General features: G+C 27.6%; 2 protein-coding genes and 1 long non-coding RNA gene across 3 annotated transcripts in view; 1 reads left to right on the top strand and 2 right to left on the bottom strand.

Moving 5' to 3' along the window:
* Positions 1-10763: 10763 nt before the first annotated feature.
* LOC119684925 (nose resistant to fluoxetine protein 6-like) lies at positions 10764-46382 on the bottom strand. Its single transcript, XM_038099063.1, has 7 exons — positions 46170-46382; positions 16738-17285; positions 15794-16670; positions 13614-13733; positions 13300-13545; positions 12674-13232; positions 10764-11238 (listed from the first exon to the last, which is right to left on the bottom strand). The coding sequence occupies exons 2-7, from the start codon at positions 17168-17170 to the stop codon at positions 11107-11109; spliced, it is 2367 nt and encodes a 788-aa protein (XP_037954991.1). The 5' UTR covers positions 17171-17285; positions 46170-46382; the 3' UTR covers positions 10764-11106.
* A 7769-nt stretch (positions 46383-54151) lies between these two features.
* Positions 54152-55961, top strand: LOC119685258. Its single transcript, XR_005252789.1, has 2 exons — positions 54152-55708; positions 55782-55961. It is a non-coding gene; the product is annotated as an uncharacterized LOC119685258 (long non-coding RNA).
* Positions 55962-57742: 1781 nt separating this feature from the next.
* LOC119674649 overlaps positions 57743-60496 on the bottom strand; it is a 13891-nt gene continuing 11137 nt past the window's right edge. The window contains exon 10 of the mRNA XM_038085798.1: positions 57743-57779. Within this exon, the coding sequence (XP_037941726.1) occupies positions 57743-57779 (37 nt within the window). The remainder of the gene's footprint in view (positions 57780-60496) is intronic.

Here is a 60496-nt window from a genome sequence, read left to right as displayed (position 1 = left end):
AAATTGTTGTTGTTTGTGCTGGTTGAACTTTTATTTGCTGCTTTTGAGTGTCCGCTTTGCTGTTGATTTAAGCTCTTTTTATATTTATGCATAAGTTCAGCAAGAATAGTTAACATAATAACAAAAGCTAAAATAGAACTGTTAGGGAATTAAAAAATAATTTAATGTAGTCTAAAGAATTAATTATATATATTTTAATATAAAATAAAAAAAATGAATACGAATATAATATAATCAAGCATTATATTAAAAGTAGATTTAAGCATATGTGGGTATATAACATTCAATATTAATTTAGTTTAATAATTAATATAATAATCAGTAAGTATTGATTATGTTAATGCGTGCTATATCATCAAAACAATTAAAATGTTCAGAGAATGAATAAGAACCTTATTCAATTTTCTAAGATGTTTGCAATATAATGATATATAGTAGAAGACGATATGTAGTAGAAATAATCATAGTCTGTCTATCACAGTCTGTCATAGTCTTTTTACCACTCAGTAAACAAATATCTCAGTTTTAAAAACATCGAATATAGCTTTAAATCTCAGACATAGTATATCTTGTTTGAAACTTGAAATTGTTTGAAACTAACTGCTTCCATTATTAGTATCCACATTCTTCAAAATTTTTTTTTTTTGTTAAAGCGTATTTAAAGAGCGCGGTTACCGTTTTGAACATTAGGTCTGCGTTAGAGATTCACTATTCCGGTAACGAAAATAGGTCTAGCAGTATCAGTGAATATTGTATCATTATAATATCTTACATTATTACGATCTATAGTGAATCAAATTTTCAAATAGTTAAGTTGAAGGCCCTTGTTTTTCGGTCTTATTATAATATAGCTTATAATTTTAATTTTAAGTTATAATTAATAAATCAATATATAAATAAATAAAATTATATTAAATTAACAAAAAGTCTCCTTATAATTATCTCATTAATATTAATTTACTTTCTTTTAAATTTTAGAAATGGATCGATTTTGTATGTAAGTATTATTGTACCATTCTCAATTCCATATTCTTTATTCTTCACAGAGTTTAAAATTTACAATAAATTCATATATATCTCTTCAAAAATTTTAGCTGAATTATTCAATCACTTATAGATAAATGATATAAGTTTTACTTTTTAAATGATTCTTTACATATCGAACAAATTTCATTATGTTCAATCACTACTTTTTTGTATAGAATTAATTTAATTAACTATTTATCTAATTTCGATTTATCATAATTTAATATAATTTATGAAACTATGGAGCAAAAAGTAATCTACATTATTTAAATTATTCTTCATAATAAAAACTGATATTGCCTTTTCTTAACAGCAATTGCATATGTTACGGAAAAATGTTATTAACAGAACAGTATAACATAATTGAATATTCTAGCAACCTTACTGATAGACTGAAAATAAATACCTCAAAAATTTTTAATTCTCATGGGGTTTACATGTGCATTTGTATTAAAAAAAAATATTTCGTTAGATAATTGTTCAAATGGGATATGAAGATTGAGTTATTCTCATGATGTATGTGAGAGTTGCTTGCTCAACCAAATGTTACGATAATAAAAGCAACTTTGGAATAATCTGATCCCTAATTTGGACATCAATAATAATTAATTTTATTATAGATAATATATGTTTAGATTTTTATGGTATATTATTATTGTTGTCTTGGCGGTTGTATTCTTGTCAATACTTGTGTGGAAAGATATTATACATTTATTGTGTTTAGAGAGTGAAAATATTATATTTTTATAATTTTTCTCAACCGTAGTTTTATGTTGTTTATATATCTATGTAACTATCTAATAAAAAGAGTGTAGAACTAAATCTTTTGATCTAGAATAATTTCCAGAAAAAAGTGGATGTCCACTTTCTAGTTTCGTATGATATGGTATCGATGACATTATATAAAATTTGGAAGAAATCTGAAATGTGATGTCTTTTAATAATTAATCATTTACAGTAATAAAAACAACCATAATACACATCACGTTCAAATAGTTTCTTAAGCTAGAAAGTACTTTATAGTCATGGTATTACAAGGTGCGATGATTCTCAACATCTGCGTTAAATGCTCAGTTCTAGTTTAAGTAAGACTACAGCCAGTCATTTATCAATTAAAAATATAAAGAGGTAAAGTTATTAAAAACATTAAAATGCACAGTATAAATATAATTATATAATATCATTATATATATAATATGAAAAAAAAATTAATATTTGGAAATAGTATAGATTTTAGGTCATTAAGTGCCAGATTGGAAAGAGAATCTAATTTTTAAAATCTTTTCAAGTTTACGATTTCTAAATCTTAATTGTTTAGGCTTTTTCTTACTTACCATGGATCTTTAAGAAATTTTCTTAATATAATATTTTAGTACATCCTAACGTCTTTAATAGTTAAACTCTCTACTTTATATAATGCGTCCCAACAATTGAGTTGACTTAATCTTATCAGTTGCTATTCTGAGTTATATTTATCAAATCTCTATATGTCGTCACAGCTTAGATTTCCTAATAACAAGTTTTATAGTTACATATTTGTACATTAATAAACAAAAGACAATTAGACTTGTTAGATGACTATGATTTCCAATATTATTATGATGTATTTCCTTTGAAATAAGTTTATCCTATATCACTGAATTGAATTAGAGTTTTATATCTTATAAAATATGTCAAAATTTAAAACGAATTTGTTGATAAAAACAATTGCAAACTTTAAAAACTTTTAAAATCTATAATTGCTAATAATGCTAATTAGTGAAAGCAAACGTCATAGATGTTCTGACAACAATAATATTATTGTTATAAATACACATATATTATATGTATCTAATAAATATTGCATACTTATACGATTTATTATTTCTGAGCTTTGAGTCTGTCGTTACAATTGCCGTTTCCATTATTTTCCATTCTTTCTCTTAGAAGTACTTGTTGAGATTTAGGAAATCTGAACTTATCACGTAGAAATACGATTAGATGAATTTTTTAATATTTGCTTAGTAATCGACTCTGATTTATTTTATGAATTCTAATTGTTTCTGCTTTTAAACCCATTTTGTGTATTTATTTCTTATGCAAAAGTATTCAGGTTTAAATTTCTAATATACTTAAACTATATAGTCTAGTTTCTATATATAACATATAGCCTCATTTTATAGGTATTTTCCATAATTTTCCGTATTTTATTCAAATTGTTCTGTATATCACAACAGGTACTCTTTTCGAGGTTTGTTTTTGTGAGTTTTACTACTACTGGCATTATAATTTCTTTATATGTACATTTTATGTATTTCTGGGTAACTCTCAGTGGATCGTTATTTCCGTACAAGTTGAATTTTGGAAATATCATATATTTTCACGAATGTCTACTTTTAAAACACACTTATTATGTTTGTTTAATCTCCTTTAATATATTACGAGTATCGTAATTAATCAAATATACAACTTATTCTCAAGTGCTTAAGGTATATAAAGAAATATATCACTTTATATATGATATGATTTAAAATGATTGAAATTTCTTGATCTCATTTCTTTACTTGAAATTTCGTTACTGAAAATCTTTAAAATAAGTTATAGCTCTGTATATTGCTAAACATCAATGATAAGTCAGTACACGAGGAGATCGGAATCAAAAATGCTTTAAAATAAATTAAGGATAGTAGGTCTCTTTCTATTTCACATAAATATTATTTTCGGAAATTATCTGAATATTATCTCTATTAATACTTTGCTGAAATTCGGGATAATTCTATACTGGTCTCTCTCTATTTCACATTGATTTCAATTCCCAGTAATTACAAAAACTCACATCTTTTTATTAATATTTTTCTAAAACTCAGGTACATGGTATGTCAGGCTTTCTCTATTTCGTATGGATTAATTTTCCCATAAAAGACTTATATTTCATTTTTATTTACACTATATAATACTGTATAGTGTATAGTATATACTATAAAAGCATAGTATTGAAATTTAGCAATTAATATAAAAAATATATTTGATTAATTCAATTATTCTACAGCTGGTTTCATAGCAAGACTCTAAGTTCTAGCATACAGGTCAAGTATGGCTTTTAGTCAGTTGGCTAATGAACACTGACTTTGACTTAACAAATTTGTCAGGGCACGATTTCAAAAAATTATTTATAAATAATTAAATATCAAAAATAGTTCCAAGATCACTGATGATGGGTATTTGGCAATATTCGAAGCAGTTGTATGGACAGCCAAATATTTAATTAATTAAAAACAAATAAAAATTGTGTTGTTACAATTCAATACTGTTCGAAACCTTGCTTCAACGACTTTCCTTAAATTCAAGAGGTTGGTGTATCGTAAATATAAATATAAAGATTTGCATTTTATATTTATTAACACTTCCTTGAAAGTCAGGATGTGGTCGTAATTAATATCTGCTTGAATAATATAGGCATTCTACACTCTAATCAAGGTGCTCGAAAAGTAATTATAATTTACGCATTTTTTTCGAGTTTTATCATTAGTTTATATTAAGTGCTTTTATTAATCACTTTTATTGCAACTTACGTGAAAATTAGAGTTCCGCTTTGCATAAAGAAAGTCCAACGGAGTTCGGGTATTTTTACCGCTACACTCTTGAGTCTCAGTTGAAATTCGCGTTGCAATTCGAAAACTTCGCTTTGGAAATACAAATCGGTGTATTGACGTATTTGGTCGGCATCACATGAACGCGGAAAACACAAGCCCAAATGAATTAAATTCTAAAATTAAATTTAATTTCTTAATTAACTTAATTATGTTGGCTGGAGTAGCTAAAATTGTGCAAAAACTAACCTCAAATGACAACTTCAAGTCGATATAATGCGGTGTACTGAACTCCAAATAGACGACAGTGAATCGTACTGGAAACGGGCTTGTTACGTTAAACAAGTGCGAACTAGTGTTTGCATTCGACAATGTAATACCAAATGGATTATTCAAATCCTCACACAACTCTTTCGGTGCAAACCAAAAATAATTTCCCCAAATGAAAGATCGTGGCGCTCCACCAAAAGTGTTAATAACTTCATTGAGTTCGTAGAAGAAAAAATAAGAAAAATATTAAGTAAATTATTGATTTGTTAATAATCTGACACAAATTAAAATCAACTTAAATTAAATGTGCTATAATCCACTATAATTAAATAACGAGTAAAGTGCACCTTTGGAGCTCCATAGTTGATTATGGCTTGCAGTAGCCTTCAGAAATATTTCAAGTTCTCTGCCACATGTGGAACCGTTTTGGTATTGCGCCGCGATTTGTGCGATGCCGATTTGAAAATTGTGGCGTGTCAGTTGCTGCAGATCTTGCGTTCGTGCCACATCAGCTGCTGTAGAGGCGGTTTTATTGCTACTATAATCATTAACTCGTGGCAATGCAGTTTCACTTATACCACCAACAACAACAACACCATCAGCACCAGCTCCAGCTCCAGCACTGGCAACAACAATAAAACAATAAAATATTTTAAAAAATAACAGATACTCGTAACTAGACAACGATCGCATCGTCCACAAGCGCTCTCACTTGTTCCCAATTGCGAATGCAAAAAGCAACTAAACTAATGTGGAAATGCTGTTGCAGATGGAGCTAACCGATGTACGAAATATGGCGTAGATGTGGTCATGTAATTTTTCAAACTGACTTTTCCTTACTACCGTGTATAAATCCAGAAAATTTGTGAAAATGCAACAGAAGGGTTTCCGCCTGATAGCTCGCGCTTGTGCATGTTACGTCTTTCGAAACAAATGAACTTTTCTGGCTTCATTACCGACTTTAAAAACACTTTCAGGCTTATTTAATTTTATTGAACCAGTTTCTGTAGTTTCAGTCAATGAAATTGAAGACTGTCTTCACTCATATGTAGACATCATGTAAATTTTCGATTCGAGCGATGAATTGTGTTGCATTTTAGTGAATGCATTTTAATTTTAATTGTTGAATATCCATTACGTGTTCAATTAACATCAGATTAAAATATTTTTGATAAATTTAACTTTTTTAAATATATATTAAATTATAAATTATCTTCAATATTGCCAAATTTCACAAAAAAATAAATTTTTAAAAATTATTTCTTAAAGGTTCAGGGATTAAGACTTAACCCATTTATAATGAATCCACTCCTTTATAATTAAATGTAAATTTTTAACAATTCCAAGGTTCAGAAGTACAGTAGAACTTATTAATACAAAATTATTTAAAAATGTTAACTTGGAGAATATTTTTAAGAAACTTAAATTTTTATATTACATTATTTTCGCTTGCAATGCAATTCTTTTGGAAAAAAAAAATGGGTTTCACAAAACAATGTTTCTAAATTGCCAGGTTCTTCCAGTGTAAGTAAGTAAATAAAATAATGTCCAACCAGAACAATGAGTAAAGAAGCCAGTTGTTACTAACTGCTAACTAACTGTCATAATTTCATTAGAAGAATCTGCAAATTTAATTCTAATTACTAAACTTACTACGTGGGTTGCCTTCTAAGTCTTGCGCTTAGACAAAGTATTGTGAGATGAACCATTTGTTTACTTAAAGTCATCAGAGAGTTAATGAAAACCAAACGTCAAAAAAAATCATCCTCCACTAGAATGGAGGATGCGAGCACGGTTGCCACTTATGGTACTTTAGTACCAAAATTGGTACTTTTTTTTCTGTTTGGTACTCTGGTACTCATGTTCAAAAAATGGTACATTTTCGGCGACCCAACTTTATTGTGGATATTGTATTGTTTTATACTTTTTGTACATTTTATATAAATTGTATTTTCTTATAAAAAGACAATAGAAAAATTTTGGACCTTTTTTTACAGAAATGGTACCTTTTTAAACCAATTTTGGTACAGAAAAAAATTTTCAAGTGGCAACCGTGGATGCGAGTTCCCACTTATCAGCTCAAAGAAAAGAGTTTTTCAAAAGTCAAAAGGTCGATTTGATGGGTCATCCACCTGACAGTCCAGACTTGGTATCCAATGACTTCTTCTTGTTCTCAAAATATAACAAAAAATCCATGACATGCGTTTTTTACGTTCGAGCAAGCCGTTGTGGCACACAAAACACTTGTTTTGGAGATACTAACTTTAGAGTGGCAAAACTGTTTAGTAGATTATTTTAATCGAATGCGAAAATGTATTGATTATCTTGAAGAATACTTCGAAAAACAATAAAACCATTTTCACTGATTAACCAGTGCGTTTTCATTGTTAGGAACAGGCAACTAAAAAGGCAATCCTCGTATTTGTTTTATTATCGGGTATATGTATTATTCTGAAACCTGATATGTTTCTTTAAATTTTCTAAATAATATAATATTTTTTATTGGCAAATCAGATGTTGTATAAACGCTAGACTATAAAGGACATAGGTACATTTCATGGTTCAGTGGTTTCAATTTTATAAAATTAACTTCCATATCTGTATTTATCTATATCTGTAATATTTCCAAATTATATATGCCAATTCAGTCTTCATCGAGTTTAACACAATTTCGTGGCATTGAACACAATATAGATTTGTTTGCAATATTCTAGCAGTATTTGATACAATAAGATTTATATAAGATTTTTTAAGCAGATCTGCGTAAAGAAAAGCAAATGAAAACTGTGTGTGAGTGGAAAAGTTCAAGTTTCTAGGGCCTTTGGAGCAAATCGGCGCAATGTAAACTAAAGCAGGTATGTGTGGGTCACAAACTTCAATACCTTAGGGCTCAAGTAGTATAATCCATAATTATTATCTTTAAGAGAAAAAAATTATTATAAGTAATATATTATTTCAACAAATTAGTACTTTACCCAAGAACTTTTCATATGTATAGCCCTTTTGCAGAAATTTCTTAAATATTTGACTAATTGATAAATTTTAAAAGTAACTATCAGTCAAACACATAGCCAGGGAGAAAAAATTTCCTGTGGAGCTGAAGCCCAACGAAATTAATCAAAGGTCTACATATATAAACAAAAGTATATTCTTTATTAATTTATTATGACTATTATTTATCTAAATATATTTTTTAAATGTTTGGTATTATTTAAAAGTTCTCTCGAAAGTAAATTGTTGGCTTTTGGCTTATTTCCAGTATCCATAGGAGATTAACTCAAATATTTCAGTTAATATAGTTTATCATATAAGAATGAAAAATTTAAAAATAAACTAAAAATATTTACATAAAGAATATAAATGAATAAATAAAAAACTAATGTATTTAACCATAATATCACTACAAGAGTCATGTAAAACATATCGGTCATAGCTCTTATAGGCAGTCATCAGACATACCATATGATTGACAGCCTATTTCCTGAAGCCACATGGGAACTTTAGATTGCAGTCTGGACCGCTTTTTGGCATTCTTACTTAGTGGGTTCGATCTTTTAGAGTTTTTTAAGTATACATGACAATCAATATCAGTTTTAATAAATATTTTTTTCTTTTCTTGTATTAGTAGTTTTTGTGTATAAATAATGTTTAAGTAATCGTAGTTAAAGTACACCTTCATTTGTGTACGTTAATGTACAATATAACTGTAATGTATATTACAGTTATATACCTATAATATGTATATATTTATGTATATATATATATAATAGTATATATAATATATATTATACTATTTAACAGGTTCTAATAAAATAAACAATTAAATTTGATTTCAATGTCAGTTATGACGACAGTGGCTACTTTTACTTAATAGAAGCTATTATTCTTAAAAGAGAGCTTTCAAACAGTACTGAATTGCAACAACAAATAAATTTATTATTTTATTTAATTGAATTTTTGCATTTATTTTCATTAAAATAATAAAAATTTTTGTTATTATGATTCACTATCGTTTGAAACCTTTCCATAAAATATATAATATAAAAAAAACATTTACGAGTACAATGACTGAGAAGAATGGAAAATCTGTATTCAATAGAAAACCACTTTTACTTTTGACTGTAGTGAAAATTCCAAAAGTTTAAAACGAAAAAAGTTAGCAATGTCCAACTATTAATACCTTTCACAATCTTTTACTACAAATCAATCAATTACTATTCACTTACTACGTTTTTTCGGAAAAAATAATATTTTTAAATTTATTTTTAAAGTTAAAATAAATGTACTTGTATACATAATCATAAACATATACAATCTTCACTATCTTGAATCAAAACAAGTCCATTTTAAATTTTTTTAAATTGAATTTGTCACACTAGTAGGTGAGTAAATTGCTAATAATATGTAGAAGATAGGGACTAGATTGGATTGATTTCTTGGTTTTTGTGAATAAAGAACACATATATATATATATGTAAATGTCTGTGACCTTTTCTTTGCGTTGGTAGAGTATGTTAATACCATTCCAATTAATATAATAATTGTACAGTAACAATTGATACTATTTTATATAAAATCTATACAAAAACTTGTTCATGAAATTCGATTATTTTTTTTATAAATTTATATTGATAAATTTATATTGATATTTTATTATAGTTTATGTATACTTTATATAACATAATAATTATTTCATATATATAATTTCAAAAACTTAAAAAAGTAGTAGAAGTAATCGATACTTATAATTGCACCTTCTTTATATAAAACCACCTTCGACCAATTCATATCAGTCATCATCAATACCCTAACTACTAAAGTTAATATTTATACCTTCACATATCATATTGATGAAAAAGTTACTAATTTGATGCATTATATTGCTACGAAATTGCACTAAAAATAAGTAAAGAGAATTTAATTCATTTCCTTAGAATGCAAAAGAATTCCTTAGAATGCAAAAGAATTCCTTAGAATGCAAATACCCATCAGACCGTTTTTCAGAATTAATTCAACATAAGTCCAACTTTTATTGACAGTTTTTATACAAAGTCCATACTAAAATATACTAATAAGGTTTACAAATTTTAGATGTACATAAGTGAAGTATTACAAGTATCTTTACAGAGCTAATATATCCTTAAGTCACAATAATGTGAAAGATACAAAAATGTGCATTTAAAGGAAATCATTAAAAGATATCTAACAATAAAGTTTATATATTTTATTTTAAAGTCAATTAAGATTAATTCTTATGAAATACCAATATTTACCAATATTTATAGTATATTGGCATTTATTAGACAGTTTTGATATTTTAATCGACAATCAACAGTGTGAGCAAGACGTGGTAATAGAAAATATTTTATTTAATAAAAATGAACCTCCGGATAAGTAACGTTTAACATTAGCACCATCGGTCCATAAACTATAGTATTTTCACTTTTACAGTCATTAGTTTTTGATGGCTCCCGTCCTTGTAAAATACATTAAATATTTTCTATAATACAGTTTTGTTTATGCCACTGATATGTTTAAGTCAAAAGCCCCCGAAAAGTTATAATTTTTCTGGACACCGTTTCAGGCACTGGAATAATAATTATCTATGATTTAAATCGAAAAGCCTTAACGGTGAAAGATTCCTAGTGTATGACCATAAAGATATATATCGATCTATGTATGTATAATATTAATATTAATTATTCTTTAAACATTTCTTTAAACATTTAATTGGCTTCTTTTTTAAGTTTATTTTTTAATTTGTTCCTCATTATTTAATTTTAACTTGTCGTTGAAGAGAAACAATATTTTATTTTTATTTTTAATTTTTATTACTAATATATTTACAAATATTAAACTTAAACTTCTAATGGCAAAAAATACCCAGATACAGTTAAGTATATAAAAATATTATAAACCATTTACAGATTTTGTATGAAGTTGAAACAATTATAACTATTAAATAATTATTAAAAATTAAGTAATTATTAATTAAATTAACAAATGAGCTTATATATTAACTTAAATATGATGAGTTATAATCACAATCACAATGCAAGGCAAATTTATATTATAATTAAAAATAAACGTTGCTAGGTTCCGGAGAATAGAAACTTATTAGTAGTATTGATATTAAACTAAATAAAACAAATCTACAAAAGTTTTACTTTAAATTAAAACATTAAAGATTAAATATTTTTACATCATAACAAAACGTTATTAAGACTATTAGAGCATCTATTTAGGCGCTTTTAAGCTTGGTTCGCCTCTTCGATAGAAGGCTGGACCAATTGCTATAAGGCATCTCGAAGGCAAGAGAAAACACAATTGCTGCTAAGTAGACTATAACAACAAAACCTGAAGTTAGAACGCACTGTAAAAAAAAGATAAATATTAAAATAAATTTTAATATATATTATTATATATATATAAATAAATGTGTGTATAATTTTGGGCCAACAATAGAAGATACTAGAACTAAAGATAATGCCATTATCTGATGTTAACAAATTTTTGAATGAAGGACTTTTTGTCCTCAAGACTTGTTCGATTAGAATCAATTAATTTAAAAACTGTACTACGCTCGAAGTGCACCACTCAGAGCCCAGAATCTAATCAATTATCTAATAATTATTATAATCAAATTATTCTATATTATCATATGTATATATGTATATGGCTTCCTTAACTCAAATGACAATCGATTGTTATATATTTTTTTGTGTTACATCCTGCTTACATTTACTTAAAACGATTTTCACTATTATGTTTACCGCTCCGTTTTTAATTTGAATTTAATAACATGTTCAATATTTTGACCAACTTTACAACTATAGTATATATTTCGCAGAAGCATAGACGCTATCAAAAAATGATAAAGCAGCACTGGGAGTTTTCGAGAGATAAGTTCTTCTTAAGATCTTTGATCCTCTACGAGTTAGTGACGACTACTACATACGAATAAAATACGAGCTGTACGATCTTTATCACAATATTGATATAATTTAACAAATTAGCATGCAGTAGCTTTGCTGGCTTGGTCATGTCCTGAGAATGAATGACGATGGTTCAGTAACAAAGTATTTCAAAGGTGTATATTACAAAGGTGTTGAGATAGATGGTTTTTTTGATGAAGTAATCAAGGAGTATTAAAAGCACTTCATGTACGACACTGGAGAAGGCGCACAGGCAACAAAAGCACCTGGAGAAATATTCTGCGCTGCGTCGAAACCTAAAAACAGATTAAATTTAATTGTTATGGCCATTTAACTAAGTAGGTTGGCTTAAGTTAGATTATACTGACAATTTAAAGAATCCATTCAGGCAAATTAGTACATTACGTTACTATATAAATAAAATTCAGAAGTCTAAAAACCACCTTGGACCTTTGACAAAGTTTAAAATGCTTTTCAGTGGGAAGTCTTGGAGTTGCCAACATGGCGCCACGCATACGCTGAGTAATAACAAAGCAGATGTGAGATCCTTTGATCGTCCTTTTCATAACTGCGATAGAAATGTTTAAAAGGTAGATTCAATCTTCCAGTATGAATCCCTAATCGGTAGAGATCCATTGGCTAACCTACCACTGGACTAATATATTCACGAACCATTTCAATTAGATTTTCATAAGTAATAATATATATAAAAATACAAGTGAACTAATGCAAATATGCGATGCAATATAATACATAAATACAATCTCTTTTTAATTGTTCTGCACATACAGTGCTACTGCCATTTGAGTTGATACAAACTATTTACATATATACATTATGTATACATATATACATATATCATTTTGGACTTACCAGCATAAAAGGATCTGCATGAGTGCTTACATTGGTGAAGCTAAAGAAGAACCCTATCACAAATGGATTTAATAAATAAATTGCATAGGATAAACGATTCACATGTTGAAAGACTTTAGCTTCCAATATGCGAGACCACCAAATACCGCGTCCAGTAGCACTGCCCACAATCATCCAACAAATAGTAAGTGAGAAAAAATATCGTCCAATAACGAATAACGAAATCGAAAATAAGTAGGATATATCACGTTTAATAGTCGAATAAATACAAACGAAAAACACTAAAATGGACAAATTCCAACAACACTTTTCTTTGGTTTCACTAATTTCAATCCGTTGGGTTTGTTCTTCCTGTTGACGCTCAAATAAGTACCAAGCTGATACAGCACCCATAATATAGGGTAATATTCGTACGAATGGGCTTATGTAAATTTCTGTGCCAGTAGCAAACGCTGCATCGAATGATAATTGAAACTTTGAATTTAAACCAATACAGTAGGTCCACAGCACATTTCCAGCAAATAATGTTACCACAGTGGATTTAACAAATTTTGGATGTCTATTGAATATATACGAAATTATTAAAGTAAGTCTCTTAATTTCAAGTAAAGAAAACTAAAACTTACTTTGCATATATGAAAAGTAAAATTGTTGCTAAGAGAAAATATTGCATTTCACAAGCCAATGACCAAGTCCAATTGGCGCACATATCTAAATGTTTAAAGAAATTCTGTATGAAGAGCAAATTCCGCCACCAATGTTGGGAACACATTTCATCGAAGCGTTCGTTTATATGATAAACTGAGACATCGGCTATATATGCATATAATACATCCACCGCTGCTAAGATGACAAGATAAAGTGGTCCCAATCTAAACGAGTTGTGAATATAAGGATTAGCATATAATATCGTATAGTTATATCGTAAATGTTTACATACCGTAAATACCGATGGAATACTAATTTGAAGAATTGCTTCAAATTTTGCGTCAAACTATTTTTGCGTATCTGATCCATTTGCTTGGTGTTTCGCATGAAATTGTATACTTGCAGGAAACCACTAAAAATAATTATTTTATTATTATCATTTAGTAATTAGAGATAAGTATGCTTATTATTAAATTTATTATTTTTATAAATTCTTAAATGGGCTAATTGATCAATGTTAAACAATGACTTTTTAAATTAAATTTCTTCATTTCAGCTATGGATAATTGGTTGGTTGGTAGCAATGGCAGGTCAGCAGATAGCTTTTCACTAAAACCAATAGTCAATTTTTTACTGTTTTGTTAATACATTCCTCAAAAGAAACCTTACGATATATAAAAGAAGACAAAAACTAAATATATCCCGTCAAATTTATATAATTTAACTGATCTTTCGTCCTTATCCAACAGTGACCAGCTCTCAAAAAAAGTACTTCTCCAAAAACCGATATTTTCCGAAGGCTAGAGCCAGGCTTTTATAGAGAAAATAATTAATTTTTAATTAATTTTAATTAATAATTAATAATAATTAATTATAGCTAATAATTAAAAAATTTAAATTTGATTTAATAGTTAATAATAATTAATTATAGTTAACAATTAATATTTTAAACAGTGTGATAAGCTCTCAAGAAAGTAATTCCCTAAAAACAACTTTCGTATTCTTAAGAGCCAGAGTTGGGTATTCACAACTTTTATACATTAGTAACCAGAAAGAAGTGCAGTAAGCCTTACAGTATACACGCGATCACTTTTAATGAGTTCCCACGCTGTAGCCTTATTATAAGAAACCCATATTAACCGGTAAGTTACAAAAGACCTAAATTTCTTTTATTTATTATTGGAAAGCTAAAGAAAATGGAGTTAAGTACTTCTCTTAACCATCTACAGGGCAATATAAGCCAATACTCATAGGAATACATCTTCTACCAAGCTAGACCAAACCGTCTGCATTTTCAATTGCTTCAATGTTCCTGTGTTCAGAAATAATAAGAGTGATGTCAGCTAGCTGGTTTAGACGGTCCATTGCTTCTCTACATTCTTTAATTAAATTCGATTTAGTGATGAAGGGTTGAAACGCCTTATTTGCCGCCAGGGTGTCAATAAAAATGACAACACTACATCTAACCTTAATGTGATTTGCAATTAGTCGCCATATTTCATTATTCGCTGAAACTTCAATCTGCAAAACCGTGATCCCATTAAATAATCTAAGGGGATGTCGAGAAAATTTTGGGTCGTAACTTCCCCTTTTCTCCCTTTCTTCTCGCCTTTTTTAAGGCATCTGTAAAAATTGCTACAAATTTCATCTTTTACATTTCTTTCTTGACGGTAATATTGTCTGAAAATTTCTTTCAAACTATGAAGCATATGGATTAAGATAATCCTATGTATTTCGACTGTAGACTACCGCCAAAATGTATAGTTACAATAAAATATAGTTCTTAAAAGTAATTTTAAAAAGTGGTATATTATTTAAGATTGACCAATTAACCTGTTCAAAAATATATAAATAAAATTTGATCATAAAATCAGTAAAATATTGTTTATTTATTTGCGAATTATTGTTAGTATTAAACCATTGATTTGAAGTAATTAATATAAAAAAATTAAGATTTCTTGGTATATTAGAACAATATACATGCATAGAGATCTAACGATCGACTCAGTGAAAGAATATATCAAGGACAGAGCCTTAAAATTATTCACAAAAGTCGATACGTTGCCCAACCCCGCCCTAACAAACCTTAAGTCCACCTCAGAACGCGCAGGAAGATATGATGATCTACGGTCCGTCATCAGTTAATAGATAAATAAATGATAATAATTCTATAATAGTATAGATAAAGCTTAGTGTGGGGTAGCGACAAAAAAATGAAAGTGCGCAATAGCACTAATTCAAACCACAACAACAACAATATACAATTATGTATCAATTATTTCAGAATGACTAATATTCAAAATTTTTAAAACTATTCTAAACAAAATTTGATTTAGATATTTTTAAAATATAGTTTTTAGAAAAAACTTGAAAAATTGTGTATTATTTAAATAAGTGAACCCAATTAGCCCATTCAAAAATATATAAAATTTAATTTTGGTATAACAAATAGGAATCACTAGAAATGTTTACCTTATTGTGAAGAACACATCTACCAACAGTGGTGCCGAACTGACATATTGGAAGAATATTTGCTCCGCGTAGGATATCAAGAATGTTTTATTATTCACTGTGAAGTACATGAACCAAACCACATGAAAGATCATTATCCAAATAGCACACACTGAACGCAAGCCATTAATAACTGGTATATCCTTTGAAGCATTGGTTGGTTCCTTTGTGGCTACAAGTTTTTCATAATTTTCCTGCACATCAAAGCATTTAACAAAATCTTTCATTTTATCCAACACATCAGGTTCTATCAAATCAATAGTAGCTCTAATTTCAGGATTTGCCTGTTTCAACTTTTCTTCTATATCTCCGCTTTCTTTCACAATTTCCGCTTCCGCTGGAGTTGATTTCTCACGCAATAATGAAGCACACAACATCATTGCTGAAGTAAAAAGTAAAAGCGTGCAAAGCATTTTTAAGCTTTTACGTTGATAAAAGCTTTCGTTGAGCTTTAAGTCTTTCATGTAAGCAACTTCTGGGCGTATATCGTAAATATCATTTTCCACAAATAAGCCGCGTTCCACATAATATGTCGTAAGCTGTTGAATTTCACTTGACTGGCAAGTGCTGGGCAAGCACAAGCCCACGTGTATGATTTTTTCAGACATCAATTTTATCTCAACTTGCCACGGAGAATTGTGACGCAGGTAAACCACGCCATAGTTCATATCGAACGGTGCACGTTCCGTTATAATGCCGAAGTGCATTACACGCTCAAAATTTTTGGAAAGCGTTATTGAGACCGGATTTTGTGCAGCATTGCAAGATTCACGACTGCCCAACCAAAAGTTCTGTCCAAAAACAAAGCCAGATGGTTTAGTGCCTGAAGCATCAAGTACTGAAAAATAGAAAATTTTTATAATGGTTGAACTTTATTTATGCCATATCACTCAGTAATGCCTCACCTTTCATTGCCCATGGCGATCTGCGCAAAATACCGCGTTGTATTTGCTTCAATTGTGTGTGGCATGCTGCATTGACATTGCTCTCATTTGCCAATTTCGCGAGTGCATAAATGACAGACGACTTTTCCAAGTGACTTTCAAAACTCGGTGGACGTCGTAGTATATCATCATCATCATCAGCTACTGCACTTATAGTCGGTACTTTTCGATTGTCCTGCAACTCACTCACCACACGTGCGGCATAATGCGTTCTAATAGGCAAAATCAGATTGCTACCGTTTATGATCGCATATTGACGCACCGTAGGTGTGTGGTTTTGATTGTGATAATAACTTGTGCTCACATTGATGATGTTGTTAGCATTGATCACACTCAAATGGGAAGCACATAGAATGACGACTGCAATTAACACTTTCCATCTGTAGCGACACATTTTGATTCTGTTGGAGAGGGGCTGCTATTAAGTGCCCAACTACTTTGGGAATTTCGCACTATAAACTTCTGTAAGTGTTGCCGCTTTTGTTTGACTTTTACTTAGTAATTAAAATCTGTAATGAACAAGTGGATTTGTTTTATTAATTAACTTTAATGAATTCTACATGTGTAATTTTATAAATATTATTTGTGCTTTTATTTACAATTCAATAAGTCAAGCTCGTGATTTACACATTTCAAGATGTTTGAACTCAAGACCACTTGACAAGGACTAACTATTGACCCAAGAATAAATTTATTTATTTTTCAGTCTACATATTTACTATTGGTTTCATAGTCATTAATCAAAGTTCTAGAACCGGAATAAGTTCAAGTATTTGTAGGAAAATCCGTATTTGGACGAAAGTGGGAAATCGTACTTATTTTATTTTTTGCTGTTAGTTTGTGAACCTAGAATGTTTACTTATTGTAGTGAACGTATTGTTTTCTTAAAATTCACGTTTCTAACAACGTTCCATTTCATTTTATTCATTATTGATTTAGTGGAAATCCATTAGAAACTATAGAAAATGAAGTTAGTCATGAATAATACTTTGTTTTTACAGCAAAAAACCGCTTACATCAAAAGAACGTTCCGAAACTGACCTCTGTAAATAAAAATTAGTTAGGCAGGTCTTTACTTTCTCGAAATAATAAATAAATACAAAAAATATTTGTTGAGAAATTGAAATAGTAATACAAAAGGAATAGTTTGTTTACTATTTAAGGCTTCAAATAATTTTGAAATAATAAAGAATTAATTTATAAATAATTGCAATAATTCCATTCTTATACTTTTGCTATATAGCCAATTATTGGGCATTTCAACAATGTCCTTAATATATACTATCCACAAATTTATTATGATATTATTCCGCTTTACATGACTTGAAAAGATAGACTGATATTTCACCAGCCTTTCACATAATCTGCAGGTGTCAATATCTTTTTATTCCATACTTGGAAGATAGAAGTCAAGAGGATCGTGTCCAGTTTAGCAGTCAATAATGCTTATCTTTATATTAATTATTTTTTAATCCTATTCTTAAAAGATAGTATTCAACAGAAGCGTGTCCAGTAACCAGTGTTGCTTATTTTTATCCAAGAAATTGATAATAGAACCTCACAATGTAAACTATATTTTCAACACTATATTATACATTTAACACAGTGGTATATATCGAAAGAAAGTCTTACTAACTTTTCTGTGAATTCTGGAACACCTCACACTACCTACAATCTCAACACAATAGGTTTAACAGTACACCACAGTATAGCGTATACGATATATGTACTATATATGTATATATATAGTATATCGAATAAGACATTTGTGTCTTATTCACATATTTGTGTCTTACTAACTTTGCTCTGAACTGGAAGAAGGATTCTACTGAAGGAGTTCTTAATCCATACGATATCTTGTATACCTCCAAGGTATACAATCTAATTTTCATATGGAAGAGTGATTGTCTCCCATTCCGTTAGAGTAACTTGTTACTGATCAAAGCCTAAATCTCTATTGTATTCTATTGCATTCGTATGATTTTTAAAACAATATATAATTACAGCTGAATTTTTTTTTTGAAAGTTATAAAACTTTACACATTATTTACATTATAACATTATTGCATTATTTGCATATTAAAATTGCATCACATCGATGTTTTTAATAATGCATGTTATAGCATTTGCTCACGAAGTATTAGCTGGGTAAAAAGGAATTCATCGTTTATAAAAAACTTTCAAATGGTGGTTGACATCCTTCAACCAACTTAGTTATATTAATTTTTTAATATAATTATTAACTTTATTCCATTATTTAATTAAAAATCTAAGCTAAATGTAAAAGATTTTATTGACATATCAATGACGAAGAGAAAGCAGAACACTTATCCATTATACCATATCTCACTGTCCTGTTTTTATGGTATCAAACTAAAGTAATCTATGAATGGACTCATGTCTACACAAAAACTAATTAGAAATTAATAATTTCTAATTTGAAAGAATTAAGAACTGGAATACATCTGAAACTGCTTCAATAAGGAAGAACAAAGCAACCACACCTTAAACAAGGCGTAATTGACAACGAATTTGAATTAATCTTAATATATTCAGCAACCTCTTCCACTAGGAATTATATCCTTAATTAATGAATTCACTTCTCAAACTGCTGAGGTTAACTTTTGTAAAAATTTTGTTACTTAAAAGCATGATTCACGGTATTACAATGATTCCGTATGTTTATAGCCCTATCATCTGAACTTATCTATAACAAGTTTCTAGCTGATATATTCAACTATCATAATATGAAATGAAAGAACTTATTATAATTTTGGTTCGCATATCAAAATCAATTTTCTCATAATCACAATAGATTAGGTGTTTGTATGAAATCATTCATTCCCAAATGCGGTACATAACCTTAACGCATCTTCCGATGTAGGTATGCTAATGAGTAAGTAAACTGTTTGAAGTCTTCCATTTTTGAAACGCCCAAATACTTTACAAAAATGTTTATAGAATAAATTACCTATTCTGTAATAGGTTCATTTGTATATGAATATTACTTTAAATGAATTTTTAAAATAAATTCTTTTACATTTATCGTAAATATTACAAATATTGTTCACATTTTAAGTTTTGCGGCATTGAGTTTGTTTGCTAAATCTTTCCGACGAAAAGCATTTTCAAAGCCCACAACTTTTTATTTGAAGTACACATATTCGAGTTCAGATTTGACTATTAGATTTCTGGATGTTCACAAATTTTGGCAGAAAGCAATTTTTTTTAATAAATTTTTGTTAATGATTTTAGTAAATAACAAAAACGACAATAGTCATCTTTTTTTTTTTTGGATTTCTGAAATAACTCGAACAAATTTTATGATTAATTTGGCAATGTGGCTTTGTGGAACCTTCATGGAGTTTTTAAAAGTGCCAAATTTGGAAAAAAAATATTAAACAAAAATGATAAAAACATTTTCAGAGCAAACATCAATCTGAAGTAATCTGAAGTTAAATTGTTATAATTAATAATACTTTGGGGTTTCCATTTATGGATGTTAGGATTACCTTCAACAATTTATTTGGACACAATGAAGGAGTAAAGCTTTTAGTTTATTTGTTTTGGTTCTAATGAATAATGAGTGATATATGATGGCTCAGAATGGATGTTATACTTTAAGAATCTCAATATTGTTCTGGTTGACTTTGAATATCTAAAAACGATATTTTATAGTTATTAATGAAAAAATTTGAGTTTTAGGTAAACAAATTAATATTGTTTTCTTTTGAAATAATAACAATACATACATTTTTCTAAGTGTAATTTTTGCTATATGATGTGTTCTGAATAGATATTCAATTGTACAAGTATTTGTTGTATTGTGTAAATTGAAAAAGTTAATTAGCTCAATTTTCATAATATTTTAAGTAATTACTTTAGAGAGTTTAGTGAACCTCAATATTATGCATTTTTTGATAAACATTTTTCGCTAATAGACTAATTGTTGAGTCTTTTAAAAAACGCTAATAGATTTAGGTTATTGCTCTGCTACACAAATTTCCTAAGTAAAAATTCCCATTCTGGGATGTGATGTGTTTGGATTTGGTTATTGCGTTTTATATATACATATATATATGTGTACAAATGTAATTGTATTCTACCAAGGCCAGAGATGGAATATCCATTATTATCTATAGCTTGCTATATATCACACATCGTTAAATATTTTTCCTAATTTGCTACTGATATCTGCCAATAGGTTATTTTTTTTGTCTACTACTTCGTCTAATATTGCATGCTCACATTGGGTGGCATATATCATCATAGAACTTTATCATTTCTTGCTTGGTTTTAGGTAAATCCGTTATAAGTAAAACTGTTGAAGATAACGCTTACCTATTCGAAAAAAATTTAAGTGATGACTAGTACCAAAATAATGTCAAAAAAAATATCCCACCAATAAGAATTGTCAGCCCCAAAAGGCCTCCACTTAAAGTTATATCCTGTTTGTCTGTCTTTGCTTAAAGCGGAATTGGCATTGGGTCCAAATATTTTTAACATATTCCATAAACAGTAATTAGTAAAGTTCTTTATTTTGCATATAATAATTAAAATTGCCAGTAATATCTCCGAGTTACGGAAAAGCATTGATTTTATACATACATTACAGACACAGATCTTTGTTTTATATTGGTGAGAAGTAATTTCCATTCCATATATCACAGAAGTGTATGAGGTAAACACAGATGCTATTCTGTTCACTATGCCATTAGCAACACTGTTCAGAACAGAGATGATACAGAGATGAACATCTGGATGCTCGAAAGACAGAAAATATTGATATTTTCATTTTTGGTTATTGGAACAAGTATGGATATGGGCGAGCGTAAAAGTGGAACGTATGCCCTACAGATGGCAATTTGATTTTTACGGTGAGTCCAATTATATTGCATATTTTGTAACAAATACCTTCAACAACAAGAACAGCTACTACAGTAGTGCATGAACAAAGGACAACTAATTGATTATGAGAAAGGTAGAGGATACAGTTTCTTTTTATTCATTTAAAAAAGTATAAATATACGACTGATCTGCTTAACTTTCCGACCACATCTTGTGTACTAAGTAGGAAGGACATTGCCATTTTTTGTATTCCTCAATTGAAGCATACCATAACAACCGTTGTGAATCACTAGACTATATATTAAATATTGATGGCGCTTATTAATTTCAAGAATCCCTACTGTTTATCTAAGTAACCTTTCGATTTATGGTTTTATCAATTTTCGCAAACTGAATCAAAATATGGTTCAGGGGTGAGTTGTACTTGCCGCCTGAGTTGTACGCTGCTTTTACGATATATACGAAATCGATTTCGACGAAAACCAGTTTATTTTGGTTCGCTGAAAAAATTAGTTAGTAGAATGTGGAATGTTAAGAATACAAAGTTATTTATAATATATTACTAACACGTAGTGGGCCACTATGTAGGACGAACCCTTGATTAAAAGTACTTGAAATGTGTTGCTTTCTTTTCTTAGTATAATCAGCCATCAATCATTCGATTTCAAGTGCTGTTTTTTATATACAAATAATAATAAGATTTTATTAATACGCAAGTAATAGTTTGTTCTGTAGTTAAAATATTTATTTTCTTAGAAAATAATTACAGAATAACGTCATTCCTTAGGAATATGTTCCGAGTTATATAAGTAATCAATAATAAGTATAAGCTTTCCATAAAAAGAGTTCGACCTAAAATACAAGTCATCATTGATCATTGATTTTTCTAATAGTTGTTGAATTTATTTACTTTACTTTTTTTACAATTCAGTTATGTGAATTCCCTCTTAAGTATTTTGTTATTTTATCATAGATACTCAATGAAATTTCATACATATTAGTTTAATGATTAACCAAACCGAAGTCAATTCCATTACTTAAGTAAATAAAATATAATATATAAATAATGGGTACAATAAAAATTAATATATTTACAAATTAAATATTAAATATCCATTAATTGAAATATTGAATGTCATTTACTGCGTATTCGGTTCTACTATCGACACCTTGGTTCCTAGAAACCCATACAATCATAAATTTATGGACCCACCTTTAATTTTTATAATTTTTTTTTTTTTGATTATATCTAAAACAGTTTAATAGCAAATATATCACTGTAAGATTGTATGTATATTAGCTCATATAAAATACGTACAATATATATGTGCAATTGATAGGTGTCAATAATGACATTGAATTTACTTATTTTGAATGATTTTGACAATTAAGTGCAAACAGCAACTAAAAAGCTACCAAACTACCTAAAAAGTTGTAAATATTAATAATGATAACAAATTTATGAGTATTTGTACTTATATTGTACTTTTATATTGCAAATAGATTGCCATTCATTCATACAGTTGAGTACAGAAATGGGCAAACTTAATTTAAGTAACCTCAATAATTAATATTGATGACACTAAAAAATAAATGTTGGAAAATAAAATTGTTTCAATTAATTAAAATAAATTAATTAAAATAAATAATAATTGTATTAAAAATATATATTAAATATAAAAAAATAAATTTTCACAAAAATGGATATATACAAAAACTTTATTCACTTTAATCAGTCTCATAGTACCATGATTTACCATGCCTTTGGTAGTACTTTGCATCTATTTATTAAATACACTTAGGTTTTCTAATAATAAGTTAATAGTTATACATAATATTGTTGTATCTATAAACATTCTAGTTAAAAAGTGTCGCACTGATCGCCGCCGATCTAAGGGGTCATGATATGTTTACCCTCTCATTTGTAGTCAGTTCAGACTACATGATATCGACTATAACTCGTCGAAAAAGGATCAAGATAATTTTCGAAAATGAAGGAAAGTGCAAAATTTTGGAAACAGATTATAATACCTTTAACATGTGTACATATGGTTCTAAAGTCCAATGAAAAATTGCAGCATACGTCTACTGTGATAAAGTACGCTTAAGTGAGACCTATGAATTTCCCGACTACTCGAACAAAATTCTTTGAAGGCACCAGTTTTGCGGGTCTGAATTTCGTCTCTGATGTTGAAGTGAAGCAAATGATATACACATCTTAAGCAATATTTTACTAACTGCCTTTAAGGACTTCTCAGGACTATGCATGGTTTAGGCCAGTGGTTTAAATTTTTTAAAATTATTTTTAATCAAAAAAATATTAAATATAAGTTTTTTTATTCCTCAACCTCACAAGGTCACACAAGGCCGTAAAAGCTTTTTATTGTATTTTTTTTTTTGGGAAGAACTCCACATCTTTCGTCATAAATATGTTATGTGATTTTCGTTTGGATCTGTATTATTTACACACTATGCCTGCCGTATAAAAAAAACATATTAGTAAATAAATAAAAACTGCAAATTATTTAGTCAACAAATACAAAGTGTATTACAAATCATAAAAGAAGTGCTTTAAGTATAAGTAACAATATGTGAATTGATGGAGGCGATGGGAAAATCCCATTTGAAAGACGTCAGTTGACAAGAGTTGCCATGACAAATGAAAATATTTAGTATTTTAATTAGTGATTCAATTACAAGGGGGCATTCACGGAGTGATTTTCTGCATATAACAATAAAGTTGGCACAGTTAATATTATTATGTTATGTGATATTGATATTTAAATTCAACAACTTTATTTTATGAATGTAAGCAAAATTTTTACTTTCAAAATTGTCTAAGACAGAATTTTAATACTCTATTAATAATGCTAAATAACTATGTATCTTAATGCTGAAGATGTTTTTAGCCACAACACATTTTTCGCTCACATATAATTTATTACGAATACTTATTCAAAAAATTCGCAATAAAATTTACTAAAGTACTAAGTTAGATAATAAAGGTATTCTATTTACAAAATGAGCATAAGATCGACCTAGTCCAAACGAGGCAAGAAACGTATCAGTCAGTTGCTTCAACTACGGCGTAAGGTGATCAGCATTATGATATCGGTGCTGATGGTTTACTGTCAGAGAATGAGACTGGATATACTTTATGATGACTTTTGTCAGGACACTGACTCTGCGGATGAGGAGGAAACTGTTCTCCACCTCATGTGTCAGTGTCCATTATTGGCTAAGAGAGGATTTAAAATGTTTGTGCCCCTTTCCTTACCACCCCGACAGAGCTGTCATCGTGAAAAGTTATGTACTTAGCCAGGTTTATAAACTTGTCCGATTTACTTTCTAATAAATTAGTAGTCGTGCCATATCCATGGTATTATCAATAATACGTTAATCCATTGTATTACAAGGGTCCATTATTTAGCTAGCTAGGGCTAGAGGCCCTATGCTCTACTGGAAGATGAGGATAAGAAAGAGATTATTTAGCTAAAATGGGCTTGGGGCACAAAGTTGCCACAAGTTGCTACAACCTAACCTAATCAACTAACCTAACCAAACCTAATTAACCTAATCCATTATCAACTATTGTTTCCATACAATCCCCTTCACTTTCACACTTCCTTTACTCTATCATATTTTAATTTATGTAATCGTATTTGTAATTTCATTCATGTTATTTGCGCAATATATTTCCATGGGCTAAGAACAACAAATCGGAAAAATTGAAATTATTTTAAATTAATATTAAAATATAATAAAAGTGCAAATTAATGGCACTATAAAAACAGAGGAATAATTTCACACAATATTCCTGTAAGAAACCTTTACCATAGGCTCAGCCACACTTGAGTAATTTTTAAGGATTAATTTGGATTAATTAGTATATAACATATACATATATACTCTACACATACTCTAAGTCTATGTGTAGAAAAGTACAAAAAGCAATTTGACAAGTAATTTAACATTTATTTTAATATTTACAAATACCCTATACATTTTTATTTTCGTTATTTACTGTTACTGTTTGCATTTCATTAAGAATGAAATGTTAAAAAATAGAAAATATCAAAAACTGACAGAAGAAAAATATAATGCGCATGTTTAGTATCATTATCTTTTCAACAGAATCAAAGCTTGATTAAAATTTTAGTCCACTAATAATTCAATTAGTAAGTCTGGGGTAAATTTTTCAATCGAGGTTCACTTTTAGTACAATTTTTATTTTCGATTGGTAAAACTCGAGCGAAATGTATAACACTAAAGATTAATTTACAACACTCTAAATACTTTCCCAGTAACAAGAGTATATAGCTGTTTTATATGAGTTGACTGGTAAGGTGTGATTTGATTCGACATATGTACTTATGAAAAATATAAATGTTTATTAACACAATTAGAAAAATGTTAAATTACCCGAGAAACATTCGGTTGGGTAACAAAATTTGATAGATTGAGAGCAAATCTACATTGAATCTAGATTTTCCAATTGAGAACGCCATAAATGCAATAAATTATGCAAAAAACTAATGTTAGTCCTTAAAATTGTAAGGAAAAATATTGTACATGTATCGGTTTCATCATCTTTTCAACAACATCAAAGCGTTAGAAAATTTGATTTGCTAAATACAGTAAATTGTGGAAAACTGTTATAAACACTAATTTTAATTCTCAAAATGATAAGGAAAACTATTGTGCTTGTATTGATTTCATCACACTTTTAACAGCAACAAAGCACCAGTAAAATTTTAATCAACAAAATGCAGTAAATGCTGTAAACTGTGCGAAAGCTGTTATAAAAATTAATTTTATTTCTCAAAAATGTGAGGAAAAATATTGTACATAAATTGGTTTGATCACCTTTTCAGCAGCATCAAAGCGTTAGTAAAATTTAAATCCACTAAATGCAGTGAACTGTGCGAAAATTGTTATACACACTTATTTTAATCCTCAATTCTATTCAAGTGTGACATAGGCTTTAAGAATTAACTTCACTTCATACTCTACTGACTTGCATTACCAAGTATTATGCATATATAGCTGTTCCATATGCTATTGTGAATGTGGTGCTATACTACTTAATTAACTATTCCAATATTGATTATCTATTGTTTATGTTTATATAGGTAAACTAATATAAAATAATTTATTAGTGATTAAAATTTTATTTAACTGAATTGAAAAATAAAAAAAAATAATGGTTTACTGTAAATTGAAGGGCATTTCTTGCATTGGCTTTCATGGCATATGCACAATAATAATAACTCGTTTAATATTTAAAATATTTTCTTCTTAAATATATTGTGTACTTGGGTCCACGTTTGCTTATAATGACTACAAGGTTAATGGAGATCTCAAACGCTATCAATGCAACAGCAAACAATAACCAAAAACCGAAATTAAGGCAATACTGTACCAAATACACTTAAGATCATTCATGTCTTAACCTATAAACGTAAACGTAAAACTACTGCGAGCAAAAAAAAAATAAATTAAATTACAGTCAAAAATAATAATAAGAAAAAATTATGTGTAAAAAAAAAATAAATAAATTAATAACTTTGGTTTCTATTATGCAACACCAACTGATCAAATCTTAAATTTTAAAACAACAACAATTAAAACAAGGCAGACCTCAACTCAATCAGCAAATATTACAAAAACAAAAACAAAAACAAAAAAAACAATAACAAATCACCAAAGCCTAGCAAGAAATTTAAATCAATACACAAACTGTCGTTTACAAATGCTTTTTGTGTAATTCCTAACCGTGTGTATGTATGTGTGTATGTGTCGTGCATGCTTCAATTTAGGAGTTCATTGGGCTAAAATAGCACACATTCGTGTAGTTTTTCTTTTTTGCTTAAAAATTCAAATTTTTGCACCTTTTAATAGCATTTTTTGGTGTGTTTTTGGTGTGTCAGTGTTGGTGTTGCTTTTATTATTGTTACCATAATTGTTGCTGTTAACACTAATCAACACAACATTTTATTGAAATTTTCTTTTCGGTGTTTTTTGCTAATTTTTTTTTTGTGCTTAAATTTTTACACGATTTTCAAGGGCAAACAAATTTTGTGTAACAAATTTAGCACATTAATAAACTTGTATTTTTTTTTCTAAAATAGTACAATGGCTACAATAAATACCAAAATAATAGGATAAATGGTTTGGAAGAAATTAGCTTTCTTTAGTTTTTGTTTTCTTTTGTTTTTTAAAATACAAATTTTAATTAATTAAAATCTTGTTGATTATTTAAGCAATTTTTCTTTTTTTTCTTCTGGCTAATGGTTGATTTTTTATTAGTTGATTGTTTTGTAATACCCTTCATCCATATATTACAAATACACAAAATATATAAAAAATTATAGTAATAAAATTAAATTTGCATAAATTATATTCATTTTAGTTTTGAATAGAGAGGGAGTTGTTTTAGGACAGCATCACGAGACTTAGGTTAGGTAACATTTTCGCAAGAGATCTTTCAAATCATCAATTTCGCGTCAACAAAAAGGTTAAGTATACGCAGTGTTGAGAAATTTTCTTTTGATTTTACAATAAATAAAAATTGATATATATTTGAACTTGAAATGTGTAATTTATTATTGAGAGTTCACGTTTTGAGAATTCATAATATTGTTACAATAATATCTCATAGAAATTATTTTTGAGAAATTGTTTTAAAATATATTTCTAAATTTTTAATAATTGTAATAGATATTAAATAAAATGTATGTCAATTCATGATAAAATGCCCTTTTGTTTAGAGGTTTTTAAGGGTTAACTCCGTTACAAAAATAAGGTAATTATAGTAATTAAATAATAGTTCACCAATGAAACAAATATTTTATTAGTAATATCCATTACCGAAAAAATAGATTTAGAATAAATTATATGAGAAATTATTGAATAATATTTCTTTAAAATGATGGTAGAGAAATGCGAATAAACCGACTGGCGGTCAAGCTATTTTGCAATCATATATGAGTGTTATATTATATTCTACATATATGTATATATATATCTATATATCGAGGCTATATTCTATGTACCACCCAATATCCATATAATACTCACTGCTAAACTAAACCACAATTTTATTTCGATGCGAAAAAAATAGCTCAGAATAATTGTCAGACCCATACGCATGAAGAATGGTACATTCCACATATATTTTAATTAGAATTATGAACTTAACTGCAAAATATTGAAATTTTAATCCACAAGAAAAAAAAGGAAAATAAGAAAAATATTAAAAAAATTTAATTATATTTTTGGGTGTAGCAGTTAGAAGTGAAAAATTCCATAAAAAAATTACTGATTTTTTGTACATTTTCACTATTTAAATTTTATTGTTTATTAAATTTTTTTACACTTAGTAACTATATTTTAAGATAATTTAAAAAAGAAAACAAAAATCATCATCATTCAATAAATTGTAAAAAAATTATATGGATTTAAACTTGACCCCATTTTTGCGAAAACCCAATTTCGCTTAAATTTTATAAAATTACAAATAACTTAATGGGCGGATCACGCCCATTTTTGCTTGAAATTGTTTTTTTATATATACTATAAATATACAAGGATTAATAAAAATAAAAACAAAATTTTCTAAATAAATAAAAAATATTTGAATAAAAAAAATATTTTTTAAAAAATATTTATGAAAATTTTGTGTTGGTGAATGTTGTAGTGGGTCTCATGCAGTCTCATAAATGTTCTCTTCAAGGATCTTGGAACCTTAGTGGCATAATACAAGTAATTCTTATTCCTAATTTTATCTTTCTTCCTAATAAAGATTTCGAAATATTCAAAAAATAGAAAAGTTAACCACGTTTGGATTTAAATATGGATTGGTTTCTGTAAGCCGATTAGACGCAAATACATTCAAAAAAGTCTATCTCAAAAATTAGATTTAAGGAATCTTTTATTTCAATTTCTTTGTTAGTTCAGAAAATACCGAATTTTAGTTTTTCCCCACCGTGATTAGACCGCATACTTGTAAAACACCCCACAAACATTGATAACTTCTCACTGCATTATTAACGCCTATATAAGTAATATATATTCATATACATATATTCATATACATATGTTTGTAAAACATTCAAAGATTGGAAAATTAAAATAAATAATCAATTTGTTACTTGTTTATTTGTTTATGGATTATTGAAGAGTAAATTGTAAATGGCTTATAAAAAATTAATACCTCTGCAATTAGTGAAATCTAGTTAATTAACGATTGACAACTCCGGTCAAGCTTACAAAAATTAAAGCAAAGCATAGCAAATTGTTTTTATATAGGTAATACGTTATTGGCCCATGCCAAACTTGAATTATATTTGAAGATTAATTTTGATGCATTTATTTTTGATGTTGGCTACACTTGATGAATTCTGTAGAATAAAAATTTGTATATATGTAATCTGAAAAATTGTGAGAAATAATTTAACATTTATTTTGGTATTTATAAATTACATATAAATTATTTATTTTTACTATTCACTTTTCTGTTTCGGTATTAAGAATAAAATGCCCATGTATATATAAAACAAAAAATATCAAAAAGTAATAGTAGAAAAATAATGTGCATGTATTGATTTTATCACCTTTTCAACCGTATCAAAGCATGAGTATGATTCTGATTCATCAAATATAGTAAACTGTGCTAAAACTGTTATATAAACCAATTTCAATCTTCAAATTCCTAAAATTATGAGGAAAACTATTGTGCATGTTGGTTTTATTACCTTTTTAACAGCATCAAAGCGTGAGTATGATTTTGATTCACCAAATGCAGTATACTGTGCGAAAACTGTTATAAAAACTATTTTTAATGTTCAAAGTTATAAGAAAAAGTATTGTGCATGCAATCAATATACCACAATTTCAGCAGCCTCAAAGCATAAGTAGAGTAAACTATGCGAAAACTACTATATAAAGAAATATATTCCTCTATTTTACTCCAGTGTGGCATGGCCCAATAGGATCAAGAAATTCATTCTCTTATTTTTTTATTGATATAAACTATTTAAGTTTTGTATGATAATTGTTTAAATCAAAAGTACATGTGGTATGCAAAAATTAAAAATTTTTATATTAAACATTTAAAAAATGCGTTAATCTTTTTCACATATAAATAACAATAAATTAATTTTTGCTTAAATATTTTATTAAAAATATTTTGCATAAATAAAAAGCAAAAAATAATTGATCATTTCAAAAATTTATTATAATTAATATAAACTTGAACATTCGATAAAAAAAAAAAAACTAACATGCAACACTGAAAATATATACACACAATCATACGAATATAGAAAAGAAGAAAGCAAAACAAAGTTTCTTCTTTTGTGGTACAAAATTAACTGCTACATTGCACAAACTGATCTACTACACAACACTAACAATGACATCTACCAAAAAAGCAGAAAAAACAAAAATAAGAAACCACAACAAAAAACTAACAACACAACAGCATTTCCCAGTAGAAAAAGTGGTCTTCGAAGACATTGTCTTCAAGACGGTCTTTGATACCGCGTCCGCATTTTCAAGCAAATTTGCAAAACAATTGCTCAAAACATGAATGTAAATACTCTTTCTTTGCTTTCTCTCTCATTTTTAGTGTTCATAGCAACGTATTTGAATTTTGCCTCAGATGACGCTATGTTTTATAAATGAAGTGACGCAATAATTTTGAAGTGTAGAATAACATGAAATAAATATTAAAAAAATCAAAATAAATAAAGAAACAAAATCATTAAACTACGAAATATTAAAAAAAAAGAAATTAAATCAAAACAAATTAAATAGTGACTTAGTTCCTGGAAAATATATTGATATTATTAAGCAAGCAATAATTCCAGTGAAAGTTTGTATAAGGAACGGATGCAGTAGTGAAAAAGTACAAAATGTAAGTAAGTAGTATGATAAGTGAAGTTCGTTTAAAGAAAAAAGCATATATTAAGTTAAGTTGACCACACAACATTGATGTCAGCTGCTCAAACTTATGTTGTTACAATGCTTTTTGTTGTTAAAGCACTTTTTTCTTTTTGTTTTCTTCAATTGTGTTTATTGCTTTTTTTTATTTTGTCTTTTATACACGATGTCGCGTAATAATTTCATTTTTCAAGTTTATTGACAAAAACAACAACAACTACTACTACAACAATACCAACCATTAACCATCAAGCACATGCATAAAAATAAAAATGAAAGAAAAAAAGTAGGAATGAATGCTATGGTTAAAAATAAAAGTTAATAATTTCTTCATTGAATATTGGTAATATTTGTTGTTAACAGTTGCTATTGTAATTTACTTTGGCGTAATTGTTGTTGTTGTTGCTTTTTTTATTTTTTATTTTTTTATTACTTATATGTATGTTGAAATAAATTAACACATGCTGTATGGCAGTTCATTTTAAATTCATTTAAACTTACTCAGAGACCCAAATACCCACATTTACCAATTTAATGTGTTATGTGCGCTTGCTGGTGTGTAAGTGTTAGTGTCGTTAGCACTGATTTAAGTTTTTTTTTCTTATTTTTGTTAACTAATGAAAGTGCAAAATTTCATGACGTCACAGACACACACGTTGATATTAGTGTAAAAAAGTTCACTTGCACTAAGTGAATTTGAAATTTTTTTTATTTCTTGAACTTCTTTTTTTAATACTCATATTATTTACTTTTGTTTTTTAATTCACTTTTTATTATTGTTTTGTATTTCTTTACTTAGTTTTAATTGTTTTTACTGTTATTGCAAATTGGAAGTCTTTTTAAATATTTTATGTTGATTATGTTAATTAAATTGCTTGCGTTTAGATGCATTGCTTACTTAAGTGTTCAATGATTTCACAACCATTCGAAGATAACTCCAAGTAAAATGATATATTGTAAGATATAGAAATATTTTACGAATATATGAACTGATGAGTTATGAAACATAACTATAACTATAATAGGTAAATAGCTTAATGAAAAATACAATCTGGCCAATCTTATTAACAAAGTATTCCCAATGGCCCGTGCCACACTTAAGTAAAATTAGGAACTAAAATATGTTTTTATAACAGTTTTCGCAAAGTTGACTGCAGTTCTGCTGAAACGTGCATACAATTTTACATCACAATTTTATGAATTGGGGGATTAAAATTAGTTTTTATTACAGTTTTCGTACAGTTTGCTACATTTAGTGGATTGAAATATTACTCATGCTTTGCTGCTGCTAAAAAGGTGATGAAACTAATACATACATAATATTTTTTCTAACAATTTAAAGGATTAAAACTAATTTTTATAACAGTTTTCGCATAGTGTATTTCCGTCAGTGAATTGAAATTTTACTCATGTTTTAATGCTGTTTAAAATGTGATGAATCCGATATATGCGCAAAATTGGTATTCTGTCATTTCTTAATAAAATTTTTAATTTATATAATTTTTATTTTACATTTACAAGGGCATTTTATTCTGAATGTCGGAACGGAATGGGGAACAGCGAAAATGAAAAATTTTTTATATAATTCGTAAATACCAAAATATATGTTAAATATACACACACAAAAAACAACCAAGTAGAGTTCATGTATAGTAATTTTCAATTTGCAGAATTCATTAAGTGTAGCAAGCATCAAAAATTAATGCACCAAAATAATCCTCAAAAATAATTCAAGTGTGGGAAAATTTGTTAGCGTTTGCTTTGATATTTAAGCAAAGAATTGATTTAACCAATTCAATTATATTGTAAACTGTACCATAAATAGTTCCAAGAGTCAATTAATGCGTTATCACCTTTTTAAAAAATTGATCTTCCCATTTTCGACAGCATAATGGTATTTCTCAATAGGATATTCTTCTGCAGTCTAACTCCTACTATTCAATAAATATTATGTAAAGCATTTATGTACTATGGTGTATTCATCTTGAGCAGTATATAATTCTTTTACAACAACATTGTAAAGGATTTAGAAAAAAGTGAACGGTTTCGGAATGGATAGCCATGATGTTATCAGTATATTATAAAGTATATATCAAATGTTGAACAGTTTTAATACTGTTAATATTCGCCAATGTTAATGTGTGCTTATATATAATTTGAAATAAGTAAATAAGGTTCATGCAACATATGGGCATGGTAGTGATTTATAGTTGCACTATTTTTATTCTTTGTGACAACATTTACTAAAATATTTTTATATTAAATAGATTTTCAACGTCCGTAAAGTCCGAAAGAATCTAAATTCTTAATATAAACTATTGTTTGCAATAGAGAGGTTTTTATCAAATAGTTGTGAAATTGCAAAAACAAACATTTTTTTATTCTCTTTAATAAATTGAATTTTTGTTTGGGGTATTGCCAAGATTTTATAGATAAAATATTCAAAAAAAAAAATAACGACTGGCACCAAATCGTTAAAATTTTTGGACTACCTGCATAATATTAGCACAAAGAATTTGTATTATGATAATATAGAATTCTCAAATTGTAAAAAGTATGATCAAAAGTATAGAAAAGTTCTCCAAAATTTAAGGTGTAAAATGTTTCTTATTACTTTAGTGAAAAATTTAATCCGAAAAAGTAAAACAATTCAAATAGAATTCAAATAAAATATTTATTATAAAACTAAATATACAATATAAAAATTGAATGACAATAAAAAGGCAAAGCAAATATGCAGTTTAAATAATTTTATTTTTTTTGCAATTTTAAATTTGCATATAAACAAATTAAAATAAATATAAATAAATAAACGGATAAATATCTGTTTATTATTTCAATAACTCATACAAAGTGTTTCCCTGGCAGATTTTGTGGATTCCAGTTTAAGATAATTTCTTAGTATTCCTAGATTTTGTTAGATAATTTCTTATTCCAAAAAAACGATAAAATGATATAGCAATTGATGCCAAAGAATAGCCTAACCGAAAAAATTGTCAAATAGTTAATTTGTATACATTTTCGTGTATTTCCGGAATTTACAGAATATTTTTGGAAAACACTCTATATAAGTATATGTAGCGTATGTATATATAGTAAGTGTTTTTTAAAGAATATGATGTAGAATAATAATTTGGTTAAGGAAATTAAATAAATGGTACGGTAAGAAAGGTGACCCTATAAAAATTTTAAGAAGTACATGGTTTCAAAAATAACCTTAAAAAATGTAATTATAAAAATCTTTTTTGTATCTATCTAACTATCAAAATTAGAATTATAGATTAAATTTGAGGTTTTAATGTTAGTAGTTAATTCCGAATATCTCTGAATAAAATGAAGTAGACACATCCCGGTAAAGTCGTTCGGTTTGAATCCCAACGTTTAAGAAAGAGCAATTCTGATCAACAGAAAATTCATATTGAATCTCAGTGTTTGAGAAGTCGGTTTTAACAGCACCTACTTTATCTGATCAATATCAACTTTTAAGAAGAGAGCAGAAAGTAGCTCATTAATATTAAATTCGTCGTAAAGTTAAGTATTGAAGAATTAATCGATATATACAAAGTGGCTGGAAACAAATGACTAACATGTAAGCGTTTACTATATCTTTAATCAAAAAACAAATTAGGCTTTAAATTAAAATTTAAAGCATTTAATTATAATAAAGAATATGACTATTGTGTGTTTCTCAGTGCCTAAATCGGGCACTGAGATTTAAAGCAGTTTAATTAAAGCATTTAATTATAATAAAGAATATGACTATTGTGTGTTTCTCAGTGCCTAAATCGGGCAAGGCAATAATATTTGTATGTATTATTATAATATTTGTATATTATTTTCTAATAGAAAGTAAAGTTATCTCCTCAGGTTGAACTACAAGTACATACATTGCAATCGTACATCTCTGAAGCTGCTGTATAATCAGAAAAGTTTTTAGAAAATTTTTAAAAGTATAATATGTATTACTAATTCTAAATGTAGTCTTTTGGAGACAACACTTATTTGGTAAATTTTTATAGAAATCCCTTTAAGTCCGGCTTAACTCATTAAATGTAATTTAAAACAATTTATTTATTGTTTTTTTATCTAATCTTTTTAATGTTATTCACTTAAATGAAATGCAGTTTAAAGTAAACTTTACCACATTTAAATTTTCTCTGTCTACAATATTTTTTTAATTATTTTAGCCGGAAATATATTGACTTCTTATGTAATTTGGTAATTCGGTTTGCTTTTACGACTTTTAACCTAAATTTTTGGCCTTAAGCGCAGTTGTAATTTTTGCTTGGATTGCAGGTTGAACTTGTAACGCCGCATATGTTCCACGAAAATAGACGTCAGCGAATTACAACCAAAACAAATTCACGTGTAAGTTTCTGGTATTTACTTAATGATTAATTGCTTGACTATGGTTGACTCAAATTTACTACAACATATGTGTAAAAAATTAAAAAATGCTAATTATTATAATTATTAATTAACATTGACAAAACTGCAACTATGTAACCTTTATTAATTCTTAAATGAAATTGTTTTTAAAGATTATAGTTACCAAATCATGTTAATTTTTTAATACATATATATATATATTATAATTTCTTCTCTGCTAACATTACACAATGAATAAATAATTATTATTAATAAATAAATTACAGCGAAAATATTAAAATTAACTTTAAAATCTATTAATTAATAACCAAGGGATAGACAAAAAAGTTTTATTAGAATCAGTTCAAGGTCTTCAATCAATAATGACATTTAAAGTTCGTACAAAAATAATTATTTTAATTATCATTATAGCTGAACACTACAACCAGGGATAGGTTTATAGCTTTCTATAAAATCTTATTCCCTTACTGAAAGACTTTCTAGTTTTTTTTGCCAAAGGTACTCATACCTTCATCGATTCAATCAAAAATAGTTGACCCTCTGTATCTAGTAAATGCTAGAGTATACTCAAAAATTTCTTTCTAGAATCTTATCATATTTATTCTCACAAAATGGATAATTAATCTCAATATGATTGATTTTATATATTTCGCTTATACCATTTCTCAGGTACAGACGTTTTTTATTAACTTTTAATATAAACTTTCCATTACTATTTTTATTCGAAATAATTTTTATTATTATAATTCGACTCTCAAAGTCGAGAGTCTTTAAAATCGAGATGCTTCTTCAATACCATTTGTTGCAATTTTTTGATATTTTTTTAATGGCGACAGTTCTGGTTATCTAGAATGGTCTTCAACAGCACTGGAAAGACCAAGTTTAAAGCCAAATGACAAATATGTCCGTTTCCTGCAAAATATTCTATGTAATAACAAGATGGATGGCAACAATTTCTTACTGAAAAACACTACAATCTTCTATAATCACAAATATGTTATGCTTTAAGGTTAAGTTCCATGGGAAATAAACCGTATTAGAGCTATCTGAGTGAAGATCGTGAGAGTCATTTAGAATAATATCCTAACATTTCTCTGTGAGTTCGTAATTTATAAACTACGATCAAGCAGAGGAATATAACACCGTAGTTGATATTGGAACGGATGGTTGGCCTATAGCTCAATATGAAGGACTGTTAAGTTTGCAAATTACGGGAAAAATATTTGCATTAATTTGAACCTATAAGCGAACACCAGGGATCACTAACAGCTAATGGAAAAAAACAAATAATGCTTTACTCAGAATCGTATGAAGGGATCTGCCTTTAACATAGCGACAATTGTTCTGACCATGTCAATTAAAAATGGATAGAATTCATTGAGAATTTAAACCCCATTTTTAAAATAGTAATTTGTTTTTCTTCTTCTTCTTCTTCTTGAGCTAGTGCTATTACGCACTTTTACTCTATAATGGCTGGGGGCTTATCTCTACCCCACACTAGGCTTTAACTAGGCTAAAAAAAATCATATCATTTATTTGTCTTTTAGTTGATGACGGACCTTAAATCAGCATATCTTCCTAAGAGTCCAGAAGTGGACTTGAGGATTGTTAGGGCGGGGTTAATTAGCGTATCAACTTTAGTGAATAATTTTAGAGCTATGTCTCTGATATATTTTTTCACTGAGTCAATCCTAAGATCTCTATGTATGTCTGTTGATCTAATATACCATGGAATCCTAAACAGTTTTCTTAATTTGTATTAAATCTTTTATTACTGGGGATAAACCAAAATTTATCAAGATACAATTTAGATTTTCTGTTATCGAAAAGATTAGCTCAATAATTATAAGCTCGATATATTTAAAAATTTTAAATTTGTAAGTAAATCTTTTAAAACTTAAAAGCAATAAGCTTCATCGACTAATGCTTATTGCAAACTGTTTTTTCCAAATAGTAAAATCTTTTTAAGTTCGTCGTCAAATAACAGAGTCCAGGAAATCATAATCTCTCCATAAAGGAAGAGTAAATGGGGCCTTATGCTTTGAGTTATGTATTTTATAACTATTGCATATTTACTATATTATAACTAATTAACTTTTATTAAATTTTTAAAAATGAAAAAAAAACACAATAAGGTTCTCCAGTTCGATGGTTTACTAAATGGAATATGCATGAACTATTTATCGCGGGACTCTTATTTGAAAGTTGGAAGAACACAAAAAAACTGGTAATTGAATGTTATGATCGGTTCTTATAGTAGGATGTATGTATATTGTGTGTTGAATGGTTATTTTGGAACTGCAGAGTGCTGAAAAATCTCTGTGATCGATATATATAAACTGAAGAGATTCATCAATGGTGCTAAATGGTTCACCAGGAAGTTAAAAGACAATACAGCGTATCAGACTGGTTTCAATGAAATGAATTTACCACTGGTCACAAGTCTCTAAACTTATATAATATATTATATGTGTACAAATATTTTTTATTATATTTTTTATTTTTATTAAAAATAATTTAATGCATGAACTATTTGGTAACAGAATAACTTTTGTCTTTAATATCAAAAATGTCATTCGTGTTGCAGGTTATATAAAAATAATTGAAGGTTAGAAGTCTTTTTTAAAACAAAAATTATACTATTCAAAAATTTTGATTTAATTACTTTTTAAATATAGAAATATATAAAAAAAGTATATATATATATAAAAGTAATGTATTTTGTTAATAAAAATGTTAAAAAAATTATGGACTTTTTTCCACATCATTCCAAAAAAAAATCACTCGATAGAATAAGTACACATTGCTCCTATAGGTTAATAACAAAGGTTATATGGCATTGTGTTATGAAAGAGCTCTAAAAAAATATCTTTCAGAGAATTGAAATTTGAGATCATTCCAAATTCCGAAATGATCAAAATAGTTAATTAAAATAAATTTAAAATGTAAATTGCATATATATATTATAAATATATACATATATAAATTGATATATCTTTTGGTAATCATATATAAATATATCAAAATCTACAATTTTTTACAATTAAACTTTTATTATAAAATGTAAAAAAAAGCAACGAACTTAAAATATGTACTAACGCTACTTCTTTTCAAACTAATTATGTGGGAAGTTTGATTGAGAGTGGGTGCGATCTATGAAAAAATAAGTTATCCACTCAAGATTAGGAGTATCTCTATTCAAAATATCTTACAATTAATTGGAAATTTTAAAATGTTTCAAGAATAATACCATGAGCCTAATTGGTATTTCGGTTCTTATTGAGAGAATCTTTATCTGAAATTTTTTTACAACTAATTAGCGTACTTTTTTTACATTCAACTACGTATTTTAAAATATTTCCGTAGTATCATAATAATCCTACTAGTTTGTTCAGTCCAAACAAAAATTATAGTTATCATAATATTTTATCAAACAATCAATTGGTGTACTTTAAATTTTTTTTTATGATAACACCTATCTATTCACATCAGTGATTTCCCACCGGTGATCCTCGGACTAGGAATGGTTCATGAATTAAATTTACCAGGTATGGTTATTAAGCTTGTAGTTTGTTCACTGAGACCTTATTTCTTAAAAATAATAAATAATTTCAACATATATTCAACATAATATTTTTCAACATATATATTTAATAGCTAATATATTGTATCTATGTACCCATACAATTCCTTATATATTTTAGCAGAAATGCATAAAGCATATGATAATAATCATACAGTTTATTATTCTAAAAGTTTGTGCTCTCTACTAAAAAAAAATCAAAGTGGTCCTTGATCAAAAACAGGTTGGGAACTACTGATCTATATTTTACAGTCAACTACGTATTTTAAAATGTTTCTATAATATCACAATAAGCTTTGGGTTTATATTAATAGTAGTATCTATATCCATAAATTGCTTATAAACAGTTGATGAACTTTAATAATTCTATATGGTCTATCTATTAGCTATTATATTCTCTTTTCTATCTGTCTATGGATCTATGTCTATGTTACTTATCTGCGGATCTATGTCTTAAAGCGTGTCTTTTGTAAAATAGCTTGCGCTGCCATTCACCATCGTCTTTCTTTCTCGAATGCAAAATTCAAAAAACTGATTTAATATCATCATTAGTTCCCTGAACAGATATCGTTGCTAATATTAAAATCAATATTAAAATATTCTGAAAATATCATTTAAAAAACTTTATATTAAATTTGCTTGCTTTTAATTTATTTTATTAATTATAGTAGCTCTGCCTTTCAATTTTGCAAATAAGTTCGCGATTATCGTTTGGGAATTAATTTAAAAAAAAAATTGTGTAATTTTTATTTTTATTTAATAATTCCTCTTCTTAAAAATTTCATAGTCAATTTATATTCCAAATATTTTGCACGCATACGACAATATTTATCCAATAAAATTATGGGTAAAATCCATTAACTTCGAAGCAAAGTACAAAGTTCCGTAAATACATTAAGTCAGGCATGAGATCAGTTCATCATACATACATATATTGATATAAATTCTTTCATGAAATAATTAGAGATATATGTATATATTAATATTAGTTATATATTCAAGGACATAGAAAACAAAGTATTTATAGCTTAAATGTTGGTTAATAATATATAATACAGATTATATGATTATGCTATGATGGGCATAGTTAGAATAATGTAGTGTAACCTGATCATTTAAGTTCGATTAAAGTAAAATATAAATAAAATATATTAATAATATCAGTATATTTGATATTATTAATATATTTTATTAATATTTTACTTTAATCGAAATTAAATGATGAAGTTACATTTATATTATTCTAACTTATTCTAAACGGATTAATAAGTAATATATAAGTGCATACGTATGTATATATTATATATATATGAGTCATATATAAACATCAGAATTATATCTATCTTAACGTAACTTTTACTTTTATTAAAAAATATATATATTTATTCATACTCATCAGTTCATTTTGAATAGATTTTATTTTCATTCTAAACATTAATTTACACAATACTATTTGTTTAAAGATTGTCTTTATAAACTAGAAACAATATTTAAATAATAACTCATTTATATGATAAATTATTATAAACTGTGTATATGTAATGCTTTTTCCATTTATTTAACAATTAAATATACTTGAGATTTCAATGGATCAGTTAAGTGATATATAAGTGCACATATATTATCTTTAGCTTGAAAAATAATACTGAGTGATACTAGAATTGAATCATTTTCTGCATCATTGAAGATTTGAGCTTTTAACATTTGAAAAGAACTTATGTAAATAGTTGATCATATAATAGATCATAACTTAATACTTTTAAAATTAAATTTTAATGGAAATCATTTACTAAATTCACGTTGGGTTTGTGTGGTAAGACACAAGTCAACGGCTTTAATTCGGTAATTTTTAAACCCTGATCTAATTTAGAATTTATATATGGACTGTTAAGTATTTAAATATTTCCAAAAATCAATGAACCAGTTTAAAATTTATTTGATTGAAAATAAATTATCTATAATGTTTTTTATATATTTTATATCCGGCTATAGGTCAACTTTTTGTTAAAATTAAACTTAAACGTCCTTTTAACATTTTTTTATATATTTTATATTCGACTCTCCTTGAGAGAAAATTTTTATAGTCGCACATTTTTCTTCACTATGAAATCTCATCTCTATGGGACAATATGTAGCTTGTCAAAACGGTACTAAATTATTTAAATTAATTTTTTTTTTAAATGAAATTAAAATAACCACCCATGAAGAGTTTAGATTCTCTCTATCTAGTAGAACGGATTCTTCACAATCTATTCTACTCCATTCTTTGTTTTCATTCTCCACTTTCTTACTCCAATTTTTCTATTGAATTTTTTAATTAACTGCAGCAACTATGAATTGTTATCTATGATATATTCAAAAATTTATATAATTTTGGGTCACAATTTTTTTTTAAGATTGTTATTGCACCAATATTTCAATAGGAGCGCAATCCAATAAACTAGTTGAAGAGGATGTAGAATCTAACAATTACCTTCTATGACTTTGGCCGGGACTACAGATAGCTTCCATGTCTAGGAGATCGCCTGATAGAATTAGCAAAATTAGACTTCTTAGATCTTTTAATCTTTTTTTGGAAACTTCAATGTTTAACAAGTATAATATATTCAACCATTTTGAAAGCATTGGTTAGTATTATAACAAGTCACTGATCGTGCTGACTTTTCAAACATTACTCAGCTCGTATTGAAGCCTAAAGCACAGCTAGTAAACTATCTGGAAGTGTGTCCATTCAACATGATAAATGATTCTTGCTCTGGAACTTCTACAATATCATTCTAATATGACTGAACAGAGTTACTGCATGACTTGATTTCCGAAAGGTATGACGACACACCATTCAGGCAAATTCATTTATCGACTATATGTCATACATAAACTAACAGCTTTAGAAATAAGGCGCTATATCTCCCTTTCATCCTACTGCTGTCGAACAGTCCTAAATACATCCATTTCATTACTGATGTCCGTTGTGCGAATATCGCTATTTTAAAACTTTTGGTGAAGATAACATATGTGTGAAGAAATCAAAATGTTTCAAATTTTCAGACCATTGGGAGAGTTATTATCTGCTTTAAAAGAAATTTGACTACCTCATTTCTAACTTCTAATTACAATTCCAAATACTACTACTTTTCTAATTATTTACAATTTACTTTAAAGCTTTTAGTTATAATAAGCTAATATCATAGACAGTTTCAATTTCCCGCCTTTAATTGCATTGAAATGCAATGTTTCTTTTAACTTCATAATTTTACTATTTGTTACGAGCTAACACCTTTCGTAGTACTTGCAAACCCATTAAATCGGGCTTAATTAATTTTTTTATTGGCTTTCGGCCAACTTCACACATAAAACATTTTAACAGAAGTTTTTTAGCCAAACAAATTGCATAAAAAAAGTGAGTAAAGACTTAATTTCGAAAAATCAAATAAAATAACGAACGACCCATTAAATTCACTTTATGCTTCTTCGAGGTCTCTGCAATACCAGTAACCGGCCACTTTTAATTGTAAATGTGCAATCACGGAATTATCTGCAATTTCTTTGGATGCAATTAAGATATTTGATTTTTTTTTCGCACTTTGCGCTTTCATAATAAAAAAGCAAAAACCCATTAACCCATTATTTTCGATAAAAATGAGGTGCAAACATATATGAGTTGTCCTTGAATCTATTGGAGAGATTAAATAGATTATTGAAATTATTTGTGTATGCCAAAAAAATAAAAATATGCTAAGTCATGTTTTGAAAATATCTTAAGTAAATATATTAAAATTAAATTTAACTTCGAAAAGAGGGTTGAATGGAAACATTCGAAATTGGAATTAAATATTCAAACCCTTTAACGCCAAATTAAATATCTCTATGTAATACATTTATATATTTTATATAAATATAGATCTTATAATATATATAAGATCTATATATAAAATATATATAATATAATATGTGTATAATATACAATATATATATAATATATACATATATATATATATATATATATATACATATATATATATTATTGTGATATTGTAGAAACATTTTAAAATACTTAGTTGACTGTAAAATATGGATCAGTAGTTCCTAACCTTTTTTTGATCAAGGACCACTATGATTTTTTTTTCAGTAGAGAGCTCAAACTTTAAGAATAATAGACTGTATGATTGTTTTCATATGCTTTTTATGCATTTCTGCTAAAATATATAAGGAATTGTATATGTACATAGGTACATTATGTAAGCTATTAAATAGGTATGTTGAAAAATAGGTTGAAAAACATTTGTGCTTATTTTTTTAAGAAATAAAATATATAGATCTTATAATATATATAAGATCTATATATATATATATCTATATATATATATATATAATATATACATGTATACATATATAATATATATATATATTATATATATCTAACATAGATATGTATATTTGCAAATTATAAAAATAGTCTTTTGTAGTTATATTACTTAGATTTGATTATATTAGATTTTTGCAGAGCAGCTTTGTCTCCCAGTGAGGCAAAGCTTCGCAAACAAGCAGATCTTTTAGCCCTAATTATATATATATATTCTTATATATTCTTTTAAATGAAGACCAAAATATTTTTTATTAAGGAGTTCCTAATTTCAAAATTCATTATAATATATATATTATAATATTAATATAATATATTGCCAAGTTCCATTTTAAATTCAAAAACTGCAGTTTAATTAATTAATTTAATTAATCAATTAATTTTTAAAAAAATTAATTTCTCAATTTATAATAATAAAAAACTAATTAACAAATACGTTTTTTTAATTTATATTAACGTTAATAGAATATAGAATAATATATTTTGGCAGCTATATGGCCAGCCAAAAAATCAATTAATTAAAATAATATTAAAAGAGTTTTTGTTGTTGCAGCTCACTATCTTTCACTTTCTCTCTACTAATTAAAAAGCACTATTATATAATTTCTATATATTGTCGTAGAAATTTAAGTACATGTATAATATATTGTCAAGTCTTCGAGCGATTTTCTAATAATTAAACGGCTCCAACAATATTTATTTTTTGATATATGGGTAGAAATCAGTTATGAAGTCTATAAAATTTCTATTACATTCTAATGAACACTGAATCTGAGCTTCAAATTTCGCAGGGTACGAGTTCAATCCCTCGTACCGTATGATCAGCCAAAAAATCAATTAATTAAAATTGAAATATTAAAATTAAAATATATATATATATATGATGAGTATTTGGCATTATTCAAAACAGCTATATGGCCAGCCAAATATTTAATTAATTAAAATAATATTAAAAGAGTTTTTGTTGTTGCAGTTCACTATCTTTTAATATTTTTCTACTAATTAAAAAACACTATTAAATAATTTCTATATATTTTATTTAAGTACATACATAACATATTGTCAAGTCTTCGAACGATTTTCTAATAATTAAACGGCTCCAACAATATTTATTTTTTGATATATGGGTAGAAATCAGTTATGAAGTCTATGAAATTTCTATTACATTCTAATGAACACTGAATCTGAGCTTCAAATTTCGCAGGGTACGAGTTCACTCCCTGGTACTGTATGATCAGCCAATAATTCAATTAATTAAAATAATATTAAAAGGGTTTTTGCTGTTACAGTTTACTATCTTTCAAAATGTCTATACTAATTAAAAAACACTATTATGTAATTTATGTATATTTTATTTAAGTATATATATAACATATTGTCAAGTCTTAGTGCGATTTTCTAATTTGGGCAGAAATCAGTTGTGAAGTCCATGAAATTTCTATTACATTCTTAACTTTATAATAATAATAAACTAATTAAAAAAGACAACTATATGATTTCTATATATTTTACTTAAGTTTCTAACATATAGTCAAGCCTTTTGCGATTTTCTAGTGCTTCAAAAGCGCTCTAACGTTTTTCATTTTCCAGTTCTCAAATAATTTTTTTTATCTAAATCAGTTGTTAGATCTCTAGAATTTTTAGTTCATACTATCTTTTAAATTCAATACAATTTTTATTTTTTTATTTAATAAAAAAAAAATTTTTTTTCTAATTTAAATAAAAAAACATTTTTTTCTAATTCAAAATGTATTTTTTGTTTACTTTGGCGAATTGCATGAATGCGTTTTTGCATTTTTCTGACTGCAGAGCTACTGCTGTCTTTACTGCTTATGCTTCTACTTCAGAAGCACTTAACCAAAGGTTAAGAAGATTTTTTGCTTCCGTTCTAATACTCGTTGCAAAATATTTCAATGAAATATTAGTAAAAAAATATTAAAACATATATAACGCATTAAATTCACAAAATATCATAGAAATTATAACAAAATAATAATTAAAAAAAAAAAATATTTTAATTTTTTTGTTTTAATTTAATTTTATTTTAATTTAAAAATTAAAATAAAGTTTTTTTTATTCTAATAAAATATAATAGTATTGAAGGAACTAAGAAACCAATCTTTAACATTCAAATTATTTTATTCCTTTGAAAACAATTCTTAATAAATTCATTTAATTAGATTTCTTTATATCCACCAACATATGCCACAAATTATCCTTCAAAAACTAATAAATAATAATAGTTTTATTAATATTATTATTTACCTTCTAAGTTAATTCCAAAGGCTTTAATTCGTGGCTTTCGTGGAACCACAAAACTTTAAATGTCACCGTCGTCGGTCGCACTGGGTTTATTCTGGAACTGCACCGCAACTCGCCGCAGCCATGCAACAAACTTTGCGGCAAGGACAACAGTCAAACACGCACCAACTTTATTAATTAATAATTAATTATTTTACTATAATTATTTATTTAATATTGTTTACTGAAATGGTGCACACAAAACAAAACTTTAATCAATTTTTGACCATTTTTTTGTGAATTTCTATGAAATTTCTGTGAATTTTTATAGATTTTTTCTTTCAAAAATTTATTTCAAAAATATTTAACACTTAAACGCTTTATGCAATAATCTTTACAAAATATTTGCTTATTTTTAATGTTAATTTTAGTTATTTTAATTTTATAACTTTTTTTTTGGTTACTGCTTTCGTTTCGAAAATGCTTTGGAGAGCTACGAAATAAGTCGGTTGAACTCCGCGACGTTGTCCGAGCAAATGCAAAACTTTGCGGCAAGTCTCAAACTTTTATAAACATTTTTTTTTTGGATTTTGGTCAACCAGCCAAACAACGCATAAAACAAAATAAACAAAAAAAAATATTGGAAAAAAATATATTTTGTTGAAAAAAAGTATAAATGACGATTTAGTTCGAGAAATGCGCTCATAACTAAGCTGCGCTCAAGGCAGAGCAGCGCAAGTATCAGCGGTACACTCCATTACTTTGCAGTAGTCTACCGTGTGCTCTGCAGTGGAGAGATGAAATCTACGAAAAATCGAAAATCGAAGCAACACTAAAAACAGATTTACGAAAAAAGGGCAAAGCAACGTAACTAGCACATGCGTTTCGCGTTGCGCTATGCACAAAGGGAAAGGGCACAATAAATATGGATGATCTCTTCAATCTTTGAGATCGAATGAGTTTAGTACTTTCCTCTTAAAACTGGTTGTTGACAGCTATGCTCTTTTTGATTGATAAATTTGGAATATCGAAATTCACTTTTAATGCAATTTTCATTTTCGAAAAATGTGTTAACGAATAATATGTCGAGTGAAATGTACAACACTTCAAACTGCAGCACTCTAGATATTTGACCAGTGTTTAGTACCCTAAGATGTGAGATAAACTAACTTGGCTGACGTTTGATCAAATATAACATTTAGTAAAATATAACACTCGCAAAAGATAATATAGGCCAAAGATTAGAATGACCACTAAGACCAAATAATGACGATGATGAATTAACTTGTAATACGTATATCATCCACAATATCTATTCTAAAATTTAAAACTAAAGAATAGGCTTTCAAAAACACTCCATATCGTATTAAGCAAAGAACAAGGAGATGTACTTTTTGCACTAATATACGTATACGTGTAAAATCTGGTGCTCTATTGCGAATGATATCGATGAAGATGGAACTATAGTTAATAAGCCAATACAAATATGTAATTGTACAGACAATATTTTAATCATCACATTCTTATACTGAAGTATTTAAGTATCTTCAAAAAATTTTAAAAAAATGCTTAACATCATTTACTTAAGTAATCGCATTTATCACCTTCGGCTGATTCTAATATGACTATACTTTTACCCACTATTACTAGGAATTGTGGAATTAAATCGGCTTTCTTATCTAATTGAAGACGATTTCTTCCTCCCTCCATTTCACCTGTCCAAACCTAGCTACTAAAGTAATTGCGTATGGTTAGGTTAGTATGACAAAAGTGGGTCAAAACGTCGGTAGAACGCCGAGTTAGTAGCTGGCGACTATCTGTCGAGAAATGATCTGGTGACTTAAGAATCTGTCAAAGATTTCAACTGCTTTAACACTGCCGCAACAAACAAGAGCGATGAACTACCTAGAGATCAGACGCAGAATCATCATACCAATAGATGTAAAGTTGTCTCTCTCGACAAAGAAGACTTACGCTTTACAGGTTGCTTAAATGTGTGGCACAGAAGTATGGACGTTATTACAGAATAATAAAGAGAAGTGAAAAGAGAGATATGCTGCATCTAGTCGAAACTCGCTAACAGGTTATTATGACTATTTAAGTCAGTAAGTAGATTGATTTGGTTGGTTATACCATGTATGCACTGTTAACGATAACAGATAGAACTAAATCAACATTTGAAGCATGTATTTAAAATAAATCTTAGTCGGGTTTGAGGTCAGACCCACCGTCTAATATATTTGGCATATACGCGTATACTTTTTAGATGTTGCACGGATACATGCTATAAAATATGAAACCTTAGACTAAATATCTGTTGATATGGATACCAGTTCTGTATAATATATATGATTGAATCTGTTCTTCCATGGCATATCATTCAGATCGCTGAAAGCATTAAAATTAGCATTATACTATAGTTCCAAGGATAAAGTACTTACAAGTATTTCCTTGAAACGTCACTGTATTATAACCAGTATATATATAACCAATTCAAGAAATTAGAATAAGGATATAATGAAGAAAGGGAATATAGATAAAATAAAAGCTAACAACGGCATTAATATCAGCACCGTTAATTACAACTGCGATCGGAATATAAATTTCTATTGAATACAACCACATTAATATTGTTAACGTTGAAAATAATTCTATGAGTAGGGGATCTGTATGTTGGCAAAGCCAAATGCAACTTCATTTTTATCAATCTTACACTTTTTGCTCACTAAGAAAAGTTTCTTTTTTTTAAATCTCAATTTCTTTCCCTACGAGAGTCGCTTAAGATATTCAAAATTTATTTTACACATTTTTTTGGCAGTAAATAATGAATTGAGAGATTCGCTGAAGCCGATGTAATAATCACTCGTCTTCAACTGCACCATGGACCATGGACTGTACCATGGACACACACGCGAACGAAGCAGAATCAAAATACAGAATACGGGTTCAGTCTTAGTCGCATTTGAACTTCAACTCAGGTTCGGATTGTTTTTGTTATTGACAACGATGAGTGTCTTTCCAATGTTAATCAACAAAAAAAAATTTGAACATTTTTGGTAATTAAATCTGAGACTGTCGTTGAGGCGTCTATCCATCTAATTGTTTGAATGCATGTTGCAAACTGAGCTTTTGACTACTTCACATGGAAGCTGGACAGCAGTCGCGTCTAAAGAAATAAAAATCCGGTGGCTTATGGCTGTTTTATCTGCGTTTACAGCTTCAGCGGCAAATGCATTAATCTTCTTGTCAGTTGGGTGTTGCGTATTGAAGAGATGGATTGAGTTAAGTTAAGGTCAGCCAAGATAAGGTACACTTGTTTGTAAATGCAAATGCAGGTAGAAAATTTGAAAGCCCTTGAAATTTTGACTATGACACTGCATCAAGTGAAGAGCATCCATTAAAGTTTACATAATTTACATTAATTATTAGTCATTGAATAATTTTAATAAGTGCATAATAGAGAAAAATAGATTATAAATAATATAGAAAAAACAAATAACAGGAATTACGAGTTTTTAGGGAATATAAACAATATCATTATATATATGATTGTATATATATATTGAAATAAAAAAAATAACCATTTATATTAAATAAATGGTTATCTACTTCTTGAGAACCCTTTCAGGTATGGTCTTATTTATTCAGGTCTTACTTAGGTCTTATCTAGATCTTAATTTGGTATACTCTTTGAGTAGTATATGACAAATAGAACTGTTATGAAAAGCATTGTATTTTTAATTTAAAGTTTGTCATTAAATAATCTAAATCATTTAACAACCGCTGAACATATTAAAAGTGTGGAAATTTACTGCAAAAGTGATGATTGTGTGATAACCCTGTACTGATTCTGTGAAAGTGCAATGAGAGTCTGCAATGATTTTCACTATTGTGAAAAGGCTGAATGGGAGAGGCTTGCGCGGTATTCCAGTTATAGCGCCAAGGGACAACAGGTTTTCGTAATAAATGTCAGACCTGTATAGTTGAGTTTTTTTTAGTTGAAATGTCGTCTTCTATTTACTTCTATTAGTTATAGATTTTAGTTAGATTTTCTTCTTGACAATTTAATTCTTCCAAATTTTTCTAATAAATGGCAGGTGTAGTTAAAGAAGGTACTTTGGTTCGATATCAGAACCCAATATTAAAAAAGACTGAGACTAAAAAAGACTAAGACTCTTATTGATTCTTATTTTCTATTAGTAGAGTCTCAACTGTAAGTTGGTTTCAATGGAGTTGAAGAAAGTGCTTTAATAATAAATGTTATACCCCAATATTTACAATATTAGAAATTGGAAAGTGGTCCTTTGTTCAATTTATTAGTTATAGAAGAAGTTGATTTCAAAACCTATTGTTTGTTTTTTTTTTTTTTGAAAATGGTATTCAATTTGATCTAATTAGTTTTAGATTTTAGTTAGACTTTCTTCTCCACAATTTAAATCTTCCAATATTTTTCTAATAAAACGCTAGTCATTTTAAAGAGATGAGGGAAGATGCTTTCTTAACAGCTATCAGACCCCAATATTAAAATTTTTTAAATTGAAAAATTGTTTTTGATTAAACTTTATTATTCGTAGACTATAAGTAGATTTTCTTCTTGACAATTAAATTCTTCTAAGGCGTGTGGAAACGCTGCTGTGTTAATATCACTAAAAGTATTTTTTTATAACATTTTTTTAAAAAAATTTTTCAGTAATGAATGAAGGAATGAAGTATATACTTTTTAGGTAATCAGGCCAATCTTCCTCAAAGCATTGACTCAACTTCATTACAATTGAAACTGGTTAGTTCCAAAACAAATTGCTCAGCATATTCAGTAGCAGCACAACATGTGCTCTATCTTCAGCACAGTGACCTGTAAAACGAAGTGATCAAGGACACAAATCCTGTATTTCTATAAAATAAATTAGTTGCAGAATGAGTAATTATATAAATGTGATATTGTTTATAAAAAAACAACTACTCTGCAACAATGAAAGTTCAACAACCGAAAAACCTTAAAAATCTGTAAAACTACAAAAACGTTTATGTCTTCATGTTTACCGGAAGAACTGTGGTGTTTTGTGCGATCAGCGGTAATTTATGGGTGTGTCACACTTAATGTAACGAACGGCGATGTCCTTGCTTTATTTATTGTTTATTCGAAATAAAACTTTTGCTGGCAAGTGAATCTTACAGATTCAGTTTGCAGTGACAAATAGTTCCCACACGATTTTGTCGCATTTTAAAAGGTAAATAAAATGGTTTTTATGAGTACCCTTTTTTATGTCATCACTGACTGCAAAAAAAAAATATATAACTATAAATGAAAAAAATAAATAAAAAGTATATTTATACTTTAATTAACTATGTACCTTCACTTCTTATTGAAGTTCAAAAGACAAAGTGTTGGCAAATTGATTACTGGATGTCAGTTTAAATATATCAAATAATATAATCATAATGCTATAAAATTTTTTTTATACCTATATGTATATATATAATTTTTTCTAATTTTTTTTGTTTATGGTAATTTACTTTAATATGCATTTATCAGTAATATTTTTATTTTGTGATCCAAATTTATTTACATAATATTAATAGTTTTCTTATCTTTACATCATAACTGATACTGATAATTTTTAATATGTATTATCTTAATGTCTTTAATAATAATAAGATATTGTTATAATTAATATATTTAATATGTGAATCCATAATTGTGAATAGATGGACAGAAATATACTTAGGTTAATAAAAAAATAAATAAATTATAGTCTTAATATGGAAATATTCATTAATTTGTTCAATAATTAAAAAAATTAATTTCTTTTCAAGAAACTGTTTTAGTATTAAAAAACATAAAATCAAATTAAATTTATTAAATTAATTTAAATTAAATTGATCTTTAACGTCCATTTTGGCTTAAGAAACTAAATTCTTAATATAAAATATTTTTTTCAATAGAGAGGATTTTGTGGAGCAACAAAAAAAAATTTTTTGAATATTTTTAATTAATTGAATTTTTGGCTTACCATTAATTAAAATTAAATTTTAATTTATAAAAAACTATTTATTTTGTTTTTTAATTGCTATTAATATTAATAAAATATTAAAATGATTTATTTTAACAAAATAATACATTTTCTACATAATTGCTACAAATAAGTGAAAACATAGAAACATTTCCATATTTTCAACAGTGTGTGCGATGATAAACATAGAAATTATTAATTCCTATTAGCAAAGACATGAACCCATTATTCCTAACTATTGGTATAAATTTGCTAATATATGATAAAATTGGTTTAATTCTGTGCTATTCACTGCTATTGTAATTCTTCTTAGTTGGCAACGCAATAGATTTCAATCGGTAAATATTTTAGACTTAATTTGGGTGTCAATTGGTCACAAGGAAAAATCATTATATCTAATACTCTCACCACAATGTATAAACTGCAGTACCGACTTTTCGTTACAAACTTGAAAAAGTGTTGTAAGACTTTTATTAAAAGTTCTCTATACTATTTTATATGATGAACAGACATCTCTTTACTTATACTATTATAATCCGTTGATTGTTTTATTACAATTCTTAAAAATATAGCAATTTTACTAATTAAATGTTTCGAAATTGGCTTTTATGATAAATTGCAATAAACACAATATTTGACAATTACAAAATAAATATTTACATAAACAAAATGTTATGTTTTGCATTTATTTCTGATTTAATTCTATTTTATGTTTAAACCAATAACGCTTTTTTATATATATTTCAAATACGACACTGTGTTTTGAAGTCAATATCTCTAAAGAAATTCACTGAATTCGATCTGAATATTCAAATTAAAAATTATTGTTTATTAAATTATAAAATGAAATTAATTTATAATAACAATTGAAATTGATTTTTATATTATTATTATAATTATTATTTGTTAATATTATTTATTTATTAATGATTCAAATAAATTCATACAACACTTACAAAAAATTATAGAAATTTTAAGTAAAATTTACAAAATTATTAATTTATATATTTATTTATAATTTATATTTATTTATATGTTGTGTATCAGTAGATAAAAAAAAATTGATATATCTCGTAACTAACAATATTTATAGTACAAATGTTATACCAACTTATAATCTTCTTACTAATATACTCCACCCATCTCAATTTCCCATCGACCAGCTTAATATTATATGGTACAAGCCTCCACAGTTCCTGGCCCTTTATCTGAACGATAACGTTTGCAGTTTTGCTATGATTCCGCTCTACAATTGTGGTAACAATAACTTCTTGCACAGACTGTCCTCTATGTAAAAAAAATCCTTCCTTTATAAATTTATAAAAAAAAAATTAAAAAATCTTTTATAAAGTATAATAAAAAACTATAAAATAATATAAAAAAAAATTTTTTATGAAAAAATATAAAAAAAAAGTTCTATAAATAGGGAGGAGATTTCCATTTTATTTCTTGTAGATCACAAACGGAGATTTACATGTATTGTTTTAATTTAAACATTATCAGTTTACATTTGTGTGGTGAAGTGGAAAGTTAAATTTCTACTTTATAAAGTATAAATATGAGTGAAAAGTGAAAATAAATTTCCTTGGAACAAAAGGAAATTGGAGGTAGTACCTCCAACTACTTTAAGAACAATTTATAATCGGGATGCGAACAATATAAAGGACAATGAAAAAGCTGTCACACAATTGCCGCCCAAACAAGTTACAAAAAATAAAAGTTGATTTATTGTAAAAATGGAGTCCTTTCTATCCAATTGGATAGAAAATATGATTCAAAAAAGAATGACATTGAGCCAAATACTAATTCAGAATAAGGCTCTGTCGATATTCAATGAGTTAAACGGTAATTTTAAATCAGCAATAATAAAAAGAAATGTAAAAATTAACCAATAAGCTTTTATTTTATATTCACTTTAGCTCTCAATTAAAAAAAAATTTAATTTAGTTGCTTGAATTTTTTAAATATGATATATACAAATAATTCACTCTTTATACAAATAGTTCTGTCTTCAAATTTGACAACAGATGTTTTGGGGATTTTCCATTTGTAATGACATAAAAGAAGCAACACTGTACGTTCATAAATTCGCTGCGCCAAGTAATGAACCACAACACAAATGCAACACTACTCTTGCCTTCATTCATCAAATATGGCTGCTAGTCGTCGGTGGTGTCAAGTGTTTTTCTTTTCTACCTGCTAAAGATTTGTGAATTTGTTGTGGAAAAACACTTAAATAGTAAATAAAAACTATTTTAAAATATACATAAAGCAGTAGAATATTATTTGAAATAATTTAAAGAATTCGTGCATATTCAATAAAGTTGTAATTTGTAAAAAAGTTCTAACGCAAAAATTTTTGGCAAGCAGCAGCAATAAAAATCGATTCTTCAAGCAGAAAAAAAAACAAGTTAAAAAATTTAAACCAAAAAAGTTTTATGAAATTTGGCAATAAAGTTGATTTATAAGTCAACTTGATTTTAATATAATTCAGAAAATTATACAATTGCAATATGTGCAAATTTAAAAATTATTGTTTGAAAATTCCTTTAATTTTTTTAATACAACGACTTCCTTGTTAAAAGCAAAAACACAAAAAAAACGACAAAAATACCAACACTAAAATTCACATACACACATGCGCCCCCCTCAACTCACAACGAAGGCACAAAATAATATATGAAATCAAAGTGTATTCCTGTTTAAATATTCTAAATGATTTAATCTAACGCTAATTTTAAGTCAATATTAATAAAATAACATTTTTGTATTAAATATTAAAGTAGATTTAATTATCGCTTCAACTGCGTATTTGTGTTTATTTTAAGTGTCAGGGTGAACAAACAAAAGCGAGGAGTTATGCTTTTTTTGTTGTGGCAAATGTAAATTAAATAAATATTCAATTAGATGTGTGTGCACATTTGTTATTAAATCAGTGAAAATTTTGTGTAAATATATAAAGTGCATTTTTGGGGGAGAAACGAAATATACGAGTTGATCTCAATTCTCGAACAACGAATCGAAGCAAAAGCAACAAAAATTAACATCAGCACCTACTACATTCCTCCTTCCTCCCTGCAACGTATTTTCTAGACTACGCTAACGCTTAATTGTCTTCGCTTTCGCCTGTCACCTTTCATGGAGCACCGCACCAAGTCAACAAACTGAAACGAAATATTCTACAAAAACAAAAACAATAACTTGTGTTGTTTTTGCCATCACAATTAATTAAGCAGAATTTTTATATTGTGCATGACGTTTTGATGGTCGCGGATTTTACTGTTTACTGCTGCTCCTGAGTCATCCATCCATTCCCTGTTGTAACCTGCAACAAGCCGTTCCCATATGTATAGGCAACGTTCGTAACGTTCTCTATTAACGAAACAAACGAAATCCAACAACTCCAACAACAAATTCATAAGTCGTCAATTGGAGGAAATTTAACAGACACTTCAATTCCACTTCACTTAGCAGTGGCAGCGGCAGCGGCAAAAATATTTTAAACACGAAGCCTTGCAAAGGACATAAAAGGCTAACACCACAAACAGCCGAGTATTTACTTAATTTTATTTTTTCTATTGTATTATATTTATTGTTGCTTTGTTGCTGGTTCGTGCTCTACTAGTTTGTTTACTCGTCATAACGTGCAATAAAAAGGTTATAAAAACTTTTTACATTATTCGCTGTGCTGTCAGTGGGAAGTGGGCTGGAAGTATTTTGAGAAAAGTGGACAAGCTCCACAACTTCGAGTCTTTTCTAGTTGAAATTTAAACGGAACACAAACACCACAACACAAAATGTCAACCGATAAGATCAAAGTCGCCGTGAGGGTGCGACCCTTCAACCGTCGCGGTAAGTTCACAGATTTTTATTCAATTTTCTATTTTTATAAATTTTATTCTTTTAAAAATATGTATAAAAGAGTAGTAAATAAGTTAGTTAAAAGGTTTATATTGTCTTGAATTCAATTAAACCGGAAAAAATTAAATTCATCACAGTTTATGTCGAATTATACTTAAACTTCATTAGACCATATAATTCAATAGGTGTTGTAGGTTAGGTTAGGTTTACCGGCGATCCCTGGTGGATCCACTTAGGCCTATCCATTGTGTTACTAAATAGGTGTTGTAAATAAAAAAATTAAAAGCTAGATGGCGCTAAAAATTTTAAATACAAGTTGTCAAGAATGCTAGCAATGAGAGAATATATTTCACTTAACTCTTTTTATTATTTTTTCTAATATTTGTCATTTTCCCTGTTATTCCTATAAACTATTTGTTTCAAAATACTACAAACAACTTACCACTAACTTACAAATAGTGGATGACCATTTCATCACCAAGATCATCCCAAAGATTTGGAAATATATCTTAACACCTATCGATCCAAACATATGGTGATCTTTAAAGTAGCGTTTCAAAACACATTCAAACTGTTCGGAGTTCAAGCGTTTTATGTTCAAATTATAGAGCATTTTCTAAGCATCGAGTATTAAAGTGTTCGAAGATTTTAATGCCGTTTTCGAATGGTAAATCAGGGGTTACATTTTTAATCACTTTTAGATTCACTTTTAGTGCAATTTACATTTTCGTTTGATAAATCTCGAGCGATATGTATAATAATTGAGATTAATTTATAACATTAGATATTTGCTATAGTAGCAAGATTACCCTTGAATTAAGAACTGTTTTATATGACTTGACAAATAAAGTGTGATTTGATTCAACGCATGTATTTATGATATATACAAATGTCTAGTAATAATAAGATTGAAATAATTAGTTAGATTACTCTAAAAACATTCGAATTGGCAACAAAATTTGACAGATTAAGAGTAAATTTATATTAAATCCAGATTTACCAATCCAAAACGCAATAATATTCGGAGGGTCCAGAAGTTTCGTCTTCTCAGATTCGAGCAACTTAATGTTTCCAGGTTCAAGCATTCTCGTGTTCGAAGATGTGTTCAAGTCCCAATGTGTTCACTAACTGAAGTCGAATTGATCTATGTTACCCTCCTCATTGATTTGGTTGATTTTCTCCGCCTTCCCCCAGGTTAACTTCATTTTAAATCCTATCCATCCCCAATGCATTGCTGCATCTAAACAATCCTCTCCCCTGTCAAATTAACATCACCCACTCACATCCCAATCCATGTAGATCTCTTTGTAATTTTTTTCATGTTATCTGTTTGATAGATCTTCGCTAATTACAACAATAACAATATATTCGAACACCATATGATACTTTAGTCTTTCCATAAAACAAAACGAAAATGAAATAAAACAAATCAAAACACTATATTGTGTGCAAGTAATTTGCTCTAATCGTTTTTGTATAAAACAAAATAAAATAAATCGGAAAGTAGGTTTGTTATATGCGTTGTTCGAATAATTTTAAGTAGCTCAAACATTTTCGAACATTTGAGGTGGTCAATCCAAATGACCGAATTCGAGCATATTTCGAATATACAAATATAGTAAATTATATATAGTAAATATAAATTGTACTTAAATGTTTTCAATAACATTTGTCCATACTCGTGGAGTTCTTAAAGACTGGATATGTTCATATTTTGCACAATGCCTATGCCCAAGTAAAAATCTGGGTTCTTAGAACACACCTGTAAATTATAAAAAAAGTATACATTATTTTTATTTAATTCTCAATAAATAATTAGTTTGGAAATATAAGTGCTTAAAAATTTAGTTCAAAATAAGGAACTTCTTTACCCTACTCACCTTACTTTCACTACGTCCTTATTCGAAAAATGTGTTTTTAGCAGTATGTATACATACACAAGATATCTGTGTCGAGCTGTATTAAGAGTTCTGTCATTACTAAAAATAAATATTGCAATCCCATATACCACTACAGGTGTGTGATTAATATCATAACTTCTAGTTAATCTCTATAAACTGTTTTTTTTATTGTATTTCTGATATAAGAAGTGACGGTCTACAGTTTTCAAATTATGACTAATTGTCTTTTTTTTTGTTTTTTGATGTTTAGAGAATTTTTTTTTGCATATTCAGAACTACGTGACATATAGAGTAAAGTCCGATTTAGTTAAAACCGAACATGTTATTAAAGCTGTGACACCTGTTTTTTTACATATAAAATATAGAGTAGCTTATATATAAATTAAAATTTATAGTCTATTAAGAGTTGTAACAAAATTATTCCTACAAGAAAACAGAAAGTAAAATATTAATTGTCTTAGGGTAACCATAGAAATGATTCCGGTACCGTCAAATAATGATCATTAATAATCTTTGAAAAAATTTTTTGGTTTAACTGCCGGTATAAATTATCAGGACTCCATGTGGCAGGAATTGATTTTGTTAAAAATAAGATTATAGATTTCCGTTTCAACACAAAAACACAACGTAGGTATACTTAATTTTTTGGACTTGTTTCACTATTACCCCCTTTGATATTCGAAAAAGATTTCTTGTCATAGGGCACAAATCATTCGTAACAGAAATTGAAAATAAAAAGTTTTGTACTTAAAATAAACAATAAAACTCGAAACCCCTCCTTTTAAAAAATAGTTTCTTTGGGCATATATTTGTATACATAATTCTAAACATAATCTATACAATATAGATTTCAAATTTTTTCTATATTTAAAAGTTAGAAAAAATTAAAATAATAATAAACAATAATTGCATTTCTACAGTTAAGAAAATAATACAACATGCTTTGAACAACCGTCTTTAGTTATAGTTGACTTAAAGTTAAATTCAAATGAAATATTTTCTTAGTTGATAAAAAAGCGATTTCCGTTAAAAGTATTTTACGCCAATAAATACGATTAGATATGCTTTAGATTAATCAATTTTGTAGAGAGCATTACTCAAGTTTGATATAACTAAAGTATTCAATATATGAATCTACAATTAAAATTAACAAAATGTTACCTACCAACAACATATAAATTGTTAAGAACTATATATAACCACGTATATCAAAAATTCACTTTACTGTAGACAACAAATGTCCTAATCTATTTATATATAACTTTAAAGGAGGTATAATTTTTATTCATCAAGTAGAATGTACTGGTCATTTGTATGTTTTAGTCTGATTTAATATATGAATCTTTTGGAGAACATTAACAAAAACAAAAGTGATTGCTTTATAAAAAGCTAACCATTCGTATCCTAGGGGAGAAAGATATGCAATATAATCAATATACTATACACTGCAATGTTCTCAAAGGTGGATATAGCCTTCGGCGCAATCCTGACTAAAGCACTGATGCTGGCTAGAATTAGAACCTAATTAAAAGAAAAGCAGTACCTAGGTTATTTAACCTAGAACTATCTTCCTTTATTGAATATAAATATTTTGCCTATCTAACTTATTACTTATGCTAGATATTGCTGTTCTCATAATATATATAAATATCCCAATTATTTTATTAAATTATAAGAGCATGTGCTTTTTGCACATTGAGCCATTGAATAAGTTTTATGTTAGTTCATTGTCTATACATCTTCTTTGTTCTTTAAAAGCTATCATTACCAACCCAACCCACAAAACAATGAAAAAATAATTTTTTCGCATGTTTTTTTTTCCACTTAATGTACTCAAAAAACTTTTTATGTTGTTCAATTATAATATTAATCCAATATATTAAGATTAAAATCAGTCCTACTTAACACATCGAAGTATCTTAATTCTATTTAAAGCGTTTCATTGTATTTTCCGTAATTGATAGAATCTGTCGATGTGCATTTACATTGCGTGTGAATATCGCAATTTCTTTTATTAAAAACACATGAATCAAGCAAATTATTTATTTATTTTTTTTTGTATCAACAAAAGTTGTTTTAAGGCTTTCCTCGTAAAATTATTGGCTAAAAGGAAGCTCGTATAAAAAAATGTAAATATAATTGAGTTTCTTTAATTGGGGTTTACTTGTAAAAAGCTTTTTCATTTATATATATTCATTATTGCAATTGGTTTTTGTTTATTAACTGGGGATTCGATAAAAAGAGAACAAGCAACTCAAGCATAAATAATTTTTATTTTTTCTTAACTATAATGTTGTTAAATGAAATGATTAAATTGGTTTTGACATGTTTAGGCTCTGTTTTTAAGAGCCTAAGCTTTTAAGAATATTTTTTGAGATTTGCTTACGTGATTACAGTTCTCTGGTTCGCAGTAACTTTTTTTTTTTTTTATTTAACTATATATCTTTATTGAATCGCTTTAAATTAAAGCCTAACAAAAAGTTTTAGAATCTTAAAGACTAATAACATTACATTACAAATTATTTTATATAAACATACCATAATGATACATATAATGATTTGTAAATTATTTCAAGGG

Source organism: Teleopsis dalmanni, chromosome 2, assembly GCF_002237135.1.
Source record: "Teleopsis dalmanni isolate 2A chromosome 2, ASM223713v2, whole genome shotgun sequence".
NCBI lineage: Eukaryota > Metazoa > Arthropoda > Insecta > Diptera > Diopsidae > Teleopsis > Teleopsis dalmanni.
This window is presented reverse-complemented; position numbering and strand designations above follow the sequence as displayed.

Excerpts from the sequence above, each read along its gene's own strand:
- LOC119684925 (XM_038099063.1), bottom strand. The coding sequence starts at position 17,170 with ATGTGTCGCTACAGATGGAAAGTGTTAATTGCAGTCGTCATTCTATGT. Across the intron at positions 13,734-15,793 it reads GATGTGTTCTTCACAATAAG|TGGTTTCCTGCAAGTATACA; the intron begins GTAAACATTTCT and ends AATTATTTTTAG. Across the intron at positions 13,233-13,299 it reads TTACTTTTCATATATGCAAA|ACATCCAAAATTTGTTAAAT; the intron begins GTAAGTTTTAGT and ends TATATTCAATAG.